Below are 72,089 nucleotides of genomic sequence, written 5' to 3' on the forward strand. Positions count from 1 at the left end.
TTGTGTGTGCAGCAATGAGTCCCTTATAGGCTCGGTTTCTTTCAATCCTGCAGAAGTGTCTGAGTCTGAGGCCCTTACAGTCTTCCTTGCAGGGGGGGCTGGTATTTTCTTACACTTTATCGGGGGCAATACATCTTTCTTGGGCTTACCACATGCCTTTGTCTTTTTCGACGGTGGTGGACAGAAAGTGTCTGGAAACCTGCCTTGCTGATTATCACTGGTGTTATTATATTTCTGGGGACTTCTGATCCATTCAGTGCAGTGGTACCTATGGCTGGGTGTTCACCATCTACTGGGCACCCCGGCTCGAGCTCTGACTCTGGCAGTATACCTGTTTTGTGACCCCCAGTCTCTCCTCCAGGACCTCAATCTCACTAGTAAAAGCCCCCATTGCAGTTGTCAAAAAGCTAGTAAGGGTAGTGGTTAGCGGACGATCCTTGCCAGTAGGCATAGCATCTTTACGTTTCCCCATCTCCTTACCTGGAGTCAGGTGATAGTGTCAGACAAAACCAGGCTGCAACTCCAAAGACCATGAAAGGGACCGGGCCCAGCCCAGCCACGTCAAGTCACGGATGGGCGTACTTGGGCTCACCCTTGACCCGGGCGTGCCCGCGCGCATCCTGCAGAGCAGAAGCCTGGTCCTGCTTTAAGCGCCGGCTGGCGTGGTCGACGTGACGCATGTGGCTCTGGCCGCAATGTGCTCTGTAGTCCTCTGGTCCTCCGGTGCGGGCAAAGAAAAGTGCTGTGTGCCTGTGCAAGGGCTCAGACTGTATAGAAAGCGGCTAGGACACCAGGCGCGGGCGCCTTGAGAGGTTCACATCGGCACTGGGGGTGCTGTGTGCTGTGAGCTCAGGACCCTCTGGGAGCCCGGACTAGGAGACCCCGCCACGGCAGAGAGCGGCCCCGTCAGGTCAGGTCGACCCGCAGCCTGAGGCACATATGCAGCACAGGGGCCAGCCAGGCACACGCTCCCGCTGTGTAACACGTAGTTCACACAGTTTAATGCACATTTTGGTGTCAGTTGGAAAGTTGGGATGAGAACCATTAAAAGCTATTGCTGAATTTTAAAATCCATGGTGCGTATGAGGGTAAGATGGTTGAGTGTGTCAAAGGCAGCTGAGAAGTCCAGCAATATTAAGAGGCAGGAGTCATCATTATCAGTGGTCTTGAGGTCTTTGTATGTGATGTGTGATTAAGTGGTTTCCATGCTGCAGCATGATCTGAAGTATGCAAAAAGCAATATCTAGAATTAATGTCAGCCACTGGTAATTAGTCAGGCCTCATCCCAGTCCTTTGTTATTTTGCACATCATGCCTCCTCAATTTGGACCCAGCAATGTGCAAATCAGTCTTGACACTACTCTAATAGGAACAGTCCGGACCAGATAAAGAATGATGATAAGACATCATATTAATAAGAAGTGGCTTTCAGGGCACTGATAATGCAAGTGAGATCTGGGAGAGCATTGTGGGATTCCACACTAAAGACTGGGTTTAAGAGATGAATGGGGAATTGTTGTTTTTGATGTGCTGTTGGATCTTCTGTATTTTTGCAGAAGAGACTGATGGCATTTCACTTTGCTGCTGAGTGAGAAATGTCAACAATTCCATGGGTGGGACAGAATATTCCGTCCACCCCTAGTTATGACCTCAGAAGTGGAGTTGGTGGGTTTTGGACCAGGCCCTTTTTGCAGGGTTATTCCCAAATGTGTTGTGTTCCTCCTATACCTTTCTGACCCTCTTTTTGTTGTCTTTAGGACTCTGGGCAATTTACCCCTGCTAATCAGTGCTAAAATGCATGTACTCTCTCCTTTGAAACATGGTATTATTGGTTTATACCTGCTTGGCATCTTTAATTTACCTGTAGATCTCTTGTACAGGCCATATACCCAGGCCCTGTAAATTAAATGCTATTGGTGGGCCTGCAGCGCTGTTTGCTCCACCCATAGAAGTGCCCTTTCAAACCTGTCTGAGGCCTGCCACTGCAGGACCTGCGTTCGCAGTATACTGTCACATTGACTTTGCATTTAAAGTTATTTGCCAAGCCTGAAACTCCCCTTTTACTACATATAGGTCACCCCTAAGGTAGGCCCCTGGTAGCACTATGGGCAGGGTCCTGTGTAGGTAAAAGGTACAACATGTGCCTTTATTGTGTGGCAAGTCCTGGGAGTGAAAAACAGCCTATTTGGTTTCTCACTGTTGTGAGACCTACTCTTCTCATAGGCTAACACTGGGAATTCCCTTAAAGGTACTTACGTAGTAATTCCTGATCTGAAAGGAGTAGCACTGCCATGTTTGGAATAGTGGTAATAAAACCTGAATATTGAAGTAGGTGGATTTTTCATTACTGTAGTAGAAATGCCTCTTTTAGAAAGTGGCCATTTACCTGTGCTTATGACTCTATGTGCTTTGCAGCCTGACTCCAATTCATGTTTAGGGCACAGTGACAGCTATTCTTTGTGCATACTTTCCAGACAGCCATCACCCAGGTTGGGTTAGGTGTAACAGGGTTGCATCTGCATTCATCTGCATACTTACCGGTCTTTCTGGGCTGGGAGAGAAGGAGGCGGGTCTACTTAAATTTGTATAGCCAATGTCCTGACCTCATACAAAGGATTCATTTACCCACTACTGTACGTCTTCGCCAGGGCTGAGTTTGAAGGGGGTCTTGTGCACTTCTAAGTCTTCTTTTGAAGTCTCCTCTACATCAAAGCCATTTTAGTAGTAGTACAGAGGCTCTGACTCTATCATGGTAGACACTGCGTGGACTTGTAACCAGACGCTGCTGGCTCTACAGACTGCACCTTGCTAGAAGGAACTGCTGTGCCATCAGGAAGAACCGCCATTGGACTCACTTGTTTGCTGCGCTGACCTGTGGCCTGCTGGGTTGCAAGAAGGGCAGCCTCTTTGCTACAAGGATCCTGTGTGCTGGCCTGCTGCCTACTTTCTTGAGTGTGTGCCCTCAGTGATCTCACAGGGTATTTTGGCTTGCCCCCTGGATGTTTGCAACTCCAGGGTCATCATGAGGTGCATCAATTCACCTCTGCTGTAGGATTTTCGTGGTCTGCGAGTCTGGCAGCAGTGTGAACTACAGCAGGAGCTGTGCTGGAGTAATCCAGCCTTTTCCACATTATTTCTACTACCAGCACGTGGTGAGCACTGTTGGAGACTCAGTTGTGTTGTCTCCCCTTACCCGGTAAACCCGAGTCCAGAAGTGCGTACCGGTTGCCGAACATCTACTCCTTTTTTGCCCTCAGTGCATTTTGCGCGTGGTGGCCCCATGAGGCCATAACTCTTCAGGATCATGGGCCTTTGCTTTTCACCGCCAGATAATCAGAGCTGCTGAGTACAGGGAAACGCCCTCCAGCCAATCAGTGCCAGAGCAGCACAGCTGCTTTGACAAGCAGCGCCGGAGGCTCTGACTAGTGTGGGGGAAAGTTGCGCAGCTGACCGCTGGCTGAGGTGCCATGGCAGCATCTCTCTGTGTGGTCTGTTGTCTGTGCATCACCTAGGCAACAACAGGATGCATCTGAAGGCTGCACGAAAATCCTAACCACCAGAGATACTTCTGGTGCCAGGGTAGCTGCCATGAGCTGCTTGAAGCGGCTCTGTGCTTCATGGGACTACTTTCAGAAGCTGTACCAGGCACTTGCGGGAAGCAGCCAGCTATTACTTTACACATGGGGGTCCAAGGGAGGCCCCTTCTCCTCCCTTGTGTGTGGTCATACCATGGGGGCCTTTGCTTGAAACACCTTGACGGAGGTCCCAACCCTAGATGAAACCATTCCGGTAATTCTATATGTTTTACATGTTAGGCTCTAATGTGAGGAGGTAGGTCATGTTTTTTCCTTATACTGAGAGGATAAAGAATACTCTTGCAGATGCCGCGTTGTATGCACAGTAATGCTTTCTTTCATGATGTTTTGCAGCGTAACAGTTGTTCTTTTATTGCACTCATTGTGATGGTTTGACATCAGTACTTACTGATTTGTGTCATTTTGGTCCATGGGTTGTGTATAATATACTCTATATTTTCATTTAACATTGTGTGGAATCTCCTTTTGTGATGGATTTATTGTGATACCGGGGTGAATGAGTGTGTTGCGCAAATGATTTACACATTGACTCTGAGATAAGTCTGACGGATCTGACCAAGCTACCAAAGGGGTGAGCAGGAGAAATCTTGGGTGTGTAACTCCCTATCCCTGAGTGGTGGGTTCTGCCTGGCTTAGGTGCATACCATAGCAAACCAGAAACACCATTCCAAATAGTACGGTAAAAGATGAGTTCGAAGATTAAGCTGTGTACCCTTTTAGGTTGGTCTTGGTTTGTTGATAGTATACATTTACAATTACAGTTCACAAAACATCTATTCACCCTTGTAAATACATTTAATCCAATGTAATATCATAGTGCAATATGATGTAGGAGTAAATCTCCTCCCAGGGATGCCCAGTGGGCAATCTACGGATTGAATACTTCCAAAATAGATGAACATCTTCAAACGTGTACCTTTGTGTTTGTTAGCAATCATTTTCAAGGCACATTCCTCTCAAGGATATGACTGTAAATAATCTGTATCTAGGTGATAATGGAGAGAAAACACCTGAAAATTGGTGGTCTCCACTAGAAGAGGGCTTCTCGATTGAGAATACATGTTATGTACTTGTGTTAATGTATACCATGTCGATTATCATATTTGTGAACCCTAAGGCACATGAGTGCTCCCGGAGTGCTGGGACTCTTACAGCTTCCCAGGCGTTTGTACCATTACCCTATGTACTGATGAAAATCTATGAGAATTTGAAAACAAAATGATCTGTTCAAAAAGCAGATGTGAACCTGCAGGTATATAATTACATATTTATTTGAAAACCGGGTCATGTGTTTAGTTAGCCTGGGGTCATCTTCATCATAATTATCTTCCTCATCAATCTAAAGAATATCAAATATGTGTGAAAGAATAATGTTACTCTTCTAAGGCTTCTCACCTGAGTAGGCTGATGATAGTTTGGATTTTAGAGGCATATCTTCTCCTGCATTAAACAAGTTACTTTTCACTTCCATGAAAGGATTGTACAATCCCAGAAAACCATGTTCTGAAACAGAAAGATTGGCAACATTACTGTTTCCCAAAATATGCTTCTTAATTTTTATACAATCACACATTTAATTTTTACACATTGATTTCCAGCACCTGTTTGTCTCTGCATATAATTGTGGGGAGGAGATGTCTGCCAGTATATCCTCCCAAGTAAACTGTTCACATAAAGAATATAACAGATCACCCTTATCTTGCACGAGTTCATTAAGAAAAGACTAATCACCAAAGATTTTTTGGAGGCTAACCCTAACCCACTTGTCGTGGCTTGCTTGATAATAGGGTTCTTTCTCCGTGCAGAACTGTCCATGCTCACCATGATCTGGGAGCTCTTTCATATAATCAATTATCAATCTTTAGGTTCGGGATAAAAGGAATTTACTAAAATTACCTAGGGATGCCCAACAAAGACCTTAATTTTCTGTGTCCCTGGTAATATAAAAAAAATGGAACTGCAGGGCTCCTACACTCTGACGTTGACTTGTTTTTATTAAATGTTCATAACCCCAGGTGGTCCTGGCTTTTGTTAGAACTGCTGATCCCTATTTGAAATTTCCATATGTGTGCAAGTAAATAACCAAAGAGTAATGCATGATGTATCAGCTTCCAATTAAGCATATTTAAAAGATATGTACAGGCAGTGTTATCTTCAAACCACCTTGTAAATTCTTGTTTCATATCACACATGTAAAATATTAAATTTGGTAATTCCCATGAATGGTGCCACACATATCTGTGATTAATTCAGCTGCACACAATGAGTTGAACACATCTAAGAAATACCCACATAATTAACAAACGCACAAACAAAACACTTTTCAAGGGTTTCGTGACTGCTGGGTGGGGTGATAGAATGTAATCCTTAAAGTCACACACTAAATGTTTACAGAAGTCAGGGAGTGTGCATGGAAAGAGAAGAGCTCTGAAATCAAAATGAAGCCTACTTACTTTGTCAAGTGTATTTACCTTCCTGTGCACCTAGTTTCCTCCCCCACATCCAAATGATACGTCATTATGCTCCTATATGGAGTGTACCAATCAAATAGTTCATTGTGACAAGTTTGCTAATTCTATTGTACTCAAGTGCTGTTGGTTGATGTATACTCAGGGCCAATGGAATTGTGGGGCAGGAGAAGCCAAATTACGTGGCAGGATTGAGTAAATTATGCGGCAAGGAAAGGCAAATTATGCAACTTAATGCGGAACATTTTGAAATAGTATTTCTTCATTATTTCGTAATTTGTAAACTTGGTAACACTGTTTGAGTAGTGATTTCACCTCACTATAGCAACCAGTTTAACACCCAAATATCTTTATTACATTTTTTATAATTTTCCTAACACAGTCAAATTAAGCAGTAGTGCATGTCGCGCTGTTGTACAAGATCAATGTCGCTACGTCGCTGTACATATATTTTCAGGTATTATCATCTTATAATCATAGCATAAGTAGCATCTGTGTCACAGAAATTAATGTGCATTTATAAGTTAGCATGGGTAACTACATCCCACGCATACTGTTACCTCCAATTGAGGAGCAGTGCTCGTCTATTACCCGTGACTCCCCGTGACAGTACTTGACCATAGGCAGACATGACAATTATTACAAAGGCGCATGGCCCCTATGCAGTTCAACTTTAGGATCACAGTAGCCAACAGTACATGGGCGACAAGCAGTGAATATCATAACTGGTTACAAAATATCTACAGTTTTGCCATTTGAACCATAACTAACAAAAATTAAATAGAATGAAAGAAAAAGAGATATCCAGTACTTAAGGAACGTGTATCTGGTGTAGTATGCACTCTTCAATGGAAGTCATGTCAAGGGTCTTATGTACATAGCAGATGCGAGTTACTTTTCTTTTGCTGTGCGCAGTTGCATGGACACTAAGGTGTCCTGCATCAGAAGGTGTGTCTACGGAATGTCAGCATGGAATGTGGGGTCATAGCCCAATCCGACAACTATGGCCAAGGCGCCCCATGAGTACAGCCCGCCAGTCCCACCCAGGCAACACTCTAGGCATTATCTCCCACCTGTTGCACTAGGGGCCTATATGCGGTGATGTTAGCTTGAATAAGGGCTTTCAGAATATCATCCCAGGCCTGTGCGATAGGAAACTTGCGCAACCCATCCGTCTCTTCCCTATGAAAAATAGTACTCTCTGCCTGTGCCCAGGTCTCTAAGGATTTTAACCAGTGGGGTATCTCTGGAGGGTCTTTATGTTTCCATCTCTTGGTTATCAACTGTTTCGCCATTATTAAGCCTAAGTCACGAAACCTAGAGCTTACTTTGTTAGCCTTTGTCCGTTTGTAGAATCCTAAAATGCATACCTCTCATGTGTTTGGTACCTCAGTGTTTGTACTGCTTGTGAGTGTTTCCGTTATCGTGTGCCAGTAAGACAGCAGTAGGGGGTAGGACTACATCATGTGTAGTAGCTCAGCATCTAGCAGATGGCATCGCGGGCAGCCAGAGGAGGTGATGTTAAAGTACTTGTTGATCTTGTCTGGCGAGAGATACGCTCTATGCAATATGAATGTTTGTATGATTTTAAAACGTGAATTGCGTGGTATGTGCGTGGCGCCGGCTAAGACACGCTCCCAGTCCTTATCAGTCCAGGGTCGGCCTCTATCCTCAGTCCAACGTGCACAGAGTCTCTGTGGCGACTGCAACACGTGCGTAAGCAGGGCCTGTACCAGCCAGTGGATCACCTGTGATCCCTCCTCCATTACATGTAGATACTGCAACAACTGATGTGTCGGCGGCTCAATTGTTAAGTCTCCCCATTTTAGTGACAGCGTCCGCATGATGGCTGCATGCAAGAGGAATTGACCCTTCGGTAAACCAGTATCCGCCATCAGGGTTGCAAAAGGCAGCAGAGCTCCGTCTGCATACAGGTCTCCAAGTGTCTCTACTCCTGCTTCAGTCCAGGGCGTCAGCGCTACGTCAGATACAAAATATCTACCTCTGGGTGTCCCAATAAGCGACAGTATTGGGGCATAAGGAGTTACGCCTTTTGTAAGTTGAAGGCTCCTCTGGTAGCATCTATGGGCCAACTCCATATGTATCTGTGTCGGGCGGGGAAATGCCGCCAGTGGATGGAATAAACTATATATTTGAGTCTGTGTACAGCCATTTAGTGACCCATTGCAGCTGCACGGTTAAGTAATACAATTCTAAATGAGGAACTGCTAAGCCCCCATTTTCCTGTGGTGCATACAGTTTCTGCAGCGCTATTCTGGGCCGCCCTGCATTCCAGATTAGACCTCTGACCAGTCCCTCCAACTCCCGAAACAGTCGTACCGGGACATACACCAGGAGGTTTGCAAAATAATACAACAATCTTGGTAAGACTATCATTTTGGTTAAAGTAATACGGCCCATCACGTTGAGCGGTAGAGTCTTCCAGAATTGTATCTGCGCCTTTACAGAGGAGATGGCGCGCACAAGGTTGCCTTCCAGTATGTCTGTTGGGAGTCTGTAAATATATATGCCAAGTATCTGAACGTGGTCGGGTACCAGGCAGGCACAGTCTCATTGATGACTATGTCTGTCATGACTACATCCTCGTTGAAAGAATAGGTGCCCGATTTAGCCCAGTTCACCTTAAGGCCTGACACTTTCTCGAACCCACGGAATATTGCAGATATGTCTGGCGGGATAGCATGTAAATCCCATATGTACAGCAATAGGTCATCAGCATACAGAGACACCGTATGGAGACCATCATCCAAGGGGATACCCCAGTTTGCGCCGTTCTCCCGAAGCAGAGCTGCTAGAGGTTCCATGGCAAGGGAGAAAAGCAATGGGGACAGAGGGCATCCCTTTCTAGTTCCACGTCTAACCCTGATTGTGTCGGAGATAAGCCTACCTGTGCGGGCTCCTACTGTGGGTCTTGGTACAGTAATTGCACTAGTTGCAAGAACCCGTCTACTAGCTCGTATGTACGCAGATCTGCTGCAAGATAGGGCCACTCCAACAAATCAAAGGCCTTCTCTAGGTCGAGCACTAAGCACCCAGATCGTCGCCAATTAGTCGCAGCATATTTCTGAACCCTAAATAACCTACGGATGTTAAGAGAGGTGCTCCTGGTTAGGACACATCCATTTTGATCCCCATGGAACAGATCCGGTACAAATAGGGCTATTCGCTTAGCTGGGCGGAGGCTAGTATTTTATAGTCCGTGTTCAGCAGGGCCAACGAGCGGTATGAGCCAAGGACTGCAGGGTCCCTGCCCGGTTTCAGGAGTGAGATCAACAATTCCAGTATTAAGATATCCAAGTAGGCTTTATAAAATTCAGCCGGAAGTCCGTTCGGACCCAGAGATTTGCCATTTGATAGAGAGAAAATACTATCTTGTATTTCTTCCGGCAGTAAAGGAGAGCCCAAGTCCTCTTGCTGATGCTCCGCCAGTTGCGGCAGTATCAGGGTAGAAAGAAACTCCTGTATGTCTGCTTCTGTAGTTAGCAGGTAGGACCTGTACATCATGGAGTAATGCTCCACAAAGGCATGGTGTATGTCCCTCTGGGTATGTACTATGTTGCTGTGCACGGTTTGTATAGACATCACGGGTGTGGTGATAGCATCCTGTCGTATCAGCCACGATAGCAGCTTAGCAGGTTTATCTCCCATATGGCGGGTGCGTGCTGAGTGCGCTGCATAGTTCAAATTACGGAGCCGGTCCAGCAGTCTGGAATTTTCCCCTCTATTTCTCACCAAGGAACCATCGTCGCCTTCTAGTGCCTCTCCCTCCCTTTGGAGCAGATAATTTCAAGGTGTGTGAGTTCAGTCTCTAGCTGTCTCTGCATGCCCGCTTGTGCACAAAGGAATGCACCCCTAACCACTACCTTGAACGCATCCCATTCAATCTAAGGCGTTGTGGCTGAACACATTCTCTTCAATATATTGCAAGATGTTCATGGCTAGTAGGCCCCGGAAGGGTGCATCCAAAAGTATATCCGGCTGTAGTCGCCAAGTTGGGATTGGCGGCTGGGGGTGTTCCCATGATACCTCTAATACATGCGGATTATGATCCGAGTGTGTCCTGCCCAAATAATATACTGCGGAGATATGTGGGAGCAGCTCTTCCGAAAGCATGTATCGGTCTAACCGTACATGCAGATCATGAGCACCGAAGTAATAGGAATACACCTTGTCGTGGGGATAACGGTGTCTCCAAATATCTCTGAGGTGCCACTGTTTTGCCCAATTAGCCAGTGCCGTCACGGCAATGTGTGTGTTTGTGACCGGATGGGATGGAAAGGAGCGATCCAATGAGACGTCAAGTACGCTGTTCTAGCCTCCCCCCAAACACATAGGTATATCAGGCCATGGCGCCAGGATGCGTGATATGTCGTTAAAAAAAACTGCTTAATCTGTGTTAGGAGCATACAGTGATGCGATTACGACCTGTTGGCCATCCAATGTGCCTCTAACCACCACATACCTGTCCTCCGTGTCTGCCAATGAATGTGTGATTTTGACCGGGACCCCAGGCCACACCCAGATCAGTGCGCCCCGCGCATAGGATAAATACCCTGTGGCATATAGTTGGCCGTGCCAGCGGCGGTGTAAGCATTGGATTTCCGATTTGGCTAGGTGTGTCTCTTGCAAAAGAGCTATTTGTTTGTGATGTCGTTTAAGGTACGAGTGATGCCTACGCGACGGTGTATGCATCCCCCGCACATTCCATGCACAAATTGTAAGTGCAGACATAGTATTTACAATGTTTTAGGGGGCCACGCGCCTGCAGCAGTCCAACAAACCGATGTAGCGGAAATGGCCTGGCAGTGTGCGACTTCTCCAGCATAGTGACTTGTGAGATTGTGAATTGTGTGAGAACAGCATTAAGCAAAGGATATCTCATATTAAAACCAAACAATGATATAAACATGAGAAAAATTCCAAAGGGCAATGGTGCAACTAGCAATCGTCCAAACTCCCAATAGAGACAACAGTCATAAACGACCTGGGGGGAAGCGCTACGTAGTACGTACAGGTACCATACAATGTATGTGTCCAGTGTTTCAGAAGCTCCTCGTCTTCAGGCACAATACAGTATAGTACAAGCAAGCTTTGCACCCCAGCGCAGGAGCTCCCGCCAGGCAAACAGTATGTACCGATGCCTGCGGGGCAGCGACAAAATGCAAAATCAGGTTCCACCCTCCCCTCTTATATTAAGATGCCACTCACCGTACCTTGTGGTACTCGGAAACACAGCAATGACCATTACACATGAGGACATCGTTAACAACTGCATACTTCTATATATTACCCACAATACCTCAGGGCGTAGTCCAATCAAGGATACGATCTCGCAATGTTCATATGATAGTGTCAGCTGTCTGCGGAGTGACGTCCGGCTGTTCAGTCGAGTCCTGTGAGTTCTGCAGGCCATACACTCGTTCGTCGTCGCTGGACAGGTCTCGCTGACTGGAGTTGGATGCGTCCTCAGCCACCAAAGGGCCGCTGATCTCCGCCACCGCCTGCAGGGCATCCCATTGTCCATTGAGTGTCAAATCCATGTGGGGTCCCACCACAGGTGAAGGTGGCGTCCGGGCCCCGGATGATCGTCGCTATCTCCGGCGGCGGCGGAAGGGGCCCCTTAGTTTCAGTAAAGTTGTCGCTGCAGAGGTGTTCCGGGGTCCCGCATCAGTAAAGGTGTCTAGCCAGTCCTCCGCCTCTTCGGATGTGGCGAGAAATGCGTTTTATCACCTGCCACAACCCGCAATCGTGCCGGTAAGAGCAGAGAATATTTCAGGTTGTGTTGTCGGAGACGCTTCTTCATTGCCATAAATGAAAACCTTTACCTCTGCACCTGGATGGTATAGTCCGGAAGGAACATTATTTTATGATTGTCTATTTAAACGTCCTTCAGCTTCTGGGTTTCCTGCAGAATGGAATCGCGATCTCGGTAATAGAGAAGTCGGAGGAGCATGGGCCGCGTGTTCGATCCCGCGGGAGGGGGCCTCGGTGGGACTCTGTGGGCGCGTTCTATGACAAAGTGAGGCGAGAGGGTTCCTTCCGGCAACAGGTCTCTCAACCACTTTTCCATGTGTAGGGTGGGCTCATATCCCTCCCAGCGGTCCAGCACACCCACTACACGCACGTTGTTTCTTCGCGTCCGCCCTTAAGCATCCTCAGCCCTGTCCTCCAGGAACTCCACGGGATAAAGCAAGTTCTGTACATGTTTGTCAGTCTGGGCCACTTGTGGTTTGATGTCAGTAAGCGCGGTATCCAGAACTGTAGTGCGGTATGTTAGCTTCCAATGGTCTGCATGGAGATGAGTGAGGTCGATGGCCACCTTATCGATCTTGGATTCCATGGAGGTGCGTGTCTGATTGAGAGTTTCTTCTAGTCGCTCCGTCGCAGCAAGCACCACATCCAATTTATTCGCTGTTTGATCGGCATGTCTGTGTTTCGCCATTTTGTCTGCTTTAGGCCTAGGTGGCAGCTGCTGGGCCTGTGTTCCTCCCGTTCCGGTCCGCGCCCGGGTATCACCCGACATGAGTCGCTGAGGTCGCACTCCTGTGCCGCTCTGTGTATAGTGGGGTTTCAAGGCAATGTGCCCAAAGCGTGTGTTTCACAGCGGGACCCGTGCCAAAGTCAGTAGGTCGTGAGCAGCAGCAGCAATTGTCTCGCAGTCCGAGTCCTCAGTGGTGGAACAACCCCTCTGCACATAAATATCTCCACGGTGGCACCACTATCATCTACACCACGCAGTCATGTGGGTTACTCTAGGAGTCAGCGTCGGTCTGCTCCTGTCCGCGAGTGTCATCAGGCCTCACCTCCGAGTAGCGCTCAGGCGATCCGCACAGTATCATCCAGGCGTGGCGCGTCAGTGCGGAAGCGGCCTCTCGCCAACAGTTCAATAGGTGGCCAGCAGTATGTGTCTCCTCTCCGGTACAAATCCCAGGGTGTTATATGCCTGAGTGACATCACGATTGCTGTGACGTCAGAGGGTTTATAAATGCCGCCACTCATGGGCGTCAGGCGCGGCAGGCTCGGGCCCCCGTCAGCAAGCGCCACATGGCTCCCACAGGGGAATCAACTGAGCACCTCCCATCACACTGTCACTAGAATAATGCAAGACAGCAGCATCACAGTTGGCAGTACCTTAAGTGGCATCTGGATGGGCATAGGCAGTTCAGTCTGGCAGCTCCAGAGCGGGGCGCACTCCATGTGATCCTGTTATAAGGGTGACTGTAGTGACAACAATCGGGCAGCCCCATCATACACCACCCTCCTCCGGTTCCAGCATCAGTCAGCAGCCCTATGAGGGCCCCAGCCGCTTTCCAGCACAAAACCCAAGGAGCAAGCGGGATAATGGCAGGGCTGGCAGCAGCAGCTCCTCTCTACCTGTGGTGATTCCTCCGCCGCAACACGGGCGTGAAGGCAGTCCAGGCAATTTAGGCAGCGTTTGTATCAGCCCCTCTGCCACCACACCGCGGCAGCCATCAGCCAATGCCGGGGTGCCATGCAACAAAAGGGCCGAATCGGCCCAGAAGGGGTCTCAATATCGCTCCGCTGCCCGCCGGCATAGTTGTTCACAGAAGAGGGGAAGAACAGCTTGCGATGACTTCGGCTGGCGGGGGTCGACAGGCCACAGCCGCGCCGTGAGGGCAACGGCAAAGCAGAGTAGCCCGGGCGGTGCCAACGCCCACAGTCCACTCACGCTCGGTCCAGGCAGCAGCCAACAGCCAACACAAGAACCACAGTCAGCATGTGCCGGTAAGTGACGGGTGTTCTAATCGTGTATCTCCGCCCATCAGCATGCGTTTTATCAGGTGGAGGCAGGGCAAGTACTCACAGTCTGTTTACAACGGGGCATTGCTGCCAGGCCATTTTTGTGGCCTGGTGGGCGGGGCCAATACCCGGGCTCTCGATGATCATGCCTGCCACAGGGATTGTGCGTCGGGCGGCCCGCTCAGGCAAAATCCACGGAGATAGATCCGGGCAAGATGAAATCAGAAGGGGGGGCCCGGGTCGTGCTCGTGATAAGGCTCCGTCCGACAAGAGCCCCTCCGGGTGCCCATATGCGGAGTATAGGGCCTGTTTGGGGGAGCCTCTGGCAGATCTCTACCCGAACACGTCTTCCTCCATCTTGATCGTAGCTACGCCCCCCACCAGTTTAACACCCTAATGTAGCAATACGCAATAGAAAGGTGACCAGTCCAGCTTTGCAAAGGGCCATCCACCACACGACAACACGTGTTGCTGCATTTTCAGTAATTCTTTAACCATTTTAGCTAGAAACACTTTGTATTTGTTAAAATCTACAGAATATGAGGCAGATGATGTATTATGTGGCAAATGTAGCAAATCTATACCTATGCAAAAATAGCAGCGACTGCACAATCGCATAATTCCAGTGGCCCTGCATATACTCAAGTTATGAGACTGGAACGTGGAGTACCATAGTGACTGCTATATTGGATGTGCCCGACTCACTGCTTTTTTAATGCCACCTTGAGCCCAAACATATAATCCTTCGAAAAACTCGTCTAAAAATACTGTTTATGCAAATGGGGCTAATAACTAAGTTACATATTATGTGGACTACCAAAGTTTGTAAAGTTTTTTTCATCAAATAAAGTCAGGATGTTCTACTGTGTATTATTTATTTGATTTGTCTAGTGACTGTTCACCATGGCAGATGTACATTCCGTGCTTGGCCTACAGGGTGGCCAGTATCACATAGCTAACTGTATAATTCCTAACAATGAGCTGAACAAAAATTAAGGTCTTGCTACTGCAAATGCTTTGTTAGCATACCTAGCAAGGCAGTTTAAATAGAATCTCGAGAGGTAGCTGACCATTTGATTAAGTTATCGGGCCAATAGTCAACAAAAAAACAAATCTGCCCATATTGATTCACTGATATGCATGTCTGGAAGCTACATAGGATTTTTGACATTATACCTGCACTCAGAGGAGCTTATTGTAAAGTCCAGTAATGTGTGTACCTAAGTGATGTATCCACCGATATTGAAGTTCATAAAAAATGGATACATTACGACTATTACCATTGCTCTGGATTCTATCAATAACTCGCACTCCATATCATTCTCTGTATGACCTACTGTGATAAAATGATTTGTTAGTTTGGTTGTGTTTTTCTTACAGTGGATCAAGCTGCAGTGCTCCCTGATTATAGTGTGAACTTTACACGTGGTTATTCAAATCTAATTGAGATCACATAAGTATTTTGTGAGGTAGGAATCATTTTAAGTGTTGCAGTTAGTGTGGTGATTAATAATCCATGGAGAATGAAGGACAACTTAAATTGTCGGGGTAGTTCTAGTGATGACACACATTACAATTCCCAGATAAAAAGTGGCCATTTATAGGGGACAGAACATGTATCATAAACAGATAAGCATCTGAAGTGCTTCATTTTGTGCATACTAGCGTACCTTTAATGCTGAATTTTATTTTTAAGGAAAGCAACAGTTTCAAAAGTCAACTTGCAAAGTTAGCCAATATTTATTTTTCTTTGAGGTAATTGGATAAGTTATCATACACAGGTAGTGACATATACAGGCTGGTTCACTATTATGTTTCGATATGTATATAAAAAAGCCTTAGAGTTGTTATGGTTGGCCTTCATTCTTGCTCTTGCTACAATTCTATTCGGAGAGTGTCTATCATGAAATTTTACTGCCAGTGTGCTGGCTTGTTTTTCAAAAGTAATTATTTCTGAACCCTTCATGTCCTAATCATGAAAATTGATGTAATGGCACGTTCTCCCCTAATTTCCAAGGATGCAAACGGTAACAACACAGTAGATTATCCTTGTCTGTTGGTTTATACAACATCTGTAATAATGTGTTGGTCCGCTGCTACCATTCTGAGGTCCAGGAAAAAACATATTTTTTACTTTTTTATATTTAAACTTCAGACATGGTTTTGATTATTAATCCGTGGCACACGACTTGTGATGTCGATGGAATGTCTATGCTATATACTGATAATGTCATCAATAAATCTGAACCAAAATCTGATATGGTCTCTGGATGTATTGTCTGGCTGACCCAATATAGCTATATGACAAAATGTAGTTACTAACCCATGGGAATTTGATGGGCCATACTTTCTTTTGCCCCAAGCCTAGCCTGTGTATATATGTATATATATATATATATATATATATATATATATATATATATATATATATATATATATATATATATATATATATATATATATATATATATATATATATATATATATATATATATATATATATATATATATATATATGTATATATATATATATATATATATATATATATATATATATATAAATACAAAAGCCTGACAGCTTAGGCGCAGTGAGCCATCAATAATGAACTTGCACCGGGCTTCCATACCTTACTCAAAGGATTAAAAATTAAAACAAAGTTGAATATGATGTAAAGTGAAGTGCATCTCGTTTTTACATGGACTACGAATCCCAGTATGCAAAGTGGCGCAAGCACATGATCAAGGCCAATCAGAAGGCTCAATACTGAAATAAATGAACTGAACAAGATGGGAAACGAGTTTGCATCTCATTATACTTAACTGCCCAGGAAGAAGAGTCCTTGAGACTCGAAACGCGTTGGCTAATGAAAACAAAGTGGGAGCATGGCTGCAAGGTGATTTAATAATCCGGATGGAAGGTGAGCTGCGTGTGACCTCCTAAGCTGTCAGGCTTTTGTATTTATATATATATATATATATATATATATATATATATATATAAATACATATATATATATATCACGCTCGATTTCCCACCATCCATTCGGATAGGAAAAGACACTCACAGGGTTTACTGCAACCAAATGGGTTTATTTTCAAAAGTCCGTGCGGCACGGTCGTAACAAGGAACAGTTTGGGCAACGATGAAGCACAGCATTGGAGTCGTTGAGACGTCAGCTGTTGCAAGTGAAGCCGGTAAGCAAGTTTTTTCTCTATCAGTTTAACTCGCACTGACCTTATATCACACAACAGGACAACGGGCACTGCATCAGGAATTAAGAAGGACGCAAACATGTTGAATGTAAATGAACGCCGCGAAGCAGCGCAAGGCATGTTCAAAAACAAATCCTTGCCAGACAACATGCAGGAGGGGGCGAAAACGACACCCATCTCAACTAACCTCACAAGGAAATTCACGGCTTTAGAAAGACTGTATGAACGTGAACTTAGAAAGTGGTGGGAAGCCACCTCCCTTCAAAGTTATATAGATGTAGATCGTGTACCGAGGGGTCTACGGATCTACACGATTCCAGCCTATGAAAATCCAGACCCTAAACTATTGGATGAGTGGGCGGCACACACTGCGGAATCTAGCAAAGGCATGCTGTCTATCCTGGTCAAATTCGTGTGGAGCGATCGGGAAAAAGCTCTGCAAGAAATAGAAAAAATAGAGGCAGAAATTGACCTGGAGTTAGACAAAAAGAAGACTGAGGAACTTAAGGAACAAATGATTAAAAGACTTGCAAAGTATGAAGCGAAAATAAGAACGCAAAAACAAGAAAAGTTCGAACGCGATGAGCGCGACTATGCTCAAGGCAGAGTGCTAACATTTGCGAAAAAGTTTGAAGGGACACGCAAAGCATTCAGAGCCCAAGCCTCAGAGCCTGTAAAGGAACGAGTGGAAACTTCAGAATCAGAGGTTACTCCGGATGTTTCATCAGTTGATGAAGGTGCCCCAATAAGAGCAAGAAGAACTCCTTTTCAGGAGGAATTTCTCATCATGAGGCAGACGTGGTTACGAGGAGGCAAGAGCCGACCCCCGGAGGAAGAAAAAGAAAAACAAGGATGGGCGGGTACAAGCGGAAAGACAAAAGGTCCAAGCAGAGCCACACGCAACAATCGTGGCAAAAAGTGGAAGTAGATAATCTTACTATTATCAATTTGAGTTGAGTTGAGTTGAGTTGATTTGGGATTTATAAAGCGCATAGCTACCCTCGGGCATCCCAGCGCTGATGACCATAGATCCAGAGAGGAGGAGGGACGGGAAGAATGAGGGATTTTTTTAAGGGAAGAGCCAGGTCTTCAATTGCTTACGAAAGCTGAGGAGGTTTAACAACCAGAACGCTTACACAGGCGGAGGAGGAAGTATTAAAACTCGACCTAACTTTTTGTCCCTCTAACACCATGGAATATACACAAACAAAAATCGACCTTTTCAAATTAACAAGAAAATTCAAGCTTTACAAATTCTTTAAAATGAAACCTTCTTGTCGTAAATCAAAGAAACAATTACCAACAGAAAGAGCAACTGATGCTCTAGCCGGAGAAGATCTAGCAGCATTAGAACTGATGCACGAATTACAAACAGATCACGACATAGATCCATCGGGCACAGCTACACAGGATGAAGTCAAAAGAACGCAACGACTAGGTTTAATCCAAGATAAGGATCAGAGCAATTTTAAACCTAAGTCACAATTCCTGCCACAGATGCCTCTTGATGCCATAGACGTCTTTGCTGAAGCAGTGAATAAAGATCTATTAAAATTGAGGACACGACTCAACTATACGAGGACTACATCGAACCTTACGAAAGAACAGAATGAGGCATTGAAGACTCTCAGCAATGACAAGACGGTGATCTGTAAACCGTCGGATAAAGGCGGCAATGTCGTGTTACAAACTAGAACTGATTACAAGATGGAAGCATTAAGGCAGCTGTCGGATCAAAAATGTTATCAAAAAGTTTCAAAGGAGGTTTATTTGGGCAGCATTGAGAGATACCATGTGATTATCAAGACATGGTTTAACAAATCGATGCTGGACATGAATGAGTACTTATTCCTTAAATGCTTTAACCCAGTAGTGCCAACCTTTTATCACATCCCTAAGATACACAAAAACAAGGAAGCCCCGCCTGGGAGGCCAATTGTGTCCTCTAAAGGTAGTCTCACTGAAAATCTCTCGACTTTTATAGACTCATTTCTCTTTCCTTTGGTGAAAACCTTACCAGCCTATGTAAGAGACTCACAAGACTTTATGATGCGCATTGAGAAACATGAATGGCAATCTGAGTATAAACTGATAGTGTTGGACATCACCAGCTTATACACTATAATACAACATGAACATGGTTTGGAAGCAGTGTCACATTTTCTGAAAAAGAAACCTATGAAATTTGCTGAACATAATCAAATGCTGTTACAATTCACTGAATTCTGTTTGAAAAATAACATATTTATATTTGATGGCAACTATTACCACCAGGTGTCTGGGACGGTGATGGGCACCTGCTTTGCCCCCAGCTATACGAACTTGTTCATAGGCTGGTGGGAGGAGCAGGTGTCCAGGTCGCCAGGAGAAATGGAGATGAATAAGGTAATCGCCTGGTATAGGTATATCGATGATTTATGTATCGTATGGGATGGCACAAGTGAGGCTGCAGCCAATTTCATTAGATGCATGAATAAGAATGTGATCAACCTAGAATTCAGTGGTGACATCAGTTCAGAGACAGTAAATTACTTTTATCTCCAAATCAAGATAGTGAATAACTCAATACATGTATCTCTTTTTCGCAAACCCACAGCAGGGAACTCGACCCTCCATGCTGCTAGTAATCATCCACCAGGCCTGGTGAGGCGCATCCCCTATGGGGAATTGCTCAGAATGAAATGGAACAGCACAACGGAGGGGGATTTTGAGAGGGCTGCCAGTGAAAGTATCGATAGATTTCTTAAAAGAGGTTAGAATAGTACATTTCTATCGGATACGCTTAGTAGAGTGAGAAAATTAGCGAGGAAGAACATGCTAACTAATCAGAAAACACAAGTCAAGGAGAGTAATGACAGTTTCAGAATGATCACTACCTTTTCAGATAATTCTAATGACTTAAGAACAATATTGAAGCGCAATTGGCATATCCTAAAAACGGATAGTGTAATCGGGGGTGATATTCCTTCTGCTCCCCTGATCACCTTCAGAAGAGCTTGATCAATAAAAGATGATTTGGTGCAGAATCATTTGCAAGCAGAGAATAAGAAATCTGGGACCCTTAGGGAGCTTAAGGGTTTCTATCCATGCAGTAAATGCAAGGCTTGCGTAAATAGCAAACAAACACTGTCCTATGAAGTAGCTGGATTACCTAGAGCTAGACCCATTTCAAAATATCTCACATGCCAGACCAACTATGTGGTGTATTGCCTACAGTGCCCGTGTGGCCTTCGCTACATAGGTAGCACAATTAACTCAGTGAAACTCAGAATATTAGAACACATGAGAGCAATCACTAAAGGTGATGTTAATTACCCAGTAGCGAGGCATTTTGTTGAGAAGCATAACAGCAATAGGGACCTATTGCGTTATTTTCATCTTGATCAGGTACCAGCACAAGTCAGAGGTGGAGATAGAGTCAGGAAGCTCAGAAGACTGGAATCTAGGTATATAATTGATTTGGGAACTAAGACACCAAATGGACTAAATATGTGTGAGGAAATGATGGTCCATTTAGGGGATTGAACCAAAGAGTACAAGAATGACATGTTGTCAGTAAATGTAAATTGTAAATGTGCTGGACTTGTAAAGCGCACAGCTGCCCGTAAGCGTCCCGGCGCTTGCTTAGGGAACCCGTCCTGGTATTCCCCTGTGAGAAACCCCGGCAGGGTGTCCACAAGGTGAAAGCCAGGCATCCCGCCGCGAGGGGCCGTAGTGGAGATTAAGCAAGCTATTGCCCAGAGTCGCAGAGTGTGACCCCGTGAGTTGAGTAGGCACCAGAGCAAAAATTGTCGAGTCCGTGGAATTTTTTTTTTTTTTGAGCCCGAGACCCGCCGAGCCGGGGAAACGAACCCTGGTCCACTGTCGATCTCAGCTTCCGGGTCTGCCGCCTCTAACCACTGAGCCACGCTTCTCCACTTACAAAGTTACAAAGTTGTTTTTTGTCATTGGAAATGCATATTAGCTGTGTCTTCTATAAGAGAGGTTGCCGATACACGGCTGAATCACGATTCCACTGTATAAATCATGCCGATACACGGCATTAAGTCACGATACAAAGCTAATGATTGCTGTAGTAACTAACAGCAAGCATTAGAGATATTTATTGTAAATAATAAATATTGTTAATATGTATTCTTATCCCTGTTAATAACAATCAGTGATAAAGTTAGATTTTACAGTGTTAAGATGGCGGCCATGAAAATGATGCCAAGCCCTTTCTTAATTTTGATGACACATTGAGATTCTGTGACATTTGTAACAACCAATAGTTTAAAAGAGTATGTTTCAATGGCAGCTTTTATGAAATACGAGACTAAGCCATAGGCGAAACGCGTCTTTTTCATGTTTTGCGTCCACAGACTTTTGAAAATAAACCCATTTGGTTGCATTAGTGCCTTTTCCTATTCGAATGGATGGTGGGAAATCGAGCGTGATATGTACGTGGCTGCACCGCCGCGTTGAAGGCACCCGTCCTTGAAGTGCGCCGTGAGAAGGTGCAAGCGGAGCGAAAAAAAAAAATAAAAAAATAAATATATATATATATATATATATATATATATATATATTATATCTCTGCTTGAGCCCAGGACCTCCCGCGCTCCAGCCAAAAGAAGCCGCAACTCCAGTCCAAGTTTTTTAAAAGAAACTGATAGATTTATTGGTTAAATCAATACAGCATACTTCACAGCGTAAAACCAACGCGTTTCGTGAGCTCCCTACTCACTTGATCACGGTTGTTACAAACACTGTTTGCTGAGAACAATTTAAAATGGGAGACCCTCCTACCATCGGTCACATGATTCCAGCCTTAGGTTTTCTTTCACACTATGGCCTTCTGGGACTTGTAGTATTTACATTAAAAAAGTTGTTTCGTGTTATTTTCACAAAAGAACAAATTGTGCATCACTTTTTTCACTATTGGTTGTCAATTCTAAAACACTAATTTTATGACATTTACCAACAAGATTTCTCATGTACTGGAAAAACTTAAATGTAATTTAAGGCAATTGAAATTAGAAACAATTTTTCAAAAACTTCTAAAGGCCCTCTGGTGGGCTGACTTAAATATGTAATATCTTTAAGACTCACATATGGTTAATTATTCCTTGCAATTGGAAAGATAGTTGGTGTCTCCAGTACTTTGTAATAAAGAATTATTATTTCAACATATAATTTCTCATGGTATTCAAACAATCACTTATTTTTTTGGGTCTAAATACATTTGACCTGTTTGAGGCCCTCAAGTGGGCTGATTTATGTGAGAGTTTTTGATAGTAACACAAAATTAGGTACATTAAGAATTTGGCCCAGAATTCGGTTTACATGTATATTATGCCGTGGTTACAAGGAGGGGAAAAATCCATTATGGAGCATGTCAAGAGAGGCTTTCATTATTCTTAAATATGTACATAAAGTTCTTCGGACTGGTTCAGACCATACGGGGTCATCGTTCGAAAGTTCAAGATGTGGCGTGATTCTTTTTGGCGTAGCAATTTTTCTCGATGTCCACCCCTTTCCGTTGGGGCCAATGTTTCCAATCCCAGAAATTTTAGAAGTCGCCAATTGCCATTGTGATTTGTCTCCATATGTTTGGCCACAGCATTGCCTCTGTCCTTGTTGGTTGTGGCTCTAGTATGTTCCAAGATGCGCTTCTTTAGCTCACAAATTGTACTTCCTATATAGCGCAGCTTACACGGACATTCAATCAGGTAGACTGTATACTGGGTTTTACAAGTGATTAGTTCTTTAATTTTCCAAATTTTTCCATTAGTCATCTCAATTTGTTTCGTTGGTTTTGCTATCTCACAAACTTTACAGTTATAGCATTTGTTGAATCCAACAGTTTTGAGCCAAATTGTTTTTTCCGGTTTCATAAAGTGACTATGAATCAGTTGGTCCTTCAGATTTTTTGTTCTGCGGTATGTAACCACTGGGTGGTCTCCCATTTTCTGACCAATTGTTGGATCTAATTTCAACAACTTCCAGTTTTTTCTGAGAATCTGGACAACTTCTTTTGCTTCTTTGCTATAATCCAGTATCAGTCTTATAGGTTCTTCTGTTTCTTTTGCTTTGATTTGTGGTTTCAAACATTCTGTTCTTGGTTTTTCGTTAGCTCTTTCCCAACATTTTTTTGTCAGATTCTTTCCATATTTCCTCTTTCGGAATCTCTCCATTGTGATTGCACTGTGCTTCTCCCATTCTGTTTTTTCGCTACAGATGCGTTTCACACGGAGAAATTCACCATATGGTATGCTTGATATTAAAGCAGGCTGATGGAAGCTGGTGGCTTCCAATGTTGAGTTTGTGGCTGTTTTCTTCCTGTGTAAGGTAGTCTCTAGTTTGTTATTTTGGATATATACTTCTGTATCCAGGAAGGATATCGATTGCCTGCTTTTTGTGTATGTGAATTTTAAACCTCTTGTGCTGTTGTTCAGAAGCTCAAAGTATTCTTCAAATTCACTCTCACTTCCCCCCCACACTATAAACAGATCGTCAATAAATCTCTTCCATTGTACGATGTGTTGGGTGTGTTTCACATTTTGCTGATTCCAGGCTATCTCCTCCTCCCACCAACCCATTGCTATGCAGGCATAGCTTGGGCTGAATGAGAAACCCATCGCCGCGCCATTTCGCTGACGATAGAGTTGTTCTCCAAAGAAGAAGATGTTGTTTGAGAGTAACAATTTGATCATATCATACAACATGTCGTTATGTTCCTTATAATGTATGTTTCGTTTTTCCAGAAAATATTTGCAAGCCATCAATCCTAAGTTGTTGTCAATATTTGTATATAATCCGATGACATCCATGGATATTAGCCAATAATTATCCCGCCAAACCAACTCAGATATGGTACACAAGAAGTCTGTCGTGTCTTTCAGGTAAGATTTTAAGTTTTCCACATAAGGTCTTAAAAAGAAATCAACAAAATTCCCCATTGGTTCCATCAATGAACCATTTGCAGACACAATCGGTCTCCCTGGTGGTTTCGTGGGGTTTTTGTGGACTTTAGGCAGAAAGTACATAGTTGCCATCCGTGGAAAGTCAACTGTTAGATATTTTCTTTCTTCATAATCAATTAGATTACTGTTTTCCCATGTCAATAGTTTTTGATCTAACTCTCTCTTTAGTTGATCTGTTGGATTCTTCCTTAGTTGTTCATAATACTCCGGGTTTGACAGTTGATTTAATGCTTCCTCCGTGTATAAATCTTTATCCCAGATTACGACATTTCCACCCTTATCTGCCATTTTTATTTCCACATGTTTGTCATTGATGAGGGTTGTCAGTGCCAATCGTTCTTCTGGAGTCAGGTTGTCTTTGAATTGCATTTTCGGCATATTATATAGTTCCTGTATGACCGTCTCCTGGAAGATGTCAATTTTATTACCCGGGGAGAGTTGCGGGTAGAATTTTGACTTAGCCTTCATTTTGCTTGTCCCCGCTCCCATTTGTGGTATTGCTGTTGCCAAATTTATTTCATTTTCCTCTTCAGCATTCAAATTCAGAAGGTTTAGATATCCATCAGCGTCTTTTACAGTTAGGTCTGAGAATGGTTTCATGAGGATTCTGTTGATTTGTGGTTTGTTTTGTCTCTCTAGAAAATGTTTAGCTAGTTTAATCTTTCGAATGTATAGATACAAATCTATCCTAGTTTGTGCTAAATCCATTTTTCTTGTGGGACAGAAATTGATGCCCCTTTTAAGTAGAGTCGTTTCCGCTGGTGTCATTACCCTTTTGGATAAGTTGACCACTTGCAGTTCTTCCATTATTTGCCCCTCTTCTGTTTCATGCCCCTTGTTTCCGGGCCACTTTGTGGGTTTTGTACATTTTCTCCTCTTGCCTCTTCTGGTTTTTTTTGATATTGTTGTTGTGGTTGGCTTTTTTGTCTTGATTGCCAAAATCTGCCGCGGCCTCTTCCTCTTCCTTGCATTTGTCTGGGCGCCCCCTGCTCCTGTTCCCACTGCCGCTGTTGGAGTACGAGGCGCATATCCCCTAAAAAACGTTTCTGTTCTTCATCCAAATTAGAATCTTCATCTATCAATTCCGTTGATGTAATTGAAGATAGGCTAGAGGATGAGACGATTTTAGTTTGTAATGGTTTCTTGTAAAGATCAAATTTTCGGGCAAATGTGAAGATTCTCCCTTCTGCGTAATCATTGGCATCACGTACAAATTTATTGTGTTTTCTCAGTCTTACAGTTTCCTCATGTTTCTCTATTTGTTGTTCTAAATCTTCTTTAAATTTGGTCATTTCTTGGTTTAATTTTAATGCCTCCAATTCTTTTTCCACTTCCTTTAGTTGTTCCTTTATTTTCTCCAGGGCAATTTCAATATGCTTAACCAAAATCTTTATTAGGCCCAGTGATGAATTTAGAATATATGCCCCCCATTCCTGTAGCAGCTCGTTAGTTACATCCTGCTGGCTGGGCATCAACATTATTCTTAGGCCTCTTGGGACCCTTTCTGCTTCCAGATATTTACGTAATGCAATGGCCTCCCAGGATTTATTGATTTCTTTTCTGGTTAGCTTTTCCCAGGCTCTGATTTTACCTTTTACATCATCCTTCGGTGTATCACTCTGTTTGGCTTGAACCTTCTCCATGTTCCCCTTGTCGAACATACTAGTAACAAGTTCCTTTCTTTTAGCCTCTCTTTTCTCCATCTCTATAATGCTGTGAATTGCTGTTTTAATAAAAACAAGAGGAACTTGTTACTAGTATGTTCGACAAGGGGAACATGGAGAAGGTTCAAGCCAAACAGAGTGATACACCGAAGGATGATGTAAAAGGTAAAATCAGAGCCTGGGAAAAGCTAACCAGAAAAGAAATCAATAAATCCTGGGAGGCCATTGCATTACGTAAATATCTGGAAGCAGAAAGGGTCCCAAGAGGCCTAAGAATAATGTTGATGCCCAGCCAGCAGGATGTAACTAACGAGCTGCTACAGGAATGGGGGGCATATATTCTAAATTCATCACTGGGCCTAATAAAGATTTTGGTTAAGCATATTGAAATTGCCCTGGAGAAAATAAAGGAACAACTAAAGGAAGTGGAAAAAGAATTGGAGGCATTAAAATTAAACCAAGAAATGACCAAATTTAAAGAAGATTTAGAACAACAAATAGAGAAACATGAGGAAACTGTAAGACTGAGAAAACACAATAAATTTGTACGTGATGCCAATGATTACGCAGAAGGGAGAATCTTCACATTTGCCCGAAAATTTGATCTTTACAAGAAACCATTACAAACTAAAATCGTCTCATCCTCTAGCCTATCTTCAATTACATCAACGGAATTGATAGATGAAGATTCTAATTTGGATGAAGAACAGAAACGTTTTTTAGGGGATATGCGCCTCGTACTCCAACAGCGGCAGTGGGAACAGGAGCAGGGGGCGCCCAGACAAATGCAAGGAAGAGGAAGAGGCCGCGGCAGATTTTGGCAATCAAGACAAAAAAGCCAACCACAACAACAATATCAAAAAAAACCAGAAGAGGCAAGAGGAGAAAATGTACAAAACCCACAAAGTGGCCCGGAAACAAGGGGCATGAAACAGAAGAGGGGCAAATAATGGAAGAACTGCAAGTGGTCAACTTATCCAAAAGGGTAATGACACCAGCGGAAACGACTCTACTTAAAAGGGGCATCAATTTCTGTCCCACAAGAAAAATGGATTTAGCACAAACTAGGATAGATTTGTATCTATACATTCGAAAGATTAAACTAGCTAAACATTTTCTAGAGAGACAAAACAAACCACAAATCAACAGAATCCTCATGAAACCATTCTCAGACCTAACTGTAAAAGACGCTGATGGATATCTAAACCTTCTGAATTTGAATGCTGAAGAGGAAAATGAAATAAATTTGGCAACAGCAATACCACAAATGGGAGCGGGGACAAGCAAAATGAAGGCTAAGTCAAAATTCTACCCGCAACTCTCCCCGGGTAATAAAATTGACATCTTCCAGGAGACGGTCATACAGGAACTATATAATATGCCGAAAATGCAATTCAAAGACAACCTGACTCCAGAAGAACGATTGGCACTGACAACCCTCATCAATGACAAACATGTGGAAATAAAAATGGCAGATAAGGGTGGAAATGTCGTAATCTGGGATAAAGATTTATACACGGAGGAAGCATTAAATCAACTGTCAAACCCGGAGTATTATGAACAACTAAGGAAGAATCCAACAGATCAACTAAAGAGAGAGTTAGATCAAAAACTATTGACATGGGAAAACAGTAATCTAATTGATTATGAAGAAAGAAAATATCTAACAGTTGACTTTCCACGGATGGCAACTATGTACTTTCTGCCTAAAGTCCACAAAAACCCCACGAAACCACCAGGGAGACCGATTGTGTCTGCAAATGGTTCATTGATGGAACCAATGGGGAATTTTGTTGATTTCTTTTTAAGACCTTATGTGGAAAACTTAAAATCTTACCTGAAAGACACGACAGACTTCTTGTGTACCATATCTGAGTTGGTTTGGCGGGATAATTATTGGCTAATATCCATGGATGTCATCGGATTATATACAAATATTGACAACAACTTAGGATTGATGGCTTGCAAATATTTTCTGGAAAAACGAAACATACATTATAAGGAACATAACGACATGTTGTATGATATGATCAAATTGTTACTCTCAAACAACATCTTCTTCTTTGGAGAACAACTCTATCGTCAGCGAAATGGCGCGGCGATGGGTTTCTCATTCAGCCCAAGCTATGCCTGCATAGCAATGGGTTGGTGGGAGGAGGAGATAGCCTGGAATCAGCAAAATGTGAAACACACCCAACACATCGTACAATGGAAGAGATTTATTGACGATCTGTTTATAGTGTGGGGGGGAAGTGAGAGTGAATTTGAAGAATACTTTGAGCTTCTGAACAACAGCACAAGAGGTTTAAAATTCACATACACAAAAAGCAGGCAATCGATATCCTTCCTGGATACAGAAGTATATATCCAAAATAACAAACTAGAGACTACCTTACACAGGAAGAAAACAGCCACAAACTCAACATTGGAAGCCACCAGCTTCCATCAGCCTGCTTTAATATCAAGCATACCATATGGTGAATTTCTCCGTGTGAAACGCATCTGTAGCGAAAAAACAGAATGGGAGAAGCACAGTGCAATCACAATGGAGAGATTCCGAAAGAGGAAATATGGAAAGAATCTGACAAAAAAATGTTGGGAAAGAGCTAACGAAAAACCAAGAACAGAATGTTTGAAACCACAAATCAAAGCAAAAGAAACAGAAGAACCTATAAGACTGATACTGGATTATAGCAAAGAAGCAAAAGAAGTTGTCCAGATTCTCAGAAAAAACTGGAAGTTGTTGAAATTAGATCCAACAATTGGTCAGAAAATGGGAGACCACCCAGTGGTTACATACCGCAGAACAAAAAATCTGAAGGACCAACTGATTCATAGTCACTTTATGAAACCGGAAAAAACAATTTGGCTCAAAACTGTTGGATTCAACAAATGCTATAACTGTAAAGTTTGTGAGATAGCAAAACCAACGAAACAAATTGAGATGACTAATGGAAAAATTTGGAAAATTAAAGAACTAATCACTTGTAAAACCCAGTATACAGTCTACCTGATTGAATGTCCGTGTAAGCTGCGCTATATAGGAAGTACAATTTGTGAGCTAAAGAAGCGCATCTTGGAACATACTAGAGCCACAACCAACAAGGACAGAGGCAATGCTGTGGCCAAACATATGGAGACAAATCACAATGGCAATTGGCGACTTCTAAAATTTCTGGGATTGGAAACATTGGCCCCAACGGAAAGGGGTGGACATCGAGAAAAATTGCTACGCCAAAAAGAATCACGCCACATCTTGAACTTTCGAACGATGACCCCGTATGGTCTGAACCAGTCCGAAGAACTTTATGTACATATTTAAGAATAATGAAAGCCTCTCTTGACATGCTCCATAATGGATTTTTCCCCTCCTTGTAACCACGGCATAATATACATGTAAACCGAATTCTGGGCCAAATTCTTAATGTACCTAATTTTGTGTTACTATCAAAAACTCTCACATAAATCAGCCCACTTGAGGGCCTCAAACAGGTCAAATGTATTTAGACCCAAAAAAATAAGTGATTGTTTGAATACCATGAGAAATTATATGTTGAAATAATAATTCTTTATTACAAAGTACTGGAGACACCAACTATCTTTCCAATTGCAAGGAATAATTAACCATATGTGAGTCTTAAAGATATTACATATTTAAGTCAGCCCACCAGAGGGCCTTTAGAAGTTTTTGAAAAATTGTTTCTAATTTCAATTGCCTTAAATTACATTTAAGTTTTTCCAGTACATGAGAAATCTTGTTGGTAAATGTCATAAAATTAGTGTTTTAGAATTGACAACCAATAGTGAAAAAAGTGATGCACAATTTGTTCTTTTGTGAAAATAACACGAAACAACTTTTTTAATGTAAATACTACAAGTCCCAGAAGGCCATAGTGTGAAAGAAAACCTAAGGCTGGAATCATGTGACCGATGGTAGGAGGGTCTCCCATTTTAAATTGTTCTCAGCAAACAGTGTTTGTAACAACCGTGATCAAGTGAGTAGGGAGCTCACGAAACGCGTTGGTTTTACGCTGTGAAGTATGCTGTATTGATTTAACCAATAAATCTATCAGTTTCTTTTAAAAAACTTGGACTGGAGTTGCGGCTTCTTTTGGCTGGAGCGCGGGAGGTCCTGGGCTCAAGCAGAGATATAATATGTTGCGGTTTGGTTCTACCGCGCGAAGCAACGCACTTGCCAGTAGCGCCTAAAGTGAGAGGAGAACGGAACCATCTGGGATATATATATATATATATATATATATATATATTCACTGAAATAACCATAGGTTTCACCTACGTTATAGTTAAAAATTAGCATTTAAAAAACCTTAGAAATTCACTGAAAAAACATAGGTTTCACACACGTTATAACATTAAAGTTAAAAAGTAGCATTTGAAAACCCATAAAAATTCACTGAAAAAAACATAGGTTTCACACACGTTATAGTTAAAAATGAGCATTTAAAAAACCTTAGAAATTCACTGAAAAAACCATAGGTTTCACACACGTTATAGTTAAAAATTAGCATTTAAAAAACCTTTGAAATTCACTGAAAAAACCCATAGGTTTCACCCATGTTATAGTTAGCTGGACATTTCACTTATACAAAACCATTGAAATTCCCCCGTTATAGTTAACAATAACTCGCGCACCCGCAATGCACTGTTGATACGTCACATATTACATCACTCATGACATGGTCAGTGACATCACTCATGACATCACTGATGACATCTCAAATTGGACCCCAGTATTCAAGGGGAATTATTTCCCCCTCTGCAAGTAGCCCACCAGGAACCTAGAGTATGCGCCAGGGGGCTGCCTTGCAGAGACATGTAAAGAGGCCACGCCCCTTTTTACACCTCTCTGCAACGCAGCCCCCTGGCGCATACTGAAGGTTCCTGGTGGGCTACTTGGCCCCCAAGGACCCCCAGTATTCAAGGGGAATTATTTCCCCTGAGTGGGGCCTTAATGGTTTTTTTTTTTGATTGGCAGGGTACGCGTACCCTACGCGTATCCTGGGATTTTTCTTTAAAAAAATTGTGGGGCCTTGGGGGTCCTTGTGGGACCCCCTGAGCAGGCCTAGGGGGTAAGTAACCTCCAGTATGCGTTGCAGAGAGGTGTAAAGAGGCCACGCCCCTTTTTACACCTCTCTGCAACGCAGCCCCCAGGCGCTTTTTCAGAGGGGGAACTAATTCCCCTTCCATACTGTGGGTCCCTGGGGGCCAACTAGCCCACCAGGAACCTCCAGTGTGCACCACGGGGCTGCGTTGCAGAGAGGTGTAAAGAGGCCACACCCCTTATTACACCTCTCTGCAACGCAGCCCCCTGGCGCTTTTTCGGAGGGGGAACTCCAGTATGCGCCAGGGGGCTCCATTGCATAGAGGTGTAAAAAGGGGTGTGGCCTCTTTACACGTCTCTACATCAGCTGGAGAGCCTGATTTGAAGAGACCCAAACATAACCGCTCAACACCTATCTCCTCTTTGAACAAGCGACTGATTCTTGGTATGTTGTCTAATTCAGTAAGAAACCCTCATTTGTTCCGTCAGTGCTTTTGCATTTTATTTCCAAAACCCTCAAGCCTCAATTGGCTGATGGACATTTTTTTTTGCATTTTAGTTGGTATGGTGCACCAGTTTTGGGCCTTATAAGCACATAAACAGGGGGCATTTCCAAAAATGTGCTTTTTTGAAAAAGTCTCAATTTACCATCCAAGTTCAAACAAGATCACACATTTGGGGACATGCATAGGAGGTTCAGAAACCAATCAACACTGTGCCTCTGGAGCCAAGCTACCCCCTTACTGAAGAGGCCAAGGCAGGCTGAAACCTGTCTGGGATTGTTTGTGTTGGTATTTAGAGGGAATCTGGCCTGGCAGTTGGCTTTTGGCTGTTCATATTGGCACATAAGTAAGTCTGATTTGCATATGACTTGGTCCTGTCTGGGATGACATGCTGGGTAAAAATCTATGGACTTGGATGAGACCGTGAGTAATGACCAGTGGTTGAAATGAATTCAAGCATTTCATCCATCACTATTTTTTATTATTCCTCAGTGGGGTTCTCTAAGCATGCACAGGCGTGAGGTCCATGTTCACTGTGCCCCTGGAACCAAGCAGCACCCTACTGAAGAGGGACAAATAGGCTTTAAAATCTCTGGGCTTACTTGTGTTTCTGTTCAGAGGGATCTGGCGGTTTGTGCTGGACTGCACCCATTGAAGCATGACTGAGGCTGATTTGAATGTGGCTCTGTCGTGTTAGAAGTGGGTTGTGAGAAAAACAATGATGGACCGGGATGTGCCCTCGTAGTATAGAGTGTCTGATATATATGTTCAAGCATTTCACCCAAAATTTGTTTTCGTAGTTCTCAGTCATCAAATCAGCAATAGAGCACTTCTCCTTAATAAAATATGTTAAATGCTGAAAGAGAAGATGTCAAGACTAGCTTTATGCTATATGCTCTGTGAATATGTTCGAGTGAATAGTGATTATTTTAGCCTCTATGGGAAGTGCTCAGTTGCCTTAGGAATTTCTATTCAGTGCAAGTTACATTAGGCATTTTATAGAGATGCTTGATGCTAACACTAATTCAAAGTATTAAAAGCATACCTCAGTGAAGAGCATAGGAGGAAGTAGGCTCTATGTAAGAAATGAGACAGCTTGTTGCAAAGATCTTAATTCCACTTTAACACGTTTAAAACAAAGTTAATAATTGGTAATACAATATTTCACGTTATTTCTTCGGAAGAGAAATCCCATGTACTCTTGTTACTCACAATGTCTAATGAAGGCATCTAAAAATGGGTATGGATAAGATCGTATTAAGATTTATTAAGTAATATTTTCAAAACCCACTTAGCTCTTGTTTTACTTTCCCCTGCAACACAATGGCAGCTTCAGTAAGTGACAGAAAAGACCAAAGAAAGACAACCGAGGAGCAGATACAAACAAACATATTTAGTTAAAGAAACAAAGCAAGGACTGATACAAAGAAGTGTATATATACAATTCAGGAATAGTTATTCCAAAAGATTCCAGAGAAAATGGAATGAGAAATTTGGGAGTGATTTACACAGCATTGTTCACGATTTAAGATAGCCTGCTGGACGTCCTAATCCATATAAAATAGACCTGATCTACAAAGGTGTTTGCATGGCTTAGGAGAGCTTCCAGACTACCTTACGCCAGAAAGTGCAGTCTAAGGAGTTGGTTTAAGACTGTCTTTAGTATTTAAACCGTCTTATGCCAGTTAAGTGACTTATATTTTAATAGAATGTTTTTCTGGGTTACCCCAGCTGTAGGATTTGCCCCAGAATGCCTTAATACTCTTTTCTTGGTACAATACTTAAACCTGGAAAAAAAAATTGTAATGAGACTAGTAGAGCTTTATGTAAACAACCGACTTGTGCAACAAAAAATCCAAGCATTTTCAGACTACTGTGGCACTTCTTATTTCTACTGGTTCTTGATATATGTGCACTGGAGTCCATTGCAGCTACAATTTCTACACTTCCACTTTCTCATTTGGCAGTAGCATTATTATTTGTTTCAAGTCATATTTAATATTTGTAAATTGCACCTTGTTACTTACCATTTGTTTTTACGACAAATACTGATTGCACACTTCTTTGGCTTAATAGGCATTGCTTCCTGTGCGCAATGTGTTGAATATCAATCATTCCAGTAATCGATTCCAGGGGCAAAGTCACCTGTAAAGAAGTTACTTTTAATTTCCACAACATGAATTTCCAAGTTGACATATGAGCCTGATATACATAAACTCTTAACTTTTGCAAAATGAAAGCAAACTGTATTTTGCACAATTTTGACTGCACGGATAACATCCAAAGATTTTTAACAGGGCAAGAAAGGAGAGAACTCAGTTAGTAAAATTAATTACAAAAATAAATGACGTCTGGTTTTTATAAATTATGTAGTTGATTGTAATAAAGTTTACTGAAAAATAAATACATTCAGCCAATTATTTTTGCACTCTTTATATTGCATTCATAATAAGTAATAGAGCAAACTGATTTTGGTGCGCACCTAAGGGCATATTTACAAGCCCCTATCACCATAGAAGCGCCAACTTAAAGATGTTCCTGTGGCGATAAGGGCTTGGCCTTATTTAAAAGGCGGTGTTAAGCCACTTAACGCCGCCTTGTAAATAAGGTGCCCTTTCACGCTATCTTTAGCGTGAAAGGGGCGGGTAATGGTTACTGTGGTGGGCGTTCCACCACAACACCCACTGATTTTGATGCGGCCCCATATTTATAAGGGTGATGTAAATATGGGGCAGTGTATATGGGGCAGTGCCAAAATTAAGGCCAGGGCAAACCTAGTCTTAAACAGTTGCCACAAGGAGAAGTGCTTTATTTATCCTCGTTTTGCTTTTTCTGTGTGTGCTGTGTTGTGCAGCACACATAGAAACAGCAAAAGACCATTGATTGTTTATGTGCATGAAGGTGTCCCTTCCTGCACATAAACAATCTTCCCCTACAATGCAGGAACCCTTGCACAATGGTGAAAGGGTGTCTGCATTGGCGCTAGGCAGCTAAAATTAGCACCATCTCAGGGGGAAACGCAGGGCTGCACTGTATTCTTGTAAATATTGTGTAGCCCTCCATTTTGGAAGTGGCGTAGTGCGGCTTTAAGCCAAGGAGGTTAACGCAGCGCTCAACACTTCCTAGTAAATAGGCCCCTCAATTTTTCATCTTTGCAAACCCAGCTCATTTCATGAATGCAGAGGAAGTTCAGCTCCTCAGCTCCAGGGACAAGATAATTAAATCATGTCTAAGCTGTTTTATTTTGAAACTAAGGGGCAAATTTACAAGGGAAGTGGCGGAGTGAGGTGTTAGCCTTCCTGGCTTAACGCCTGACTCCACCACTTCAGAAACACAGGGATGCACCATATTTACAAGAATATGGTGCAGCCCTGCATTTCCCCCTGCGCTGGCGCTACAATTAGCAGCCTGGCGCCAACGCAGGCACTCTTGCACCATAGTGCAAGGTTGTCTGCCTGCAGTGGGAGATTGTCCCCCTTTCTGCACATAAACAATTTTTAAATGCCGTTTTATAACTCTACGTGTGTTGCTTAATGCAGCACACATAAAAGTTGCAAAGCGGCATTTAAAAAAATGATTGTTATGTGCAGAGAGGGGGAGCTTCCTGTACATAAACAATCATTGGTCTTTTGCTGATTTCATATGTGCTGCATAACACAGCACACATGAAAACAGCAAAAACGAGGAGAAATTAAACATTTCTCCTCATTGCACCAGTGTTAGACCAGGTTTTTTCTGGTCTTAATTATGGTGCTGCCTCCCATTTACGCCTCCCTTGTAAATAGGGAGCAATGTCAGAATCAATGGGTTTTGCGGTGTAACGCCCACCACAACACCCATTGCCTTCACCTTTCACACTAAGTATAGTATGAAAGGGGGCCTTATTTACAAGGCAGCGTTAAGTCACGTTAAGTTAACTCTGCCTTGTAAATAAGGCAAAGCCCCTATCGCCATAGGAACGTCGTAAAAAGTGATGTTCCTGTGGCAATAGGGGCTTGGAAATATGCCTCTAGATGTTTTCATTTCGGTATATGTATGTTAGATGTTTCTAACGTTGAGAACCATGTGCCAATCACAACTAAAGTACAACATTTTCTTGGGTTTAGTCAGATTTTACATGGAAAAAAGCGTTCATGTATCACCAACTAAGAGTATTAAAAATGATTTCTCAACAAATAAACGTGTGCTTCTTTTGCTTTAGTAAGTCTTTAGAGAATGGTGCTGATGTTGTGGAAAACATGACTTAAGAAAATTTCAACTTTGAGAAGATGGCAGAAGCAAATAAAAGATGTTCCAATCATTTAACCTAGATCATAATATGTAGACATGTACCTCTGTGCCGTCAATGTCAGTGATATAAATATTGTCACCTTCACCATCACACTTCAACTGCAGAATATATTTCTGCCGCATTCTGCACTTAGGCGCACAGATACTATCCAGGTCTTCACTTTGACAGAAACAGAGTCCGAGCACTTTGTCAAAGCCTTGATAGTCTTCTGGAGTGGCACACACCTGTAAAACAAGCAAATATACTTTTGAGCAAAATATATACATTAATATGCGCATCCGAGGGGTGGGTTTAAAAAGTTATTAAATATGGTCCTTTATGACTGGTAAATTCCACAGATTATTGTCTTGCGACTTTTAGATCACACAAAAATAAGTCTTGCTGAAACTTACTTGCACAAATATATGTAAACCAAACCTTTAAACCGACGTATGTTATTCCGATGAAAGCCACGCTTCACATATTCCTATTGTGATGATTCTGACTTCACAAATATAATTGATCAGATACTGCCTCACAAAGGTGTTTCTTTTTAAAATATATTTCTGACTGTCAGTGGTTTATTAGTTGTGGTGGAGTGAGGTTCACCACCAGTAACAAAAGCACTATCCTGTTAGGTCCAGTAAAAGGTTTAAACCTTAGCTCAACCCTTAGTATCTATAGCACAGAGCACACAGGCTTAATTTAGGGAAAATGTGTAAAGAATTTAGTAATACAAAAACAGGTAAAAAGTCAAAAACACACCACAATTGGAATCTTACTCCAATTTATAAAACCAGAGAATAATTTAATGAGTAAAATGATACCACAATGACAAAAAGCCAATGAGGGGAGCCAGCAATAGGAGTTTTTATAGATTTAAGTAAAACTATTGCCAGAAAGCTCTAAGTGCCAATGGTAGTTAATAGTCGCAGTAGACCAGGACCTGTGTTTGATTTCAGGCATACCAAGGTGGGCCACAGGTCGGATACAACAACCAGGCCTGACCAGGTCAGAGATCTTGCATTGGAAAATCCTCCAGTGAGGCAAGGCATCAGGCTCTATCCAAGGAGGGATCCATGATAATAGGTGTTGGACACAGTCCTGTTGAAGGCATTGGTTTTGGCAGGAAAAGCTCGAAACAGAAATAATTTAATTACACTCATGATGACCATCTCACTGCTGGGACACCTTTGTCACCTTCACCAGGTGACCATTTTTACCTTCGGACACTTAGGGCTCGATTATGATATCAGGCAGACCGCCACCGATTGGATGTTAGTGGTGGTCCACCTGACATCTATGGCAGCAGTCCGGATTACGATGCCGGCAGTCGAAGCGCAGCAGGCGGGGGGGAGGACTGCCGCCTCTGAGTTCCAGGAGCCAGTCAGGGGGGTGGTCAGAGACTAATCCCTCTATTGAAGTGGTGCCTTCAGTGGCACCATTGTAGGGATTAGGAAGCAGTTTCCAACAACCTTTTCATTGCGGTCCCACCCCATGGAAAGTCTGTCAAAAAAGGATTTTGGACCCCTAGCAGGTCTCCTGGAGACCTCTGTGAAGTGGCCTGGGGCACCTGTGGTGCCCCCAAACATCCATGCACTGTGTGCCAGGGAAGGTGCATGGACGTTTAAAAACATCTCTATTTCTATTGTGGTCTATGCTGCAGCCCTTTTCTGGGCAGCAGCACAAGTTGCAATAGAAAATGGGAAGTTTATTACTGGCTGCATGGCGGTCACAATGTAATCAGGCTGTCAGGATCAGCAATTCCTTGTTGGACAGTTTCAAGCCTGAAACGATGGCGATCACCATCGTAATGAGCCCCTTTGTCTCTTTTTTGGAGCTTCAAATCCTCCAGAGGGGCAAGGCTGTGGGCTGTGTCTGACGACGGCTCCACGATGCACCCCTCTCCGAGGTCCTGCTGAAACAGATTTTGCTACTGCTGAGAAGCTCAGAGTGGAGAAATCAGGTTTTCAGCCCAGTGTGTTTGCAGCTTGGGCAGATCAGCTTGGAAGGTTTGTCCTGATCCTTCAGTGTTTGAAGGCTAAAAACGTTCCCAGGTTTTCTGAGGTGATGGACACTTGCAGCATTCTGTGTCCCTATAGCCACAGGGTCAGCCAATGGACCCTTGGAGTCCACTTACTTGTCTGGGATACACTGGGAGCAGATCCAATCTTTCAGTGATGTAAGTAATGAAAAGGAATCCAAGAAGAAAACAATGGGAAACAGGTTGTCTTATAATTAGAAAGTGTCTCCAACAGAAAACCATCTGGTTTGTCAAACGCCTCAGCTGACTTGTGAACATTCTAATCTACACTCCCAGAGAACACAGTATTGTGGAGGAAAGAAGGGGGGGTCCTACGGGGAAGATACCAATTATAATAACACTTTAAGCTAAGGAATAAAAGTATAATATTGTATCCAAAGTTAAATTACAACATTCAGGTCTCCTCACAGTTCTCAAACAGCAGCTGCAATCCTTCTTTTTTGTCCCACAGGTCTAGACTGTTCTGGAAAAGGTGCCTAGGGGTACCACATTTATACCTCGAACTAGTTTGTGTATAGGGTTGACTCATTGCCCCTAGCTCACCAACATATTAAAAGTTCCTGGGGTAACTGTACCCACTTTTACAGCAGTTCACCTGTGTGACCTACTGCAATCAATATCACAGTGCCCATCACCTATTAATCCAAGATGGAGAAAACCTTTTCTCTTTGTGTGGAGTCTGTGTGCTCGCCCAGGGGTGTGGTCAGGGTAATGAGCAGACTCTCGTCTGTGGCACATAAAAGCTGTTCTGAGGAAAGCTTTCCCCCTTCTGGGTTTGGTGTCTTCCTAGCTACGAGGACAATGGAATTGGCCTGTTCAAGTGCCATCTTACATCTGCTTGTGACAGGGGATGTTCCTTTGAAGTAAGATAAGTTCCTGGGCATAGCCCAACTAGTCTCAGGAAGGGGTCAGGGAAACAAAAACACCTCCCCACACCCAGGCGTTTTTTTTCTGCTCTGGAAGCAGTTTCCAATAGGGGTGGGTGATAAATTATGCTCCGCCAGCAGAGTTGATGGAGTTTTGTCCACTCCATGTCACACATGTAACGCAGTGTTCTAGTCTAATTCTGCCAAACGCAGCATGGCAGAGTTTTTTCTCACGTGCAAGTCATCAACGATAAGTTGGCAACCACTGTTGTATAACATTTTAGGACCATATTGTAATTTTCCAGATTCATGCCCTTATATAGGTATAAATCACCATATCCTTATATAGGCATTGAAATCATAAACATATTTAGGCATAGCTCACTACTTCTGAAAATCTACAACGATTTCTTGGAAAACTTGGCTTCAGCAGCTAGGGACTTCCCCTTGCTCGAAAACTGACTTGTCCAAGAACTCATGGAGTTTTCAAAGAACTGAGACTCTTTGATGACGTTATTATGTCCACCTTTACGTCAAACTAGGTACCTTCAAGGTATAAATATGCCCACACTTGCCATAGCAAACACAAAGTGGTTTCGAGCAGTTCGATTATCTACTTGCCCGACGCGCCCTGCTACTGCAAGTGCCGAAAGAAGCAGACCCTCCAGCAGATGCTCTGAGAGAGACGCTGTCTTTTCTCCTGCAGAGAAATCCAGCTCCAGTGTTTCCAAGCTACCATTGCGGGTTTTTGGGAAATCGAGTCCTGAGCCTGACCTTCTTCATTCCAAATCAAGGTACAGAGCTGATTAGAACCTAAGAGAAATCACGGACAGATTCTTGGCAAAGAACACTAAATTTATGCTACACCTCACTTACTTCTTCCCTCATACTAAGTTTAGGTTAGGTACATCGGGGTAGGCGTATTCTAGAAGCACCAGTTGAGTACTTTTTAGCCTTTGTTATTTACGTATGTATTTATCTATGGTTTAGGAACCATACAATGCTCTTACAGTATTATTTTATTCTACTCTTTTTACTGTATGCATTATATTTTGCAACCAGTTTTATGATTGTAGCAGTAGTATTGTAGTATTAAGTCTAATACATTCTATAGCACATCTATAGGATATATTATTCCAATGCGCAGAGCCTATTGGGAATATAGGAACTACACTACACCCCGCGTGAGATTCGGTGCAAGTGAGATTTGGTTACCCTTAGTGCGATGTTCGGTCGCTAGGAGGGCACCCTGTGAGATTTCCTCTATGGGGGCTGTTGTGACCGTTCACAGGAACAAGGGTACCGCTCAAGTAGAAAATCTAATTGAGCACCAGCAGTGTCCTCTGGTGCTGTTCGTTAGGATTTTCAACCCTTAATGAGCTCCCAGCACTAAAAATCAGTGCGAGGAGCGTGTTGTGCCTAATTCGGCATGTTAGCGGAATTCTGCAGTATCTAGCAGAGTTTTTATGTACCTCTGCGTCATTCGGCTGAGTGAAACTCCATGAGTTCTGCCCACCCCTAGTTTCCAACATCATTAGGGCTATTCACCAGCTAGTTGACAGTTGAAAGCTAGTGCAAATTATTTTATTGATGGGATTTGTAGAGCACACAGCTACCCCCTACGGGGGTGTCCCGGCGCTGAAACTGAACTGTAGGTGGCAGAACTGGTAGGAACAGAAAATGTAAGATAGGACTAGGTATCATGAAAAAACAGGTTTTCAAGGTCCGTCGAAAAGTATGTTCTGACTCCGATAGGCAGATGGAGAGAGGCAGGCTGTTCCAAAGTCCTGGCCTTATGAAAGTGGAGGATGACTAGGAGACTCTAGTGGTTAGATCTCAGGGCCCGGTCATGATGGTAGTGTTGGAGTCTAGCTCTCAGGTACCCAATCCCCGGAATGCTGTATATGCCAGGGTAAGTGCCTTGAATTCAATGCATTTGGTAACAGCCAGCCAATGCAGGATCCTCAGGTGGGACGGAAAGGAATTTTACGAATTAGTCTGGCGGCAGCGTTTTGAACTATCTGCAGCCACTGAGTCAGGTAGGCGGGAACCCCCAGATAGAGGTTGTTGGCGTAGTCTAGGTGAGATGTGATCAACGCATGGACGGCTGTACAACGGCAATCCAAGGGAAGGAAGTGGAGGAATTTCTGCAACTTGCGCAGCTTCCCAAAGCAGGAGGAGGAGACCTGCTTAATTTGTGCTTTACAGGAGAGATCATTGTCACATCTGAAGCCAAGATTTCTCACAGAATCAACTGGTACTGGATGAGGATACATGAGGCCACCAAAGCACAGGGGGAGGGGTAGATTTTTGATTAAAAAAGAGTACCTGGGTTTTTCCGAGTTAAGTTTGAGACAGTTCAGTGACATCCAGGCCGAGATATTACTCAGGCAAATTAGCCCTCATGTGCGATTAGTATGTAAAAGCTACATTTTTAAAATGTCTACCTCCTTCCTTTTCCTTAATATGTATCACAACTCCAACTTCACCATTGAGTTGAGCTTTTAATAAATATTAGGGCCCATATTTACAAAGAGTTCAGCCAATGCAGGGCAGCAGAGAAATTGCTCAGTTGTGGTCTGGCCATCATTTGTTTGGAGTTATGTGCCAAAGTAGGGACCCTTGCACCATAGTGCAAAGATGTCTGTGTTGCACATGCATGGTTTTTGAGCAGGAAAGTATGCCTTCCTGTGCAAAAACTGTGATTTAAAGCTATTTCCACTATATATGTGCGCTAGCGAATGCAGCACAGAAACAAACAAAAGAGGAGAAATAAAGATATTTCTTCTAATCATGCAAGCCGCTGCACGATTTTGCATTGTCTTCAAGTCTTTGTAGACAGGAATTTGCATCAAAATCAGTGGATGCATAGGAATGCCCGTGTACTACACATGGAATGACGCCATGATGCTGCCTTGCATTACCATTCGGGAAAAACCAATGGAAATTGCCATTTCCTTTGCCTTGAAAATCTCAAACAGAATTTTGCATCAGGTCTGTGTTAAAAAAAGCATTGCAAACCTGGCTGAAAACCTTTGTAAATCTTGGCCTAAAAATAGCCATTTAATTATTTTTCTAGCTGATTCCTAAACTGAGATAGCAGGATTATTTTTTAATATTGCTTTCCAGTGTTTCTCTATGGGCCAGCCAGATTTCCTACAGTGAAAATAGCTTTTGGATGTTAGTCAATGTAAGGGCATGCTTACATTAAATGTCTTTATGTCCTACTTTTACATAGCAAGCTCCAAGCATGGTGCCTACTAGGCCTACATAAGGGTGACTTGCACATTTTTAAAATGGAGGTTTTCTATAATAGGTAGGCCTCAAAACATGTTTGTTTTCTCACTCTGGTGGATGCCATAGTAGTGCTGTAGTCCATAGATGACATTTAACTTTTGGTGCTGTGAATGTATTTTGGACACCATATACTATGACCTTATAGGAAAGTTAAATAGCACAGGTAGGAGTAAGCACATTTTTAAATGTTTTAGGGGTCAGGTCACATGCCCTTGGGTCTGGATTAGTAGTGTCTCAGTACAAAAACCTTTGGAAACTGGGGGGTATGGCCCTGTGGACTGAAGTGGGGTTGGGCCCAATATATGTAGAAAAACAAGTACCCACACTTCCTATTGTTTAATCTCAAATGATTTAAAGCAAGAAATGAACCAACTTTATCATGTTCATCTCGGCAATTACTTATGCCTTTTATTAGTTTTTTTTTAAAAAATTGTATTTTTAGAAAGAGAACAAGGAGTTCTCCACAAACATAGCCACACGTTTTAGTGAGTAACTTTTACAACAACATATGTGCAAACATAGAAAAACGAACAGTCAATACATTTCATTTCATGATATGACGTGAGTTTAAAACAAACAGGTGGAAAAAAGAAGAATAGTGCAATCAAATACGATGTCCAAATTATTATTCAATAGACATCAATGCATACATGCAATCATATCAAAAATACTAAAGTGCCAACAGATATTTTAAATCAATAAGGTTCAGTCCCCTTTGTCAACAACAGACTTTTTCAATAATTTTAGGATTTAATCCTTTATGTCAAACTTGTAGGATTTTAGTCCTTTTATGCCGACGCGTTTCAAGTGTGGGTGTTCTGTGCCCACACTCTCATCAGGGCTGAGTGAATCTTTTTCCAATCCTTATCCTAGTGATAAAAAACATATATGTGCTTATTAGAACCCCTTCCTTAGGTTTTCAGTTTTTTAGAAATGGTGAAAAAACAAGGCGCCTTACCTCTGAGTTGTAGAGGTAAAGGTCACACTTGAATCTTTAGAATGAAGCGGTGTGCGTGCTTCTAAAAATATAAACATTGGTTCATGTTAAATGAGTCTATCCAACAACATTAAATGCTGATGATCAGCCGTTATGCGAAGCCTAAGGCAAGGTGTTTACCTTTCTGGATGTCTCCTGAAGGGTCAATGTTGTTTGTTGTTTTCCGTCTATCTTAGTTATGGTTACACGGAACCCCTCTTCTCACTTGTTTCTGTGAAAACGAGTGACCGAAATGCCATTATAGTTTCTACATGTGTTTAACGATTGCGCTTTAGGTAGCAAGCCACTGAGCCACTCACCGCGAATCCTCTCGCGCTTTAGGTGGTGTCTTTAATCCTTTTCCTAATTCAATGCTCGTGAAGTTTTCCTTATTCTGTAACATTAAAGGGGAAAATAATTCAAGGGCGCTGTACTTAGATTTGTAAATCTAAATTGGTTTGAGCGTTCCGGGGATAGCCGCTTACCAAAGTTTTGCTTGCGTCTCCTCTCGCAACAACCCTCAGTCTGAGTCTTCAGTGTTGTGTGGGCCGGCTGTTGCCTGTGTGGTTCTTAGAACTTTTTGGACCAATAGGAGGGGAGTATTGCAAGAGCACCAGGGAGGTGCCTTCTGGGAGTTGTAGTGAATGAGATTACTCACAGTCTATTTAATTCACTCATTGAATTTAATCCCTTATTGATGCTGTCAAACTTCATAATAAGGTATGCTTCCTTACGTAACAGCGCTTGTTCGACATCAGGCGACCTATGTTTAGGGTCAATGCTTGATAACACAGTCCAAGTGAAATCGGACTCCTTGTGTTCAAGGGCCGCGAAATGGTCAACCATTGGGGCATTCGGGACTCTTTTCTTAAGTCGTGATCGGTGTTGTGTAATTCTGGCATTCACTTGTTGGCAGGTTTTTCCAATATATATTTTGTTGCACGCACACATTATTGCATAAACTACATTCTTGCTTTTACAGTTTGTATGCATCTCATGTCTCCATTTGATGCCACTGTGATAGAATTCATTTCCTTCTACGGTGCTACTACAGGAGGCACACATACCGCATTTGTGGTGTCCAGTTATTGGTTTTAATTTCCACTGTGATATAAGATCACTTTTAGGCTTAGCGACATAACTGTCCGCCCGGATGATTTGTTGGCCAATACTTGGATTTTTTCTCATCGCGAAAATTGGTTTCTCCAGGGGGTTTTCCAAACCCTCCAGTAGGTGCCAATTTCGCAGTATTATTTGTCTGAATTTGTTGGTGTGGGCCCCATATGTGGTGACACAAACCAATTTGTTCAGTTCCTTTTTTGGTTTTATTTGAAGGAGCTCTTCCCTAGGGGTATATCTCGCTCTTTTGGCGGAATGCTTTAACAATTTTTTTGGGTAGCCTCTCTTGATCATTTCATCGCGGTGGTAATTTGGCCGCGCACGATGTATCTATCCGAGGGGAGAGCACATGTAAACAACAGGGAATGGTATAGACCAGTCAAAGAGGACCCATTGTTTGAGATTCAAAATAAGATTAGCAAACTCACAAAAGAAGGTTTGGAGAATGGTTTCCTTGGCCCAAAGGAGTTCGAATTTTTAAATAAAAAGTCACCACGAACACCGATACTATACTTTTTGCCAAAGATACACAAAAACCAAGAGACACCCCCCGGGAGGCCAATTGTCTCCGGCTGTGATTCAGTATTGGAACCTATTTCCAAGTATATTGATTTCTTCTTAAAGCCTTTTCTACCTCAGGTCAAATCTTACCTGAGAGACACTATTGATTTCATCAACAAATTGCAAGACACTACGGTAGATGGCGTAAATGAATTGATGGCCACAATGGACGTCAATTCATTGTATACACAGATCCCTCAAGATGAGGCCCTCGAAGTGATGGAATATTACCTTGAGCAGCGTGAGAGACCTCACAGGGTCCCCACCATCTTCATTATTTCATTGGCAGCAATTTCTTTGAAATGCAACTATTTTAAATTTGAAAATGAATTTTTTATTCAGATCAAAGGGACAGCCATGGGTTGTCCCTATGCGCCAGAAATGGCGGTTTTGTACATGGCCCAGTACGAGGAAAAATTCATTTATCAAAATAACCCCTACAGCAAGAATATCAAACAGTGGGCACGGTATATTGATGACATCTGGCTACTGTGGCAGGGTAGCCAGATGGAGCTGGATAATTTCTATCACTGGGTGAATGCAAGACACCCAGATATAAAATTCTCAATTGATACCAGCAACAAGAAAATGACCTTTCTGGATGTGGAAGTAGGCATTGAAGGAGACAGGTTCTCAACCTCTCTATTCAAAAAACAGACAGACAAAAACACCATCTTACATTATAACAGTGCGCATCCCCAAGGTCTGAAACAAAATTTACCATACGGCCAATTACTAAGGATTAGACGAAACTGTTCTGAATTAACTAATTTTGAGACACATGCAGCTACATTCTGCGATGAAATGATCAAGAGAGGCTACCCAAAAAAATTGTTAAAGCATTCCGCCAAAAGAGCGAGATATACCCCTAGGGAAGAGCTCCTTCAAATAAAACCAAAAAAGGAACTGAACAAATTGGTTTGTGTCACCACATATGGGGCCCACACCAACAAATTCAGACACATAATACTGCGAAATTGGCACCTACTGGAGGGTTTGGAAAACCCCCTGGAGAAACCAATTTTCGCGATGAGAAAAAATCCAAGTATTGGCCAACAAATCATCCGGGCGGACAGTTATGTCGCTAAGCCTAAAAGTGATCTTATATCACAGTGGAAATTAAAACCAATAACTGGACACCACAAATGCGGTATGTGTGCCTCCTGTAGTAGCACCGTAGAAGGAAATGAATTCTATCACAGTGGCATCAAATGGAGACATGAGATGCATACAAACTGTAAAAGCAAGAATGTAGTTTATGCAATAATGTGTGCGTGCAACAAAATATATATTGGAAAAACCTGCCAACAAGTGAATGCCAGAATTACACAACACCGATCACGACTTAAGAAAAGAGTCCCGAATGCCCCAATGGTTGACCATTTCGCGGCCCTTGTACACAAGGAGTCCGATTTCACTTGGACTGTGTTATCAAGCATTGACCCTAAACATAGGTCGCCTGATGTCGAACAAGCGCTGTTACGTAAGGAAGCATACCTTATTATGAAGTTTGACAGCATCAATAAGGGATTAAATTCAATGAGTGAATTAAATAGACTGTGAGTAATCTCATTCACTACAACTCCCAGAAGGCACCTCCCTGGGGCTCTTGCAATACTCCCCTCCTATTGGTCCAAAAAGTTCTAAGAACCACACAGGCAACAGCCAGCCCACACAACACTGAAGACTCAGACTGAGGGTTGTTGCGAGAGGAGACGCAAGCAAAACTTTGGTAAGCGGCTATCCCCGGAACGCTCAAACCAATTTAGATTTACAAATCTAAGTACAGCGCCCTTGAATTATTTTCCCCTTTAATGTTACAGAATAAGGAAAACTTCACGAGCATTGAATTAGGAAAAGGATTAAAGACACCACCTAAAGCGCGAGAGGATTCGCGGTGAGTGGCTCAGTGGCTCGCTACCTAAAGCGCAATCGTTAAACACATGTAGAAACTATAATGGCATTTCGGTCACTCGTTTTCACAGAAACAAGTGAGAAGAGGGGTTCCGTGTAACCGTAACTAAGATAGACGGAAAACAACAAACAACATTGACCCTTCAGGAGACATCCAGAAAGGTAAACACCTTGCCTTAGGCTTCGCATAACGGCTGATCATCAGCATTTAATGTTGTTGGATAGACTCATTTAACATGAACCAATGTTTATATTTTTAGAAGCACGCACACCGCTTCATTCTAAAGATTCAAGTGTGACCTTTACCTCTACAACTCAGAGGTAAGGCGCCTTGTTTTTTCACCATTTCTAAAAAACTGAAAACCTAAGGAAGGGGTTCTAATAAGCACATATATGTTTTTTATCACTAGGATAAGGATTGGAAAAAGATTCACTCAGCCCTGATGAGAGTGTGGGCACAGAACACCCACACTTGAAACGCGTCGGCATAAAAGGACTAAAATCCTACAAGTTTGACATAAAGGATTAAATCCTAAAATTATTGAAAAAGTCTGTTGTTGACAAAGGGGACTGAACCTTATTGATTTAAAATATCTGTTGGCACTTTAGTATTTTTGATATGATTGCATGTATGCATTGATGTCTATTGAATAATAATTTGGACATCGTATTTGATTGCACTATTCTTCTTTTTTCCACCTGTTTGTTTTAAACTCACGTCATATCATGAAATGAAATGTATTGACTGTTCGTTTTTCTATGTTTGCACATATGTTGTTGTAAAAGTTACTCGCTAAAACGTGTGGCTATGTTTGTGGAGAACTCCTTGTTCTCTTTCTAAAAATACCATTTTTTAAAAAAAAACTAATAAAAGGCATAAGTAATTGCCGAGATGAACATGATAAAGTTGGTTCATTTCTTGCTTTAAATCATTTGAGATTAAACAATAGGAAGTGTGGGTACTTGTTTTTCTACATCAGTACAAAAACCAGCAGTATCATTCCACAAAAAATGGGGGTTGCCTTGAAAAAAGAGGCACTTTTACAGAGGGCCATTATTTTAATTGCTTGCCATTTGCAGGAGGGAACCTTCCTATCATCAACACTAGAAGTCCCTTCTACAATCTGAATTCATTCTCTCTCTTGACCTTCTCATGCATTGTTACATTGAACTTCTACCTCCCTCCTCCTTTTCCCAGCAATGTGTCTTCCCTTTTTGTCATTTTAGGACCTTACAGCCCAAATCCTTCTCAATCTCTTCTCCCTATCTTCCCATTTAACCTTTCTGCTTATCTTTCTTTCACTTCTGTTGTCTAACTGCAACCCCATCCTTTTCTATTTTACCTCCTTTGTTCCTCCTTTCTGGGTTAGGGTACAGACAGACTATCTCTGCATGTTTATTTCCTTTTTTAATTAACTCACACGGTAAACGTCCTTCTTTTTCAAATTGTACCAATTAATTATACCTTACAAATGCTGTTTTTTTTAATATGTAAAACATTCTTTTAGCCTTTTCTATGCCATGAATGTCAGATTTCATCCATTTGATTAAGCCATCATTTCATCAGATTTGTTTTTGCAATCTGACCATTTATCAGTGCGATCTTTGATCAATGTTACAACCCTGTTCAGACGGTCACGAGGCAAGCAGGAATTACTGGGCCCCAACCATGGTGGTTAAGGACTTATTTATTCCTGATGTACTGGAGCCTAGCCTACAATGGGCTCTGAGCATCTAGGCAAAGTACTACTTCAGTTCTTTACTAGCAGTGGAAGTGCGGGTCAAGCAGCCCAAGGCTTCTTAGGGAGGAGATAGATGTTAAGGTGAGCACAGACTCACAACTCAAAATACATTCAGCAATAACCAATAAATGTTTGTCCAGTCAAATACTTGCACACATGTAGAAAGGAGTATTTATCTACTAACTTACGTGGATCAGCTTTCCAGGCCTAAATCCCTGGTTATGTCTCATGTTTATTCCCCATTTACCTGTGGCAACATGCAAGCTAGGTCCCGCTTAGTTAAAGCACAACAAATAATTAGCTGCCCTGTTTCATTTTTAAGAAATTCATTATTAACACGATTTGCTTTGTTGAGTAATGTATATAAGGAATCTGCTTCCTGTCAAAAAAAGGTAGCTATTAAAGTAGTATGTACTATGTCCTCAAATAGTCTTGCTTAGGAAGAATTAGAAAAAAAAGGATTTGAGACATATTTGTTTTAATGTGGAACAATGTATTGAGCAAAGGGTTATGGTTGCATGACAACCATGTCAGTAGGTGAGAGAAAATTGCCATTTTTGTGTGGTCACCCCTTTATTTTGCTAAATTGTATTGCTGGTTTTAAGACTATACACATGAGGGCACTGCTGTATTAGCGTGCCCTGGGAAGTCAGTCCCCCTCGGCAGACATCTTAGGGTGAAGGCCTGACTTAGGGTGAAGTACGTTTGTATTCTCTACTGTCTGTCAGGCATTGTAGGAGGTTGTAGGTACCCGCGTGGCCCTAGAGAGCCCCGTCCTTCAGTTGGTGCCCAAACAGGTGCCCCACAAAGTGATCTCCTCACCCGTAATCGGGTTGTAGGGGCCGGAGTGGTGTCTGGTCAGTCGGGCGGATCGGGCCCCATATACACAAGACCGAGCTTGGTTCTCGCAGCTGCCCTGCCCTTCTGATTGACTGGATCCTCGGCTTGTGGTCACAGGCTGGGGTCCTGAGAAGGCGAAACCTTGGAGATGACCGTTTGGTATCAAGAGCCGGCAGTGGAGAATAACTTGGCTTAACCTTGGTTTTTGGGAAAATGGCGTCATTCTTGGTTGGTTGGAGCTTTCGGGCTGTGTCCTGGTACAGTCTTCGGACTGTCTTGTCTGCTGTTTCTGAATTGCCTTGTTTGAATGATACGAGTCGACGGGCTGTGTCTTGGTGCAGTTTAATACCGTCTTGGTTTTGTACCTGGTGGGTTTGCAAACCCTTTTAAAGGACACAGAGTGTTTGCGAGCGATCTGACTGACCACTCTTTAATTAGGCTTGTGTTTTGAGAATGTGTCTAGGGCTAAGAGCCTGTCCTCTTGAACTTGCTATGGTTTTTAGACTTTCATATTGAACGTGATGCAGCCTCTGGGCTGACCTGTGATTCGTTTGCGTGTTTGGGTGCTGTGTGGTTTTTGGACCGACACCGATGAATGGAATTGATGAAATGCTTGTTTGAGTGAGTAGTGACTATGCTCTCTGGACAGTTGTTTTTTTTATTTTCAGTTGTTGGTGTTGTTGTCCATTAGGGACAGTGAATGTCTTATATTAAGATGCCTTGTTTATGTAAGTTAGGATGTTTCAGATGTCGATATTGTTCTACCGATGCTTGGATGGAAGAGAGCCAGCCTGCACCTCCGCAGGGCACCCCAAATTTGGACATATATGTTAAGCATGGTATTGGCCCTATTATGTTTAGCACATTGTGGAATAAATATACGAGGGACAATGCTGAGCTGCAATGGCCACTTACTGGTTCGATGAACAAAAGATACATTTCCTGCAGGACAAATTGTTTGCTAAAAGGAGTAGAGAATTCATGTTTGACTCTTTGAGAGTGTGGCAGAAAAAAGCAAAGCAGCGAAGCATGCGAGGAGAGAAAGAGGTTCAAAGGAAACAGATACAAACTATTACGCAGAAGGCGGTAGCTTATGAAAGAGGAAAAACGGAGAAAGGCATAGAGTGCGCAGATAGGAAATTCTGACTTCAGACTGATAAATGTTATGTTGCTAGGGAGAAGGATGAGATGATTGAGGAACTTTTGGATTCTCGCCCCCCACCACCCTATGCTCCACAGTAGATATGCCCCTCGGTCCCCACATTCCAGCTCTCGACCCTTGGGGTTGCTTCCTCTGATGTGACCGTTTTCAATACTGCTGCCTCTGCCCCAGCCCAGCTTGCCTCCCTTGTATTTCCGCCAGCCACAGGAGCGAACACTGTTACTTCCCCCATTCTGTCTCTTCACTCCCCTGCCCTGTCTCCTGGCTCTGTCTCGTCCATGATGCCACCTTACACCCCAATAAGTTTATCTCCCTATACGATGGTCCCTGTCTCTATCTCCGCCCTTTCCCCTGTGAGTGTAACGCCCTGGACACCATTGCATACTAACACACGGAACTCCCGGAACCAACTGGGCAGCAGCGCGAGATTGCATGGAAAAAGTGTTAGTGCGCTCTGCTGTCGGTACTGAAGAGAAACAGATGGTGGCGAATCAGGCAGCCCAATGGGCTCGGCACCCGATCTATAGTGTGAAGGATGTGTGGAGTGTTATGAAAGATTATGAGCCCTTCATACAATAACATGCCCTTAATCACATGTCCGCCACTATAGAATTGTGAGAAGAGTGCTTCAAGGGTACCGCACCGCAGATTATCTATGACGTACGAGACAGGGTATATATTATGGACATGGCCCCTAATGAGGTTTTTAATAATGTGACTACACTAGTGGGTTACTGCAGCAGATTACTCCAAAAGGTTCCGACCTTAGGAACGCAGCACCCCATGAGGGAAGTCCATCCTATCTATCATCCTGAAATACTGGAACTGCGCGACTCGGCGGATACTGTAATAAGACCGCGAGTCAATGCTCGGTTTCAAGAGCAATAGATTTACACTCCTTGGAAAAGGAGTGAGGTCCTTTCCTTAAAGAGACAGTTGACAGATCCAAGAAAACCCCCCACTGCATATTACAAGGAATTGACAGAGGCGGCCTCCTCCACAGTGATGACGCTAGCTGACATAGAACTGTTTTTCGGCTTGCTGGTACCGGTGGATATATGGAGACAGGTCCACATGCAGGACCATGCGTTGGAGCTTGGTGGCACCTGAGATGAGATCAAAGCATGGGATAAGGAGCGCGAGTCCAGTGAGAAGCCAAAGGCAGAGCTATTGGCTTTACCTGGGCGTATTATGCACTCCCTTATCCCACCAAAGAGAGTGGATTGGGATAGGTTGCTTGCGTGTCGTCAGAAGGATGAGAGTGTTTCGGATTTCTTTACCAGATTTGAAGGGGTGTTTCTAGATTTTAGTGCACAAAAATGGAATCCAAAAGTTGGTTTCCGAGACCTAGATCGTGTCGAGGTAAATGACCTGATTGGTCACTGGTACCTTTCAAGAAAGAAAAATTTCTTTCTAGTGTCCCCTCACTCACCGGGGTTGCCCCACGGTGACATGCTTCATCATTGGGGTCCTCCCAGTTCTCTACGAAAAGGGGCGTGAATCAATCCTCATTACAGGTTGAATAACAGTGATCCTAACCCCATTTTTAATATACCTGCCTAGGAGCATAATAAATTTGTTGAGGCCCACTAAGCATGGTATTTTTAACTCACCCACATCCACTCCACCACTTGCTTTGCACAATACATAGTCTTTCACTTTAAAGTGCTCCTGCGTAGTCCGTGAGTCGCAGCACGCCCCTTTTCGTAAAGACCTGGGAGGAACCCAATGAGGAAGCATGTCACTGTGGGGCAGCCCCGGTGAGTGAGGGGACACTAGAAAGAAATTTTTCTTTCTTGAAAGGTACCTTGAAAGGTACCAGTCACCAACCAATTTGCTCCCCGAGGTTGCCACCAGGTTGAGGGCCTCGGAGAGTACCTAGACAACATCCTCCCTGTCAGTCATATTGATTATGGGGCAGTATTATGAGCATAGAGATAATGAGGACAAGGAAAAGGTAGAGAAGAAGTTGAAAGATTTGAAGAAAAGGGTGTTGATGCAGCAAGTTGCAAGGGGAGGGGAAAGAGGACATTGTTCGGGTTCAGGTCCAGGTCCACATCGATCTAACAGACCCAACCAATGTGTGTACTGTAAGAAAGAGGGACATTGGCAGAACGAGTGCCAGGAATTGTTGTAGAGAGGTGGGGCTCAGAGAGGTCGGGGTGTTGGAGGACGAGGACGTGGCGGAGGAGGTCGGGCGAGGATCCAGTCAGAGGACGTGTCCTACAACAGGCAGAGCGTAAACTATTTTGAAGACCCTCGGAGAAGACTATACTATCATGATGACTATGATCTGGACAAGGTGAAGGGGTTGTCTCACAGTTAGGACAGCCAGGGTCAGGGCAAGGGACCAGTTCCGGTGCCTGTACATCAACGTGGACCCAATGTTACGGCAGATTTACAAGGCACTACTGATTTTGTTTTAGTTGATACAGGGGCTATGAATTGCTCGGTTTCCCTTTCACTGGTCCCCGGGGCAGCTCTCTCTGGCCAAAACAATGTTACGGTGGGTTTTTCAGGCATAGCAGTTGTTAGCCCTTTTTCCAAACCTCTTGCTTTGACTATAGGCCCTTTCAAGGTTGACTCACCATTCCTATTGACATAAAATTGTGGATAGAATTTACTAGGACTGGATATGCTAAAACGGTTGCATGTGACAAGTTCTCGTTCCCTGGATGGTGTTTACATGACTCTTGGTCCGCAAGTGGCCAGCACTAAACAAGGCCTCTCCAAAGATGCCCCCTTCCTCCCTTGTTCTGAGATGTGCCTCACACTCTGGGCTTCAGGTGATACTGATGTGGGTTTGCTTTAGATGCTGCCAGTCTCTATACAGGTTAAGGATACAGCCAGATTGCCCCGAATACTCCAATACAAGAGATTACAGGCAGGAGAGAGCCTTGTTGCAGATAATAGAGGAATTGATTAAGTCCGGTGTAGTTGAGGAGACAGCAGCGAACGTGTGCAATAGCCCTATTCTCCCTATTCTCAAAAACGCACCCTTAGATTCTTCTGATGCCCGCCCTGATGTTTATCGTTTTGTCTTTGACCTTCGAGAGGTCAATAAAATTGTGGTTCCCCAGTATCCTGTGGTTCCTGACATTACCACTATCCTGACCATGATTCCCCCGTCTGCCAAATTATTTTCGGTGATAGATTTGAAAAATGGTTTCTTTAGCATTCCCATCCATCCAGATAGCAGATCATCTGTTTGGATTTGCAATAGCTGGTCGGAGCTTTAGATTCTGTTGTGCTCCACAAGACTATACAGAAAGCCCAAGCATTCATAGTCAGGCTTTGAAAACACAAGTGGATTCTTTGGTACTTCCCCATGATAATGTGTTGCTGCAATATGTTGACGATCTTCTTGTGGCCTCGGACACTGAAAAAGGATGTAAAAGAGGCCACGGTTAAGTTACTACTACATTTGGCACATCATGGACACCAGGTGTCCTTATCTAAATTTCAATATGGTCGACAGGAGGTCACCTATTTAGGTTACCTACTGTCGAAGGAGGGTCGCAGACTAACACCTGAGCACATGGCTGCTATTACTAATATGCCTGTTCCTAAGACCCAATGCAAGGTACGTGCGTTCCTGGGGATAACTTCATATTGTCGGCACTGGATCCTGAACTTCTCCTTACTAACAAATCCCCTTCTTTTCCTCACTACTAAGAACTTGCATGAACCCCTAACTTGGAAAGCTGCATGCCAGCATGCTTTTGAATAATTAAAGGTTGCGCTTTGTTCTGTTCCTGTGCTTGGTACTCCTGACTACCAGAAGCCTTTTGTGCTTTATGTACATGAGGTAGACGGTTGCACGCTTTCTGTCCTAACACAGGGTTTCGGTGGTAAGCAGAGACCCTGCGCTTACTTCGCCGCTATTTTTGATAATGTCGCTAGAGCGCTCCTGAGCTGTTTGAGAGCTGCCGCGGTGGCGGTAGTATTTATCAGACAATCGGCAGGGCTCGTCCTTGATACTGACGTCACAGTTATAGTACTTTATGATACGGACACGCTTTTGAACGAGAAAAGACGCAGGACCTCACCAGTGCACGTCTCACTGGATATGAGCTAACATTATTTGCTCCACACATTACCATCAAAAGATGCCCTACTTTGAACCCAGCCACATTACTACCCCTCCCTACGGAGGAAAAGGACAATGATGTCCATGACTGTTTATTTCGGACCAAAGAGGACACGAAAGGGACAGGTAGACCTGACTGATGTTCCCTTATCTGACGCCCAAGGGGAACTATATGTTGATGGCTCTTGTTTCAAATTGCCGGATGGCACTACTACTGCAGCCTATGCAATCACTACATTACATATTGTAGTTGAGACATCTCGTATTCCGTACCAGTCGGCCCAAGCAGCAGAGCTAGTTGCCCTCCTGAGGGCCTGTGAATTGAGTGAGGGACTGGCTGTTAATGTTTACAATGAAAGCCAGTATGCATTTGGGGTGGGCCATAATTTTGGGCACCTTTGGGCAGAGAGAGGGTTCCTGACCTCACATGACCAAGGATACAGCATGGTCCACTACGGATAAGCTGGCTATAATAAAATGCAGGGCCCATAAGTCTATCACGGACAATGTTGGGAGGGGTAATGGATTTGCGGACCAAACAGTCAAGGAGATAGCTAAATCAAAGATGAACAAGATGTGTTCTAGACAATGGGATTTATGAGGATACAGTGGAAAGTGTGAAGGAAATACAAAGGGAGGCGACTGTAGATAAACGGGAAATGTGGGAACAGAGGACAGGACGTTTGGATGAGGATGGGTGTTGGACTGACTTGTCAGGAAAGCAGAGATTGTTGCTGCCCAATGCTTTTGTTATCCCTGTAGTCACCATGGCCCAGCGCACATTAGTGTCAAAGGCATATGCAAACTACTAGACCCTGTATGGCAGAATGATAATATCCCTAAGGTTGCCACGCATTTGGTGAAGCACTGTATTATCTGTTTAAAGCACAATCCTGGGAAGGGCACCTCTACACCGCTGGTCATTTTGTGTCACCTTCCTACCCTTTCGAGATTCTACAGATGGATTTCATCTAAATGGAACGAGTAAATAATTTGAAATATGTACTAGTGGTAGTTTGTGCATTCAGTAAATGGATTGAAGCATACCCGACTAAGTAGAATACGGCCATGGCAACGGCAAAACCACTTTTGAGGGAGTACTTCCCACGTTATGAATTGCCACGTGTGGTCTGGAGTGACAATGGGAGCCATTTTAATGCCAAAGTCATTGACTTGATGTGCAAGGGCTTACAAATTACGCAGAAATTTGATGCAGCAAATCACCCCCAATCAGCAGGCCTTGTTGAGGAGTACAATGGTATTCTCAAGCTGAAACTTGCAAAAATTCATGAAAGTGCAGGATTACAGTGGCCAGATGCGTTACCCTTAGCATTACTATACACAAGGGTGACAGCGCATTCTAGGAGAAGTCACCTTATGAGGTTGTCTTCGGATGCCCTGCCAATGTCTGGGGTGTTCCAAGACCCAAACGTTTCTCTGAGATAGAGTACCCTCTTTTGATAGATTACTTGTACCAATTGTCTAAAGTCCTTTGTTTTGTTCATCAACAGATACACACCAGTACCAGAGGGGCTCTGACATCGTTTAGAGCCCAGGAACTATGTGATGGGTCGACATTTTCAGCGCAAGTCCTGTCTGGAGCCAAGGTGGAAGGGACCTATCCAAGTGTTGCTGGCCACCCGTACAGCTGTTAAGCTAGAGGGATGGAAGCACTGGGTGCATGCAGTACATGTTAAAAAGGTACCCCTTCCGCTACCATACAACGACTGGGTTCGAGACGAGATCGCTGACCAGGAAGGTGAGCTGGTGCCTCACTTTGTCCCCTTCTCTGATGCATGGCTGAGAGGAGCGCAGACTGACAAGGAGAGTGACAAGGTCTTTTTCTAGGCGACCCCCCCCTGAGATAAGGGCCGCATCGGATCCTCTAGCTCCTGGTGCAACAACACCTGAGTCCCAAGGCCGAACTGAAAGTGAATTTCGGCCTCTGTTTGTGTATGAGGAAGTGCCTGGGCATGCCAGGTACAATCTGCTGCCGCGACAGAAGGACAGTGCGCCAGCACGACAATACAGGAGTTACCGAAGGACTTGAGCTTAGGGTACAGGTGCTGTGTCTCTGGTGCCTATATTAGACTAGAGTGAAGAATACTGGTGCACTGTCCTGGACACGGGACATGATCCTTGAGGGTATTTGCCCAGGAGGGAGGTTGCCCTATCCTGAAATAAGAATTTGTTTCTTAGTAAGGGCCGCAGATTGCTTTATAGCAAGGGCTGCGACCCTGTAGCTCATCCGTGGGAGTGCTCGATGAACAATAGGAGACTGCCTGTGAGGCTCATAACGGACACAGGAAAGAAGAATACCCCTCTGGTTGGTTGCATCTGTGGTTCCAATTTAACAAAAAGTGTTTTCTATGTACCAGTTTGGTTGTGCAAACATGAGAGAGGAGCAGCTTCTAGGGACTTCTCCGATGCAACAGAATGGTCCAGGGTGGTCTAGCTGGTCTACTGGAAGTAGGGTAGTGGTGGTGGTATTCATTCTCCTGGTGATGATAACATTATTTGGAGTAGTCTGATATTTAGAGGAACAACACCTTGTGCATACTTTGATAGGGAATACCCGAGTTCCAGCTGAGCACTCGTTTATTACTTTGGCCCCTCATAAAGAAAGACGTAGACAGACTTACACTCAGAATGCATTCATCCAGATGCTTCATCAAGTACATAGCACAACTAATGCCACAAAGTGTTGGGTATGTGAACTACTCCCGTCAGTTATGCATAAGAATGACCTATTGATATCGGTGCCCTTGTCCTATTTAGGTAGCTGCGAAGCCTGATTCCAACTACTATCTATGGTTTATATGCATTACTATGCAGATGTGATGAAAATGACACAGGCTGATTATGAGGCAGTTTTAGATTATATAGTGGTACATCAAGGACACACACCTGGGGCAGATGGAAAGGAGGGTACCCTTCACCCTGACGCCTGTATGAATGTATTTACAGTCGACAAAAATGTCACCTGGTTACAAAATGAAGTACTAGACTTCCAAGGATTCAATGTCATTGAATATTTCAAATGCTTCCAAGAGCGCAATATCACTGAAGATAAAGCTATACCCGTTCCTGTGATAAATGCAACAGCTAGTTTCTGTGTTCAAGGGTTGTGGAATGTTTCCGTAGGACAAAGTCATTGTAACTATATCTACCAATTGACTACAACTAGTAGTCCATCCTTGCTGACACACACAAATGTATATTTCATCTGTGGGGAGCAAGCAGATACTTGGCTCCCTAGGGGTGGTCTGGCCAGTGTTATCTCTCCTTCCTTCTGCCTCTTGTTTACATTGCGCTGCTCACTTACCACAAAGATCATAGGTTGCACCACAGGAATATTGCTGTGCACCGAGTTAAAAGAATTGTTAATAGAGATGATATTTATCAACCGGATACCTCCCTACAGCAATTCACTGATATAATGAAGAGTATTGTGCCATTCTGGGATCCCATGTTTAATAGCCGCAACATACGCCGCCTTGCCAGATTAATTGAGGGAGTCATTAACACTACTGCTGTTATACTGACTAATATTACAGTTGAGCTCCAAGCTACGAGACTCGTTTCGCTCCAAAATCGGATGGTTCTAGATGTCATTCTAGCTGACAGGGGTGGAGCATGTAGTGGCATCGGCAGCAGCTGCTGTGTTTACATACCCGACAGTGCCCCTACTGTATATTCTGCCATACAGAAATGACACAAACTCGCTTCAGAGATCCATCAGGATAATGGTTCATGTTCCCTCACAGGGTGGCTCTGGCGCCTGCTGGCTTCATGGGGTTGGAAGATACTTCCTTTTCTGATAGTTATTGCAGGGGTCATATTTACCTGTTGTTTGTGCATTAATTGACTCCCAGCCTGCTGTTCATATTGAGTGAGTAAACTCACCCCCAGCATTACCCTGCCCAAACAGGAATATTTAAGTACTGAATGACGTTTCTTTCATGTTTCCATTTGCTTTGAATTCATTTTACAATATTAATGATTATGTAATTTACTTTTTCTCACTTAGAATTGTAAAGACCCTGCCGGATAGCTAGAAAGCTTTTAGCTACATATGCTAAAAGGAGGGTCTGTTAGGTTTCGAACTCCCCTTCCCGCTGTGCACTTGCTTGTTAGGTTAGCATTATGTGGCTAAATAGACGTTATTTGTATTCACCATATGCAACCCACTGAGTTATCAACGCAGCATGTAAGCTATAGTTAGCTTATGTGACCCCATTTTGTATTTCGCAATCACTAGAAGACTGCTTGGGAGTACTGATAGTGCATCCATCTGGCAGGTGTTAGCTCATCTCTCAGTTCCTCCTTTGTCCATGCGCGGCTCAAGCCGGTAACTTTCCATTAGAGGCGTGGCGAAGTCTCCAGAAGGGTTTATTATGTATTAGCGTGCCCTGGGCAGTCAGTCCCCCTCGGCAGACATCATAGGGTGAAGGCCTGACTGTGCTCCTCTGTAGAGTATATACTGAATAGTGTAAGTTTGTGTTCGTACTGTCTGTCCGACTCTTCATTCTTGGGAAGACATAGTAGGAGGTTGTAGGTAACCCGGGTGGCCCTATAGGGCCCTATCCTTTAAATTTAAACATGTAGCCCAACTTGTCAAAATAACCCTTTTACAGGGAAAAAAAACCATCCTTTTAATATTAATTTGTCACCCCTAAGAAGGCATTGCAGCTCATAACGTAGGGTGCATTGTATTTAAAAATAGGACATATAGATATTTGATGTTACCATGTCTCTGCAGTGACAAGCCCACAAAAGCTATTTTCACTGGGGAAACCCTTGTCTGTTCTAAAATATGAGTACAGGTTAAAAATGTAATTCAATATCTCAGGTTAAAATCCAGCTAGAAAAAATAATTTAAATATTTAATAGAAGCTCCATACAAAGGTGAAGTTAAAATTTTAATAACTATTTAGGAAAATTTACTTTTAGAATGTTGCCTTTTCTTTTCCGGAAGAGTTTTCCCTGCCTTATTTTGCATTATATCTATTGCAGCTATCAATCAAGTGCTTGGCCTTAATAAGGTGTGAAAACTTCTCCCAGAGCAGGGACAATATTGTAGGAGTGGGGAGGCATTTTCTTTACCAAGCATGATGACCAGCTGGGGTTGGGCCCGGAAATATTTTGAAAAGGGCCGTCCTGTCACGAGTAAATGTCAGGTGATACCTTGAAAGGCCCTAGCTTTTGTTCCTATAGTCAGGCTAGCACCGAACCCAGTGGGAGGAACACCACCTGAAAACCAGCTTTGAGTGACCACAGAGGAGAGGACTGCTTATTACGCTGAGCACACCTCTGGGTGGGCACACAGGGTCTGCACAGGAGAAGAACATTTTCTCTATCTTGGAGTTAGGGAATAGTGTGTAATGTGGGGTTGTTTGCAGTAGGACAAACAGTAACAGCTGCAAATGTGGATAGGGTTACCCCTGGGAACTTTTACCTATTGGTTAGGAAAGCTGCAGGGGTCAGCCCCAACCACTAGCTGTTTCCAAGCATAAATGTAGTACCCCAAAGCACCATTTTCAGAACAATTTCTGGATCTGTGGAAGAATAGAACCTGCAGCTTCAGACCTGTGAGGATACCTGACGAGCTGGAAAGGCTTCAGTTTGTACCCTGAGAATGAAATTGCCTCCAAGGGTCAGTTGGTTGACCTCCTGCTTGGCTACAGGGAAACAAGAAGGTGCAAATGCCCTTTTTCCTAAAGTGGCCATCTGGCTAGAAGCAACTAGACCTGGACTGGACCCTGCTCTTATCCTCTGCCTGATGCTCTGAGAGTTTGTAGGTGTCTCCCCTGCGGTTCCAGAGGCCTTATAAGTATACTCCTGTAGTTGCTTGGGGACCAGAAGAAAGACCAGAATTTTTTGGAAAATTTTCCTCCAGAACCTCAGAGGGTCCTGACAGAAAAAAATATCAGACCAGCAGTTCTGCAAGGTTAGGTTGGATTTCAGTTTTGTCCCATTCAAAGCCCTCTGAATTTCCAAATAGCATGGGCAAGTCCCATTCTGCGATGGGACGTAGAACATTTTCAGTGCAAAATCTCCATAGCTTCAAGTTACTATGAGACCAACCGGCTTCAGGAATTCCCGACTTCAATTCCATGGTGCATGGGGTGATTTTTCTGTGCCAAACCTGAGTAAGTTCCATCCTGCATTGGGACTTAGAAGAAATCTCAATATTTTTCATAAAGAATGTGACAAAGTCTCTTTCTGAATCGGTACTTAGGAACTGTTTTGATTTTTTTTATTACTTTCAGACTTCCTTTGTGCCTTGAACCCAAAAAAAAGCACCACCCTCTGCTGGTGTGCCACACCACATTACATGAAAAGAACCATCACCTACTCCCCCTGCCACTTCACCTGCTCCACCATGCCTGCAGCACCAACCAAGAATATCTTCAATACACCCTCCCCCATACACACTACAACACCTAACAACAATCACACTAATACTCCCCCAATTGCCAATAGTATGTGTGCTCATCAACATCCACTCTCTCAGCAAGCATGACATAAAGATCAGCGAACTACTGGAAGCTGGCACCCTGGAACTCCTCTTTCTCACAGACACATTGCTGACCACAGCTTCAAAACCAGACATTTTCACCACCATCACTGTTGAATACAAGATCTCCAAGCTAAACTGCCAAAACTGGCCAGGAGGAGGAATTGTTATAGTCTACAAAGACTGCTGACATGGAAACAAACTACATAGAGCACCTCAACTTCAAATTACAAATCACATAAAATTTCACCTTAGATTGGACCATAGTCGACTGCCACCCAAACCCCCAAGCCAACTATGCACACAACATCAAGGACTTCATCACCCCCCCTCCTGCCCCAGTCCTCAACCCCAGCACTTTCATCCTTCTTGGAGACCTCAATTTCTATTTGAAGTCGGATCACCCAACTAAGCTGCCCTTCTTGATAGTCTCCGGAACCTGGGACTGCTTCCAATCATACTGGAGCACACCCATGCTGCTGGACACATCCTAGACCCCGTCTTCACATTTTTCGACAACATTATGTTCAACACAACAATACCCGTCACCTGAACAGACCACGCCATAGTCAGTTTTAAAATCAACATCCATCAACCCATAAGAGCCCCACAGCGGGCCCAGAACACCGACACTGCAGCAACCTAACATAGACACACTGAGCTACCACCCTACATGAGAACAAACCAGAACCCACAGGCATCCTGGCACGCAACTATGAGAGCTTCAAAAGGTGGCTCATCACCTGCAGTGACACTTCGCCCCCCATGGGATGAAGGAACACAGCAAAAAACAGAACGTAAGCCAGCTGGAACACAGAAGACCTCAAAATGACCAAGTGACACTGCAAACAACTGGAACTGAACTGGAGAACCAGCAAAGAGGAAGTTGAAAAAGATGCCTTCATGTTGCCTTGAGGAGGTACAATCAGCTCTTCTGAGATACCAAGAGAAAGGCCCTTGTCGAATGAATAAATTCCAGCTCCAACAGCTGCAAATAAATCTTCACAATCATCAGACTTCACCACACCTACAGCTGTCACCACACCCACAGCTGTCACCGGAAACATCAACCCATCATTAACAGAGAGGAAACCACAACAATCATGAAGACTATTAACTCTGGAGCCAGGGCTCTCCCCTGTTCCCACCAATCACAAGGCATTTAACAAAGGAGTATTCCCTATCAGCGCGGCCCTCACCCCTATCCTCAACACCTCCATCAGTACAGCCACCTTCAAGGAACCATGAAAACACACACCATCAAACTCCTCCTAAAGAAACCCTCGGATGACCCAACAAAACTGTGTAATTACCAACTAATATTCGTCCTTCTCTAACCAGCCAAAGTCCAGGGAAGAACCATAAACAAGCGCCTTTCCAACTACCTCACCAAAACGAGCGGTTCAACACCAAAAAGTTTCTAGACTTATCAGCAGCCTTCTACATAGTCTTCCACCCCACGTGTTTGACAAAATATCGAGTAGTAAAAAGACATAAATGTTGGAAAAAAATTCCATGGAGCAAAAATAACGGAAAGCGAATATATCATTGTCAAGAATATCCTTTTTAGGTAAGAAATATTCATTTTTAGAATGTTGTTGTTTTTAATATTGTTTTCAATAACATAGTAGTAGAAAATATTGTTTTTGAATTATTTTATTGTGTTACTATTGTTTGTGTAATTGTGATTAATATTAAGTAATTTTGAATTTGTAATGCAAGTGTTAATTACAATTTATAGTGCCTTAGCTGGTTGTTGGGTTTGTAAAGGGATATGATGAGAAGTTAATTAACCTAATTAATTTGAATTTTTCATGGGCTTGATATTATTTATGTAAATTATTGTATACTGTTTTTTTTGGGTTGTAGTTTAGGTGCATGCTAATAGATTAGTAGGGGTAAGGGTGGGAACTTAAATAGGTAACACTTATGTATTTATTAATTATTATGTTATTAATAATTTGTAACTGATTATTAATTATATACATTTTGTAATAATTATGTATTTTTTATGTTTCTAGCTGTGAGGGATTTGTATGGGTATAGGGTGGGAAGTTAATAATGTAACAATTATTTAAGAATACATTATTATTTGTTAATTAATTACTTAATTTGTTATCAAATCTGTAAATTGTACTTTACTTATTTATTTTAATTACATTGAAGGTGCAGATTGCTAGGTGTGTAGGGGTGTAGGGTGGGAAGTTATTAAGTAATAAAAATTAAAACATAATTTATTAATTTATTAATAATCATTTATATTATTTAGGTTTTATGCAATAATTAATTACAAATTAAATATTAATTGTTTAAACTATTTAATCGATTATCAGTTATGTAAATTTCTCTATAGTCATTTATTTTAGTTGTAGTTTAGATGCTGGGTGTATGGGGTAGGAAGCAAACTAAGTAATAATTGAATAATAGTATCCATTGTTAATTAAATATTTAATTGATTTTCAATTATGTAAATTGTGCTCCACAGATTCTATATATAGGTATATTTTAGGTGTAGGCTGCTAGTTTTGTAGGGGATAGGGTGGGGAGTTAAGTAATAATTAACAACTCATTTAATTGAAATACTGGAGTGGGAATAATAAATTTTACTCCACCAAAGTTCAGCTCTTTCCCTATCATCACACAGACTGGAGTGGAAATAGTCAATCTTACCCCTTCAAAGTCCAACACTTGCAATACTATTGTCCTGTGTGTAGTGGGAATAGTATATGTAACCCTGCTGAAGTCCAACCCTTTCCCTACAGTTGTGCTGTTTGGAGTGGGAACAGTAAATTGAATCCCTCTGAAGTCTAACACGTTTCCTTTTGTTTTGCTGACTGGAGTGGGAATAGTAAATGTTCCCCCTATGAAGTCTTAAGCTTTCCCTACTGTGGCACAGACTGGAGTTGGAATAGTAAATCTTACCACTCCAAAGTCCAACACTTTCCCTACTATTGTGCTGTTTAGAGTGGGAATAGTAAATTTAGGGCCTCCAAAATACAATGCTACTGTTGCTTAGACTGGAATGGGAATAGTAAATCTTACCCCTCCAAAGTGCAACGCTTTCCATATTATTGCAGACTGGAGTGTGAATAATAAATCTTACTCCTCGGAAGTCCAACATATTCCCTACTGCTGTTCAAACTGGATTGGGAATCCAGTAAATCTTATCCCTCAAAGTCCGACACTTTCCCTACTATTGTGCTTATTGGATTGGGAATAGAGCATCTAACCCCTACATAGTCCAACACTTTCTCTACTATGGAGCTGTTTGGAGTGGGAATAGTAACTTTAACTACTCTGAAGTCCAAAATGTCCCCTACTGCTGCGCTGACTGTAGTGGGAATAGTAAGGTAACCCCTCCAAAATGCAATGCTTTCCCTACTGTAACTTAGACTGGAGTGGGTATAGTAAATGTAACCCCTCCAAAGTCCAATGCTTTCCCTGCTGTTGCATGGATAGGAGTGGAAATAGTAAATCTCCTCCCTCCGAAGTCAAACGTTTTATCTACTATTGTGCTGTTTGGAGTGGGAATAGTAAACTTAAGCACTTGCCCTACTGTTGTGATGTTTAGAGTGGGAATAGCAAATGTTTCCTCTCCAAAGTCTTCCACTTCCACTACTGTTGCATAAACTGGAGTGGGATTAGTATAAGCAATATTCCCAGACTCCAATACTTTTCCTACTATTGGTTAAATATTTGTTTTATTACAAACAATTTTTTTTATTTGATATTGTTTACATTTTTGTAATTTTTTATTATTGTTTTTGAAAATGTCATAAAAAATATTATAAATACTTTTTACATAATGTATAGAAACGGAATTGTTAATATTTTTTATGCTTCACTTAAACTTATATTTATAGATAGATTGATAGAAAGATATATATATATATGTAGATATATATTTGATATTGTTTACATTTTTGTAATTTATATAATTGTTTTTGTAAATGTCTTTAAAAAACATATATATATTTACTTTTACATAATGTTTTGAAACGGAATTCTTAATATTTTTTATGCTTCATTTAAACATATATTTTTAGATAGATTGATAGAAAGATATATATATATATATATATATATTCACTGAAAAAACCATAGGTTAGAGACCATATATAGTTAGCTGGACATTTTATTGACATAAAACCAATGAAATTCCATATATAGTTAGTTGCACTAACTATATATCGCGCACCCGCAATCCACTGCTGATGATGTCACATATTACATCATTCATGACATGGTCAGTGACATCACTGATGACATCACTGATGGCATCTCAAATGACATCACTGATGACATCACTGATGACATCATCCAGTGACTGTGTGTTTCTGTAAAGTTTAAATATGTTTTACATATTGAAGAATGAGAGGATATATAAGTGTCTGGATGAAAGATTCAGTAGGTGCGTGACTGACTGTATGATTGAGTGATTAAATGTGTCTTACTGAATGCATGGGTTAGTGACTAAACTGTCTGAATGTGGGCAACAGTATGTCTGGTGTGTAAGCTACTGCATGTGTTGATCAGTAGCTATACGACAGGCTATATGTGTTATTGATTGGTTGCCCGAGTATTTGTATGGGAGACTGAGTGTGTGTGTAGGTAGCTGGCATATATAAATGACTATACATAAGAGCCACTAATTGTGCGAGTGGCTGTATGGATCATTGTGTACTTGTATCAGTAATTGTATACCAAAGTAAGTATATGTTAGTATATGTTTTAATAAGTAAGGTGGTTTGTGTATAACTGTATAGTTGAGGAAATGGAAGTGTGATTGAATCTTTGCATGACTGACTAGATGTGTGAGTAACTCAATGGATGAGTGGCAGAATGTGAGTGTCTGTATAGGTCGTTGAGTGCAGATGATAGTGTTGTATTGATGAGTGACTATATGTATGAGTAATTCTATGGGTAAATGAGTGGATGTGTGTATAGACCTAGGAATCAGTGTGTGCATATGTAGTAACTGGTATTGGTGTGTCAATGACTTCAAGAATGGTTGTCTGTGTTTAACACTGGGTGTATCAAAGGTAATATTAGAGTGTGAGGACGTGCATCGTATTATCACATGAATTATATCATCAGTGTTGTGATCAGTGATGTCAATTGAGATGTCATCAGTGATGTCATCAGTGATGTCATTTGAGATGTCATCAGTGATGTCATCAGTGATGTCACTGACCATGTCATGAATGATGTAATATGTGACATCATCAGCAGTGGATTGCGGGTGCGCGATATATAGTTAGTGCAACTAACTATATATGGAATTTCATTGGTTTTATGTCAATAAAATGTCCAGCTAACTATATATGGTCTCTAACCTATGGTTTTTTCAGTGAATTTTCAAGGTTTTGTAAATGCTAATTCCTAACTATATATGGTCTATAACCTATGGTTTTTTCAGTGAATTTCAATGGTTTTTTAATAGCAAATATCAAAACCTTTAAAATGTATTCTTCTTTAAATCGAAAAATATATTTTATATGTTTTTAATGAAATTTTTTAAAGTATTTTTTTTATTATTTTTTTGTTTCGCTCCCGGTACGCGAACCGGTGAGCTTCCCGTTAGCTCAATTTGGTGCCGCGACTCGGTCCGCGAACCGGTAAACGTTCCATTTGCGCAACTACCGCGTTAGAAAACAACATCGTGACGCGTCGCGTAAACGCGACGTATCGCGTTGTCGCGTAATGCGTCATATGACGCGCCGCGTTAGCGCACCTGGAAGCGCTCCGGTGCGCGAAACGAGGCGCGAGGCGCGAAGCGCAGCTTCCCGGAAGCGATCCGGGGCGCGGCACGGAGCGCATAACGTAAGCATAACAGGTCATGTGACTTGTTAATAACACTTTTCATTGGTTCATTTCACTTTTGGTTTCCTAATGATGTAAGACTAGGTCATGTGACCTAAAAATAACACTTTTCATTGGTTTAGAACTATTTTTTGTCCCAAATGATGAAAACCCCTCCTTGTTTCCTCACTCTGACTTTCAACTTTGTGAGAGGAAGACCTTTTATCTTTACTTAGCAATGGCAAGTCTTGTAGCTACAGCTGGTGCACCCCCACCACCATCACCACCTCCTAGGAAGAGAGGACCACCTCCTCAGGTTATCCTTCAACAAGAGGAGGAAGAAGAGGAAGAAGAGGAAGAGGAGCAAGGAGAGAGGCAGTTTTTGCCTGAGGAGCCTAGGAGGTCCCGTGTCAAAGAAGATTTCATTTGGCAATTTTTCAAATATCCCCGGGGCCAAAAAAAAGTGAATGCCCGGTATGTAACTTGCCTTATTTGCAAAAAAGATCTGTCCAGAGGGACAGATAAAAAATATAGTTAGGGCAATTATACCATGCATCGCCATATGGACAGGTGGCACCCTATCAACTATAGTGCTGCGCAGGTACGTGACCTGCAGGATAACCCCCGTCCTGTGGCCAGTACATCACATCAAGAGGCACTGACGGGACCAGAGGCGAGGGAGACGGTCCCAAATATTCAGCTGAAGTTCGGGGAGGTGAAACATGTATGCATTTATTGCGAAAAATTGATTTGCTACAGGGAGAGTAGCATAAATTTAATCAATGCTGCAATTGACAATCACAACTGTCCAAAACGCCCCTGAAAATAAATTATCTTTTTTTTTTGCTCCTGTTGAGCCCTTTATAATGAATCATTTTTGTTCCCCCCCCAAAAAACCCAAAAAAATATAAAACCGTTCAAAAAATACAAATCAAGTAAAAAAAAATTCAGAAAAATAATAAAAAAAATATAAAACAACAAAAACAATAAAAAAAAAGTTCTTATCAGAACTACCTCCCCTTTATAAAAAATTGCTAAAATGTTTAGCACTCTGGCAACCTCTATTTCTTTTGGTTCGCTTCCCGGTTCGCGCGCCGGTATGCGAACCGGAAGCGAACCAGAATTTTTTTTTTAAAAGAAAGTATAAGGGAAGGAAACAGAGAGTAATGTTAAAAGAAAGACAGCTAGAGGGAGTAACACAGAGATACTGTTTAATAGATCTATTTACCGAAGAAAAGATGTAAGTGGGTATAATTGTGAAAAACAAAATAGATGAGGAAGTGAAAGAAAAAAAGGAGAGTAGAAGAATAATAAACAAGAGTTTCTTAGAGAATGTGAGTGAATGTTCAAATTAAGAAGAAAAACAGTAAAGGATGTGGAATGAGAGGTAGGGATAGAACCGGACTAAAAGAACAATCCTGAGGGAAAGTGTTAAGAAAAAAGTGAGCAAAAGTAAATAGGAATAAAACAAGATGTATGATAGTGACTAAGGTTAAAACATGTGGAATAACAGAGAGAAAAAACAGAAAGCAGAAAAGAAGAAGTGACAGAAAAGGAATGATTGAAACAGCAAAGAAATGTAAATAACATAGGGGCATATTATCAACACAGGCGATAAAATTATCGCTGCTTTTATCGGCAGAAAACTACAGCTAAAGCCGCTTTTGCGGCAGAAAACTGCCGCTAAAGCCGCTTTTGCAGCAGTTTTCTGCCGATAAAAGCAGCGATAATTTTATCGCCTGTGTTGATAATATGCCCCTTAGTGTGTTTGAACTACAGGGAGAAAGCATAATGAACAAGTAGTGAAAGAGTGATGAGTCAGAGATAGTGAGAGTAATAGAGACGGAGTAAGTGAACAGGAGTGAGGAACTATGAGAACAGAGGGACTGAGAAAAGGAGTGGAAGGAGTAGAGTAAGTAAGTAATAGAAAAAGGAATGAGGGAATTAGCAAAGGCAGGAAACTGACGGTTAAAGAAATGAAGCAGTGGAAGTAATAGAAGTTAAATGTGATAGAAATGTAACGAAAAGAGTACAAAACACTTACCTTATAGTTGTCGTTAACTTAGTCACTTGTTATTTTTATAGTTTCAATCTGTGAAAGAAACAACAAAAATTTGAAAAATATTAAAAAATGTATTTAAAAATTAGAAAAGACAAGGGAAAAGATTGACAATCATCCAATTTTACAAAGAAATAAAGTTAGAGATAAACATGCAGAAAAAAAAGAGAAAGAAATGGTGATAGACAGTCAGAGACAAAAAGAAATTGAAATAGAGTAAATTACTAAGAGAAAAAAAGGAAGATACTTTCAGTGACAGAAAAGAAGGATAGAAGAGAAAACTAAATTGAAGTTGTGTAAGCTAGTAAAAGAAAGTGAGTAAGGTAAACTATATAAGGAAAGGGTGAATAAGGAAAACAGAGTGAGGGAGAGAGGAGACAGAGGAAGTGAAGGAAAGAGTGTCAGATACAGACTGAGTGAGGCATCTACACAATGTGATTCGTAATGTTAGGAAACACAGGTAATGTAATTGAAAAACGTGCAATTTTTTTTGCTCATTCCACAATCACATCACTTGTGTTTCCTTTGCTTAGGTATCTCATTGTGCAGAAGTAGTCTAGCATATGAAAGAGTACGCAGAAGGTGAGCACTGTATGCAACAACTTTGACACTTACAGAAGCCTCAGCTTCTCCATGCCCCCTACACAGTCCTAAATATATACATTTTAAACTGACGGTATCTTGTTGCAGATGAAGTGAGGCCAATCTTGCAACATGGTACATCTTTTGCACTGCTGCTGCGTCACAAAAGTGACGCAATGGCGGCGCAAAAGAGGCGCACGGCCATCATAAATCTGCCCCTAACATTTTAAATGATTGTTTCAGGATGCCGATAAGGTGTGGCCTATCCAGAGATTTGTTTGAGGTGAGGCCTACTCAGGGTTGCAGATGAAATTTAGGCTTATTGAAGAGTACAGAGGAGATAATACATGTGCAGGCCTACCAATGAAGTGAGTCATGTCCACTGCACTCTTGAACAAAGGCCACACCTCCTCTGTGTCCCTGGACAGGCCTAAACCTCATCTGCACAATGTGATTCGTAATGTTAGGAAACACAGGTGATATAATTGAAAAACTTGCAAATATTTTTGCTCATTTCACAATCACATCACCTGTATTTCCTCAGCTTAGGTATCTCATTGTGCAGATGTAGTCTAGCATATCCAAGAGTACGCTGAAGGTGAGGACTGTATGCAACAGAGCAATGTGCATTACTCACCTCCCTTGACACTTACAGAAGCCTCAGTTTCTCCATGCCTCCTACACAGTTCTAAATGTATATCATAAATACAAAAAGGTACAGAAATAATTATACATGTTAAATGGTTTAATTTTGCTGTTCTGAGAATACATCAAATTTCACTAAAAACAGTGAGTTGAAGGTATTCATCATATAACAGCGGGGAAAAAAACCACAATCAAAATGATTGTGTTTAAAAAACCCATATAACATAACCAATCAGAAATCAGAACTCCTGAAAGGTAACTTACTTTCCATGACGTCGAAGGATGTCCTATGAACAGCTTATACTCTGTTGTGCTGTTATTATTTTCTGCCCGCCACTTTCTGAAAGAAAAGCTCCATCGTATTGACAAATATGTTACATACAATAAATGACTTCTCGCTCTCTACCGCACTTCTCCTCAAGGCCAAATCGTGTAAGAGCCATTTATATCTCTTGGAATTCTTCTAAGCAAATCCCGTCATTTTCTTTTTCCCTAAAATTTTGGTTGTAAAAACACCAGGTAAGAATTTTTAACGTCAAAAGGCAATTTTTTGTTTTGAAAGTTAAAACAGAATCATTGCAGAATGACCAGCCGTTTCTAGACTTCAAATAAGCTGTGTAATGTCCTGATGTTGTTGAAGGACCGTCATGATATATAATTGCTGCAGTTACAAAAGTCCTTCCTGATATTCACAACTGCGAAGCTACAAAATGTTTAATTAAAGTTGTCAATTTTGTTCCATCAGGCCTACATCGTTGGAACATTAAAATGACATACTGGCCATATGTTCGTATAAATAATGTGGACAGCATTGCTGACCTACATTGGCTACACTCCATGTTGTGATCAGCTGCTTTTACTAGCTTACTAAAGGACACTGATTTACTGTCTGGCAAAGTTAAATATATAAATCTTTCAGACTCTACACTAGTAGTACTTGATACCCTACAGTTCTCGCAGTCATGCTGCCATTGATAAGAAAGGCCAAACAGGTGATCTACATCTACACCTTCATCTTGCAATACATCAAGCATATACATTAAAAACTCCTGACAATCTTGCTGAATATTTTGAGAGAATTGCGTTTGACCTGAACATTTGTCTAACAGATTTCGAATTTCAGACACACTTTCTATTTTTGTTCTATCAGTGCTACATTTCTCTAACACAGAATTCAACAAACTGCAAAATCTTTGATCCGAATTGACCACAATCTCTTCTTTTAAAGTTTCTAGAGAAAAGACAACATTAACCACAACATTAGCATAGCAGTTGACACCAGAACTGTTTTCAAATTGAAAACCAACAACATCTTCAACAGAATCAATTTTCTTTCTGCTTATAATTTCAGGTTCATCGACTTTTCGTCTTTTTGCTACAACCTCCCTACTATTGGTCACATTTCTTCGTTTCCGGCCTACCACACGTTTCTCAAACAAAGGATATTGAGGCAAATGTGGCACATACTCTCTTCTTAACCTATTGTATTCCTTAACACAATCTAGATCCGCACAAATGTTTGTGACATCACACTCAATCAAGTACAATCCCGATAAAGTTCTGACTCGTGACAATGCCACATATGCCATACCCTCCTTGAACACAGAACTGCCAATATTCACCAATGCACTGTTTACACTTAAACCTTGCGATTTATGGATTGTCACCGCATATGCCAAGCAAACAGGAAACTGCTTACGGCGAACATATAAGTCTTTTACAAGCAAAAACCTAGCAGAGCAACGACCAATTAGCTGTACTTCCTCAATGCCATCAAATTTAATTTTTAAAAATTCAATTTCATCTCTATTTCTGTATTTCTCAAAATCAACAACATTACCCATTGATCCATTTACCAGACCTCTTTCAACATGTAAATTCCTTCTTAAAATTATACGGCAATTTAAGCACACATTCAGAGTCTTTTCAAAACCTGCAGTTTTAGATATAGTCTTCTCTAATGAATCCAATTTTGATTTCAAATTCTCAGACAAAATAATTGTTGCTCCCATATGCTCTACTCTGTCAATAGCTTCCAGTTTCACAATCTCTTGCTTTTCTAAATGCAACATTTTGTTGTTGAAGATGGCACATTCTGCAAGAGTTGGCATCAAACATATTCCAGATTTCTTCTCAGTAATTTTCCGAAAAATATTCTCAGGCACAACGTCTTCTTCTGGATACAAATTTGACAGTAATCGTAAAGCTTCTTTCCCATGCTCGGTCACTTTTCCGATTCTAACATCTTGTAGAATATTCTTATAATCTTCATCCTTCGCTTGACGCATATTTTCACGCAGTTCAGCATAATTGAAGTTTAACCATATATTAACGTTGCCAATGCTCCC

Source organism: Lissotriton helveticus, chromosome 3_1, assembly GCF_964261635.1.
Source record: "Lissotriton helveticus chromosome 3_1, aLisHel1.1, whole genome shotgun sequence".
Taxonomy (NCBI): Eukaryota; Metazoa; Chordata; class Amphibia; order Caudata; family Salamandridae; genus Lissotriton; species Lissotriton helveticus.